Source organism: Staurois parvus, unplaced genomic scaffold, assembly GCF_062004578.1.
Source record: "Staurois parvus isolate SC_StPar_1 unplaced genomic scaffold, SC_StPar_1.0 ptg001626l, whole genome shotgun sequence".
Classification (NCBI taxonomy): domain Eukaryota; kingdom Metazoa; phylum Chordata; class Amphibia; order Anura; family Ranidae; genus Staurois; species Staurois parvus.
The window spans coordinates 226,500-298,588 of record NW_028319422.1 but is presented as its reverse complement, the minus strand read 5'-3'; the positions used below and the strand labels follow the sequence as shown (position 1 = coordinate 298,588).

At 44.7% G+C, this 72,089-nt stretch overlaps 1 protein-coding gene across 1 annotated transcript; it reads left to right on the top strand.

The window, feature by feature from the left end:
- Positions 1-40,630: 40,630 nt before the first annotated feature.
- On the top strand, positions 40,631-59,294 carry LOC149435008 (interferon-induced very large GTPase 1-like). Its single transcript, XM_089663105.1, has 2 exons — positions 40,631-40,937; positions 52,041-59,294. The coding sequence occupies exons 1-2, from the start codon at positions 40,646-40,648 to the stop codon at positions 56,780-56,782; spliced, it is 5,034 nt and encodes a 1,677-aa protein (XP_089519231.1). The 5' UTR covers positions 40,631-40,645; the 3' UTR covers positions 56,783-59,294.
- The last annotated feature ends 12,795 nt before the right edge of the window (positions 59,295-72,089 follow it).

Below are 72,089 nucleotides of genomic sequence, written 5' to 3'. Positions count from 1 at the left end.
AGCTATAAATGGCGGCCATTTTAGAATTCTCCATTTGCCACCAGTCATTCAAGAGAGGCAGACCTGGCTGTATTGAGGGAGAGAGTTAGGGACACAGAAACGTTACTTAGGGACACAGAAACGTTACTTAGGGCCACAGAACCGTTACTTAGGGCCACAGAAACGTTACTTAGGGCCACAGAAACGTTACTTAGAGACACAGAAACGTTACTTAGGGCCACAGAAACGTTACTTAGGGCCACAGAAACGTTACTTAGGGCAACAGAATCATTACTTAGGGCCACAGAAACGTTACTTAAGGCCACAGAATCGTTACTTAGGGCCACAGAAACGTTACTTAGGGCCACAGAAACGTTACTTAGGGCCACAGAATCGTTACTTAGGGCCACAGAAACGTTACTTAGGGCCACAGAAACGTTACTTAGGGCCACAGAAACGTTACTTAGGGACACAGAACCGTTACTTAGTGCCACAGAAACGTTACTTAGGGACACCGAATTGTTACTCAGGGAAAGACACTGAATTGTTACTCAGGGACAGACACAGAATTGTTACTCAGGGACAGACACAGAATTGTTACTGAGGGACACAGAATTGTTACTGAGGGACACAGAATTGTTACTCAGGGACAAACACAGAATTGTTACTCAGGGACAGACACAGAATTGTTACTCAGGGACAGACACAGAATTGTTACTCAGGGACAGACACAGAATTGTTACTGAGGGACACATAATTGTTGCTGAGGGACACAGAATTGTTACTCAGGGACACAGAACTGTTACTCAGGGACACAGAATTGTTACTCAGGGACAGACACAGAATTGTTACTGAGGGACACAGAATTGTTACTCAGGGACACAAAATTGTTACTGAGGGACACAGAATTGTTACTCAGGGACACAGAATTGTTACTCAGGGACACAGAATTGTTACTCAGGGACAGACACAGAATTGTTACTCAGGGACACAGAATTGTTACTGAGGGACACCGAATTGTTACTGAGGGACACAGAATTGTTACTCAGGGACACAGAACTGTTACTCAGGGACACAGAACTGTTTCTCAGGGACACAGAACTGTTACTCTGGGACACAGAACTGTTACTCAGGGACAGACACAGAATTGTTACTGATGGACACAGAATTGTTACTGAGGGACACAGAATTGTTACTGAGGGACACAGAATTGTTACTCAGGGACAGACACAGAATTGTTACTGAGGGACACAGAATTGTTACTCAGGGACACAGAATTGTTACTCAGGGACAGACACAGAATTGTTACTCAGGGACAGACACAGAATTGTTACTCAGGGACAGACACAGAATTGTTACTGAGGGACACATAATTGTTGCTGAGGGACACAGAATTGTTACTCAGGGACACAGAACTGTTACTCAGGGACACAGAATTGTTACTCAGGGACAGACACAGAATTGTTACTGAGGGACACAGAATTGTTACTCAGGGACACCAAATTGTTACTGAGGGACACAGAATTGTTACTCAGGGACACAGAATTGTTACTCAGGGACACAGAATTGTTACTCAGGGACAGACACAGAATTGTTACTCAGGGACACAGAATTGTTACTGAGGGACACCGAATTGTTACTGAGGGACACAGAATTGTTACTCAGGGACACAGAACTGTTACTCAGGGACACAGAACTGTTTCTCAGGGACACAGAACTGTTACTCTGGGACACAGAACTGTTACTCAGGGACAGACACAGAATTGTTACTGAGGGACACAGAATTGTTACTGAGGGACACAGAATTGTTACTGAGGGACACAGAATTGTTACTCAGGGACAGACACAGAATTGTTACTGAGGGACACAGAACTGTTACTCAGGGACACAGAACTGTTACTCAGGGACAGACACATAATTGTTACTGAGGGACACAAAATTGTTACTGAGGGACACAGAATTGTTACTGAGGGACACAAAATTGTTACTCAGGGACAGACACAGAATTGTTACTGAGGAACACAGAACTGTTACTCAGGGACACAGAACTGTTACTCAGGGACACAGAATTGTTACTCAGGGACACAGAATTGTTACTCAAGGACAGACACAGAATTGTTACTGAGGGACACAGAATTGTTACTGAGGGACACAGAATTGTTACTCAGGGACAGACACAGAATTGTTACTCAGGGACAGACACAGAATTGTTACTCAGGGACAGACACAGAATTGTTACTCAGGGAAAGACACAAAATTGTTACTGAGGGACACAGAATTGTTACTGAGGGACACAGAATTGTTACTGAGGGACACAGAATTGTTACTCAGGGACACAGAATTGTTACTCAGGGACAGACACAGAATTGTTACTGAGGGACACCTAATTGTTACTCAGGGACACAGAATTGTTACTGAGGGACACAGAATTGTTACTCAGGGACACAGAATTGTTACTCAGGGACAGACAGAGAATTGTTACTGAGGGACACAGAATTGTTACTGAGGGACACAGAATTGTTACTCAGGGACAGACACAGAATTGTTACTCAGGGACAGACACAGAATTGTTACTGAGGGACACAGAATTGTTACTGAGGGACACAGAATTGTTACTGAGGGAAACAGAATTGTTACTGAGGGACACAGAATTGTTACTCAGGGACACAGAACTGTTACTCAGGGACACAGAACTGTTACTCAGGGACAGACACAGAATTGTTACTGAGGGACACAGAATTGTTACTGAGGAACACAGAACTGTTACTCAGGGACACAGAACTGTTACTCAGGGACACAGAATTGTTACTCAGGGACACAGAATTGTTACTCAGGGACAGACACAGAATTGTTACTGAGGGACACAGAATTGTTACTGAGGGACACAGAATTGTTACTCAGGGACAGACACAGAATTGTTACTCAGGGACAGACACAGAATTGTTACTCAGGGACAGACACAGAATTGTTACTCAGGGACAGACACAAAATTGTTACTGAGGGACACAGAATTGTTACTGAGGGACACAGAATTGTTACTGAGGGACACAGAATTGTTACTCAGGGACACAGAATTGTTACTCAGGGACAGACACATAATTGTTACTGAGGGACACATAATTGTTACTCAGGGACACATAATTGTTACTGAGGGACACAGAATTGTTACTCAGGGACACAGAATTGTTACTCAGGGACACAGAATTGTTACTCAGGGACAGACACATAATTGTTACTGAGGGACACAGAATTGTTACTGAGGGACACATAATTGTTACTCAGGGACACAGAATTGTTACTCAGGGACACAGAATTGTTACTCAGGGGCAGACACAGAATTGTTACTCAGGGACAGACACAGAATTGTTACTGAGGGACACAGAATTGTTACTGAGGGACACAGAATTGTTACTGAGGGAAACAGAATTGTTACTGAGGGACACAGAATTGTTACTCAGGGACACAGAACTGTTACTCAGGGACACAGAACTGTTACTCAGGGACACAGAACTGTTACTCAGGGACAGACACAGAATTGTTACTGAGGGACACAGAATTGTTACTGAGGGACACAGAATTGTTACTGAGGGACACAGAATTGTTACTCAGGGACAGACACAGAATTGTTACTGAGGGACACAGAACTGTTACTCAGGGACACAGAACTGTTACTCAGGGACACAGAACTGTTACTCAGGGACAGACACATAATTGTTACTGAGGGACACAGAATTGTTACTGAGGAACACAGAACTGTTACTCAGGGACACAGAACTGTTACTCAGGGACACAGAATTGTTACTCAGGGACACAGAATTGTTACTCAGGGACAGACACAGAATTGTTACTGAGGGACACAGAATTGTTACTGAGGGACACAGAATTGTTACTCAGGGACAGACACAGAATTGTTACTCAGGGACAGACACAGAATTGTTACTCAGGGACAGACACAGAATTGTTACTCAGGGACAGACACAAAATTGTTACTGAGGGACACAGAATTGTTACTGAGGGACACAGAATTGTTACTGAGGGACACAGAATTGTTACTCAGGGACACAGAATTGTTACTCAGGGACAGACACATAATTGTTACTGAGGGACACATAATTGTTACTCAGGGACACATAATTGTTACTGAGGGACACAGAATTGTTACTCAGGGACACAGAATTGTTACTCAGGGACAGACACATAATTGTTACTGAGGGACACAGAATTGTTACTGAGGGACACATAATTGTTACTCAGGGACACAGAATTGTTACTCAGGGGCAGACACAGAATTGTTACTGAGGGACACAGAATTGTTACTCAGGGACACAGAATTGTTACTGAGGGACACAGAATTGTTACTCAGGGACACAGAATTGTTACTCAGGGACACAGAATTGTTACTCAGGGACAGACACAGAATTGTTACTGAGGGACACAAAATTATTACTGAGGGACACAGAATTGTTACTGAGGGACACAGAATTGTTACTCAGGGACAGACACAGAATTGTTACTCAGGGACAGACACAGAATTGTTACTGAGGGACACAGAATTGTTACTGAGGGACACAGAATTGTTACTGAGGGACACAGAAGTGTTACTGAGGGACACAGAATTGTTTCTCAGGGACACAGAATTGTTACTCAGGGACAGACACAGAATTGTTATTCAGGGACACAGAATTGTTACTCAGGGACACATAATCGTTGAATTAAAGAGTATGTCAGACAACATGCAGAGGAGTGGCAGAGGAGGCAATGTTTTAGGAGCGAGCAGACGTGGCAGCAGAGGAAGGGGTCGAGGCAGCACTAGTCGCAGCCAGAGGCCATTGCTCCCGGTGTCATCCAGCGGTCGTGTCTCCACCGACAACCCTGCCGTCATCGATTGGTTGGCTCGGTCGTCTTCCTCTTCCCAGGTCACCTCTGACACCTACAGCCAACGGTCAGTGTGTACATCAGACACAACCGTTAGTTGGCATGGCCCGGGAGCAAGCCCACTGAAATCACATGTCCTCTACCTGCCCCTGTCCTTTGCTGTTCCCTCACCAAGCGAAGTATCGCATGCTGTGGGCTCAGCCCCACTGTACAGTGAGGAAGAGCTAACAGAGGGCGGTCAGGAACGGGGGGAGACATCCGCCTCTTCAGCAGCCAGGCGAAGAAGTACTGGCGAGGAGAGTGGCTCGGTAGCCGGTCTAGAGACAGGTCTGTCTCCTGACCCACACGCAGCCGAGGGGGCTAGTAGTGAGGCGGAGACCCTAATTGATGATGAGGAGGCTGATCGCACTTGGCAGCCTCGTCGTCATCAGGCAATTTCTTCCGCATCATCAGGAGAAGAGGGTGCCAGCTTGGCAGCGAGCAAAACAGTCGGTGGGTTGGCCAGGAGGCAGCAGGGTCGCAGCAGTGTCAGTGGAGGCAAACGGCCACGGAGTAGAGCACCAGCTCCACTGCAGCCTACCACCACGGCCAGTAGTGGTGCCGGTGTGCACGGAGGAAGTAGCAGTCAGCCAGTGAGGAGTAAAGTTTCCTACTTGGCGGTGTGGCAATTTTTCCTCAAGCCGCCCGAGGAAGTAAACGTAGCCGTATGTCGACTATGTGGCCAGAAAGTCAAGCGTGGGGGCCCATGTTGGGACTACAGCGTTGCGTCAGCATATGCAGCGTCGCCATTCGGTGGCCTGGGAAAACCGTGATAAAGATACGGCGGTTCTGCCTGCCCCAGCCCCCGCTCCATCACCCGCTCCGTTACTTGCTCCGTCACCCGACGTCAATCGCCCTCTATCAGCCAGTCAAGGCTCCAACACCTCTGCTGAGGGGAGTTGTCGCTCGTTGGCATCTTCCGCTCGTTCAGATGCTCCTTCTCCTGCTACTTCTCTTCACGGATTCCATCAGCAGTCTTTCTTGGAATCCGTTTCCAAGAGACAACAGTTTGCGAGCACGCACCCGACGGTGCAGAAGCTGAACGTCCTCCTGTCCAAGTTGCTGCTGCCAGGCTCGTAATCTGTCATGCGCCCCTGTACCGCCTCCTCATGCTGCTGCCAGGTCCAGAGTGTGTCATGGGCCCCCGTACCGACTCCTCATGCTGCTGCCAGGCCCGTAATCTGTCATGGGCCCCTGTACCGCCTCCTCATGCTGCTGCCAGGTCCAGAGTGTGTCATGGGTCCCTGTACGGCCTCCCATTGCTGCTGCCAGGCCCGTAATCTGCCATGGGCCCCCGTACCAACTCCTCATGCTGCTGCCAGGCCCGTAATCTGTCATGGGCCCCTGTACCGCCTCCTCATGCTGCTGCTAGGTCCAGAGTGTGTCATGGGTCCCTGTACGGCCTCCCATTGCTGCTGCCAGGCCCGTAATCTGCCATGGGCCCCCGTACCAACTCCTCATGCTGCTGCCAGGCCCGTAATCTGTCATGGGCCCCTGTACCGCCTCCTCATGCTGCTGCCAGGTCCAGAGTGTGTCATGGGTCCCTGTACGGCCTCCCATTGCTGCTGTCTCCATCGCCACACTCTGCCATGTGCCACTTTCAGGTCTCCTCACACTGCTGGTGGGTTCCATTTTGTCATAGGGTGCTGTACGGCCTCCCATTGCTGCTGCCAGGCCCGTAATCTGCCATGGGCCCCCGTACCGACTCCTCATGCTGCTGCCAGGCCCGTAATCTGTCATGGGCCCCTGTACCGCCTCCTCATGCTGCTGCCAGGTCCAGAGTGTGTCATGGGCCCCCGTACTGACTCCTCGTGCTGCTGCCAGGCCCGTAATCTGTCATGGGCCCCTGTACCGCCTCCTCATGCTGCTGCCAGGTCCAGAGTGTGTCATGGGTCCCTGTACGGCCTCCCATTGCTGCTGCCAGGCCCGTAATCTGCCATGGGCCCCCGTACTGACTCCTCATGCTGCTGCCAGGCCCGTAATCTGTCATGGGCCCCTGTACCGCCTCCTCATGCTGCTGCCAGGTCCAGAGTGTGTCATGGGTCCCTGTACGGCCTCCCATTGCTGCTGTCTCCATCGCCACACTCTGCCATGTGCCACTTTCAGGTCTCCTCACACTGCTGGTGGGTTCCATTTTGTCATAGGGTGCTGTATGGCCTCCCATTGCTGCTGCCTCCACCGCCACACTGTGGCTCCACACTCTGGTTTTGGCCCCGTGACTGCCCAAATGAGTGAAGTGTGCGGTGATTCTAAGATCGACGGCACTCATCTGCATGTCATACTGACTGACAGTATTATTTCTCTTCCCCAGCAGACTCCAAGGGCATTTAAATTAAAGGTACAGTGTTCTGCACTAATATAAAGGCTCTCTGAAGCCTAGAAACACCCTTTTATAAGTTAAATTCGCAGCGAATATATTCGACTCGAATCAAAATTTTTCCACGAATTCGCCGAATCAGTCGAATCAAATTTTTGAATAATTCGCTCATCTCTAATTAAGATCAACAGCACTACCATTGGTCCTTCCCCTCCTGCCAGGGTGCAGGGCGTAATCTTAGACTCTGTCCTCTAGTTTGGGCCCCACATCCACTCACTGGCTAAATCCTGTTGCCTTAACCTCCGGAACATTTCCAAAATCCGCCCTTCCTGACCAATGACACCACAAAACAACTTATCCACGCCTTGGTTATATCCCGCCTCGATTACTGCAACTCCCTCCTCACTGGTCTACCGTTACACAGGCTATCCCCCCTTCAGTCTACTATGAATGCTACTGCTAGACTCATACACCTTACCAACCAATCAGCGACTGCTGCCGCTCTCTGCCAATCCCTCCACTGGCCTCCACACAGTGTCCTCCACCCCTCTCTGCCAATCCCTCCACTGGCTTCCACTAACCCAACGTATAAAATTCAAAATACTAACCACAGCTTACAAAGCCATCCACAACACTGCCCCTAGCTACATCACCAACCTCATCCGCAGATACCGCCCAAATCACCCACTCCGCTCCTCCCATGATATCCACCTCTCTAGCTCCCTCATCACCTCCTCCCATCCTCTGGAACTCCCTAGCACAGAAAGTCCGGTCAGCCCCCCCCCCCCTATCTGCCTTTAGGCGATCTTTGAGATCTCACTTCTTCAGGGAAGCCTACCCCACCTCCACCTAAGAACTGTACTTGAATCACCTCCACCAGATCATCCCCCACAGCTATCACCTTTTGTATCACCTCCCCCTTCCTTTAGATTGTAAGCTCCACAAATCGGGCCCACCTATTCCTTCTGTACTAAAATGTATTCTAATTGTACTGTCTCCCTTATATTGTAAAGCGCTGAGCAAACTGTTGGCGCCATAAATCCTGTATAATAATAATAATAACTGGAATAAGATAGAATAAAAGCACTCACTTTTATGAGTCAGGATCATCATGTGAATCTGGCCCTCTGGGAGCAGCAGATATCAGCAGAGAAGTGGTTGATACAATGCAGAGGTCGGCAGGCAAGCGGCTGGAACAGGCAGGGCTCGGCTTGGAAGTGGCTGGATGGTGGATGGGGAGGGTCACTGTTGTGCCTGGGGCTGGAGCGCAGGCTATCACACTGGCTCTGGCTTTCTGAGTCCTTGGCTGGTTTGGCTTGGATCAGCTGCACTCGGAGGTGAAGGAGATGACGTTAGCACATCAAAGGGGGTGTGGTTACGTGTTTCTTGGCTCTGCCCCTTTGTCAAACCAATCAAGAGACTCTGAATCTCCCAGAGGGCCACATTCACATGCTGATCCTGACCCAAAAAAGGGAGCGCATTTATCCTATCTTATTCCAAATATAATTTCAGGTTACATTTAGATTTAACGCCTCTCTCCTTTCTTTTTTCTGCATTTTCTATATTAGTCTATCTCAGGACCTGATCCAGGGGAGCAGCTGCCATCACCCTGCACCCCCATTATTCTCCCCATAGGGGTCAGTTGTGCCATTATCCCTTTAAACCTTTTGATACTAAAATCTCTAGGTTACACAGAATCTAACATCGGGTAAAGACCAAAAAAGGTTGCATATCATTACCTTCAGCCCGGGTTCACAAGTACACCGCATTCCTGTGCAAACCACATGCGATTTTTGTGTGGTGCAATTGGAGCGATACATTTGGACCAGGAGTTGTGAGGCACTGCAAGCCAGCCCCTCTGGAATTTCCCCCCTGCTCTAGAGCTTTGAAGGAAGGCCTAGAGGAAGTGGGTGGATCTGAGGACTGGTTGGCCTGTACTCTTGAGGGATACTAGCCAATCCCCAACAGGAGGCTTGGCAAGGGCTAGGACAACTCTTAAAGTGGGGTCCTGCATCCTCCTAGAACAGAAAGAAAACTTCTCCTACAAGCTTTAACCAGTGCTCTGCTCAGGGGCAGACTGTCCATTTGGAAACTCGGGCACTGCCTGAGGGCCGGGGGTCAGTAGGGGGCCTCATGAGATGCCCCTGGTACCTTTTTCATAGGCTTTTTTGAGTTTGGGCAAGGACACAGGGGCCCCATGATCCCCTATTGCCCAGGGGCCCCATGAGTTGTCAGTCCGCCCCTGGCTCTGCTGAAGTCACAAGACTGCTTTAAATGTTGATGAGAAAAGGGTTTTTAGCAGTTTATATTTACTGAAATAATTATATTTCCATGTTGTGTGTACTGTGGGAGGCCAGATATAGTAAATGCGGGGTCCAGGGAGAATGGATATAGTGAATGCGGGGTCCGGGGAGAGCGGATATAGTGAACGCAGGGTCCGGGGAGAGCGGATATAGTGAATGCAGGGTCTGGGGAAAGTGGATATAGTGAATGCGGGGTCCGGGGAGAGCGGACATAGTGAATGCAGGGTCCGGGGAGAACAGATATAGTGAATGCAGGATCCGGGGAGAGTGGATATAGTGAATGCGGGGTCCGGGGAGAGCGGATATAGTGAATGCGGGGTCCGGGGAGAGTGGATATAGTGAATGCGGGGTCCGGGGAGAGCAGATATAGTGAATAAAGGGTCCTGGGAGAGTAGATATAGTGAATGCAGGGTCCGGGGAGAACGGATATCGTGAATGCAGGGTCCGGGGAGAGCGGATTTAGCGAATGCAGGGTCCGGGGAGAGCGGATGTAGTGAATGCAGGGTCCAGGGAGAGCGGATGTAGTGAATGCAGGGTCTGGGGAGATCGGATATCGTGAATGCAGGGTCCGGGGAGAGCGGATATAGTGAATGCAGGGTCCGGGGAGAGCGGATATAGTGAATGCGGGGTCCGGGGAGAGCGGATATAGTGAATGCGGGGTCCGGGGAGAGCAGATATAGTGAATGCGGGGTCCGGGGAGAGTGGATATAGTGAATGCAGGGTCCTGGGAGACCAGATATAGTGAAAGCAGGGTCCTGGGAGAGTGGATATAGTGAATGCAGGGTCCGGGGAGAAAGGATATAGTGAATGCAGGGTCCGGGGAGAGCGGATATAGTGAATGCGGGGTCCGGGGAGAGCGGATATAGTGAATGCGGGGTCCGGGGAGAGCGGATATTGTGAATGCGGGGTCCGGGGAGAGCGGATATAGTGAATGCGGGGTCCGGGGAAAGTGGATATTGTGAATGCAGGGTCCGGGGAGAGCAGATATAGTGAATGCGGGGTCCGGGGAGATCGGATATCGTGAATGCGGGGTCCGAGGAGAGCGGATATAGTAAATGTGGGGTCCGGGGAGAGTGGATATAGTGAATGCAGGGTCCTGGGAGACCAGATATAGTGAATGCAGGGTCCGGGGAGAGCGGATATAGTGAATGCGGGGTCCGGGGAGAGTGGATATAGTGAATGCAGGGTCCGGGGAGAGCGGATATAGTGAATGCGGGGTCCGGGGAGAGTGGATATAGTGAATGCAGGGTCCGGGGAGAGCAGATATAGTGAATGCGGGATTCGGGGAGAGCTGATATAGTGAATGCAGGGTCCGGGGAGAGTGGATATAGTGAATGCAGGGTCCAGGGAGACCGGATATAGTGAATGCGGGGTCCGGGGAGAGCGGATATAGTGAATGCAGAGTCCGGGGAGAGCGGATATAGTGAATGCGGGGTCTGGGGAGAGCGGATATAGTGAATATGGGGTCCTGGGAGAGCGGATATAGTGAATGCGGGGTCCGGGGAGAGCGGATATAGTGAATGCGGGGTCCGGGGAGAGCGGATATAGTGAATGCGGGGTCCGGGGAGAGCGGATATAGTGAATGCAGGGTCCGGGGAGAGTGGATATAGTGAATGCAGGGTCCTGGGAGACCAGATATAGTGAATGCAGGGTCCTGGGAGATCGGATATCGTGAATGCAGGGTCCGAGGAAAGTGGATATAGTGAATGCAGGGTCCGGGGAGAGCAGATATAGTGAATGCGGGGTCCGGGGAGACCGGATATAGTGAATGCGGGGTCCGGGGAGAGCGGATATAGTGAATGCAGGGTCCGGGGAGAGCGGATATAGTGAATGCAGGGTCCGGGGAGAGGGGATATAGTGAATGCAGGGTCCAAGGAGAGCGGATATACTGAATGCGGGGTCCGGGGAGAGTGGATATATTGAATGCAGGGTCCTGGGAGACCAGATATAGTGAATACGGGGTCCGAAGAGGGCGGATATAGTGAATGCAGGGTCCGGGGAGGGCGGATATAGTGAATGCAGGGTCCGGGGAGGGCGGATATAGTGAATGCAGGGTCCGGGGAGGGCGGATATAGTGAATGCAGGGTCCGGGGTTTAGTAACACTTTAAAAGTAACTGCGTTCAGTAAAAAGAAAAGTAAAAAAAAAAAAGTAAAAAGAGTGGCTTATAAATAGCAGAGAGCTGGTGTATTAGGGTAATAGGGTGTATTTCAGAGGAAAGAACCACCCTATGACATGCCCAATTTCTGGCAAAGGAATAAAATAATTCCTACAGAGAACCTCCTATGAGGATATGACTAATTCTTTTTTCACAGATTAGTAGTTGCCACATTTCAAAGAGGATTCACCCAACCCTCAGTGAATTGAACCCAGGCAGATTCCCTCTTCCTTGTGAAAGTTGTTCAAATGGTAAGAAAATCTGAAGGACCCCCCAAAACTCCACCCCTACCACATAAATAAGTAAACATAGTACCCTTTGTTACTTTTTTTTTTTTTTTTTTAATTTAAATATTTATTAAATTTTTCATGTTAATACAAAAACCCATAAAAAGGGGAAAAAATTCTCATACACATAAATATTTATAACATTTCTACCTTTCCCTTTCTATAAACTCTTTACTTTCCCATCCCACTGCCCCCCCCTTTCCCCCCCTCCTTTTTTCCCTCCTCCCCCTCTGCAGATTCTAGCCCATTTTACTCTCTTGAAGTTTATTAATTTTTTACTAACATCCTAGTTCATATTTTCCTATGTTTTTCTTTCAATCCTGCTCTTTCCCATTTTTCCCATCTCCTAAGATATACTCTCATCCTATCTTCCTGCATATGGTATGTTCTTTCCATTCTACTTATCTGGTTTACTCTATTGATCCAGTCTTCCTCCTTCGGTACCTCAGATTTCCGCCAAAACTTGGGTATCAACCCCTTTGCCGCATTCAGTAGGTACCATATACCTGAATCTTTATGTTTATTTACAGATGTCTCCACATTGTGTAGAAGGCACATCATTGGGTCTAACCCTATGTCAATTTCGGTTATATCTTTGATCAATTTGACTATTATCTTCCAGAAAGCTTGGATTTTCGGACATTCCCACCATATGTGGAACATCGTGCCTATCTCTCCACATCCTCTCCAACACAGATTTGAATTTTCACCACTCATCTTGTGCTCTACACTCGGTGTAATGTGCCATCGTGTCACGCATTTATAGTTAACCTCAACCTCTCTCATACTAACATTATCGTGTATCAATCTAAACATCTTCCTCTGTCTATCTTCATCTATCTCCACTCCCATATCTCTTTCCCATTTTGCTATAAAGATTAACTTTGTGTTTGTGTCTAATTCTGTGAGTATTCTATACACTTTTGAAACACCGTGCTTCCCATCCCTTCGTGTCTCTAATAACCTTTCAAACATATTCCACTCCTCTTTTGATCTCAGGGGTTTCGGTAGATTTCCAATAAAACATTTCAGTTGATAATGTTTCCACTCATCTAATCTAATAAAAATATCTCCCTTCTTCTCTATTAAATCTTTTAGTGATCTCAATTCCCCCTCCACCAGGACATCTCTCAGTTGAGTATCTTCCTTTCTAAACCATCTCCCTGATATCTTAATCTTTCCCGGGGGAAAGTACTCAGTATTTGTGAGAGGCATTAATGTAGAATTAAAATCCCATTTCATGCTTTTGTGTAAATTATCCCATACCCTAAAAACATTTAAAGTGTAAATACTTGTGCTTTCTTTAATTCCCCTGAACTGTGGTGGAACCCATATCATCTGACTCAATCTAATGTCACTGAGATCATTTTCAATTGTTACCCAGCTTTTCCCCTTATGGTTAAATGTCCAGTCATATATTCTTGCTAAAACCACTGCTTTATAATATCTCTTGACATCTGGTAGACCCAATCCCCCTTTCTCTTTAGTCCTACTCAATGTTTCATATGCTATTCTAGGTTTTTTATTTTTCCATATATATCTTGTTAGTATTTTTTTTATTGTCTTGAAGAAGGCTTCTGGAATTTTAATTGGTACCATTTGAAATCTATACAGTATTTTAGGCAGGATTACCATTTTGACTAGGTTTATACGTCCTATCCAAGATGGATTTCCTCCTTCTAGTCTTTTTAAATCTTCTCTAATCTCATTTATTAAAGAGATATAGTTTAATCTATACAAATGCTTAGATGAGGCAGTGAGTTTTATTCCTAGATATTTTATCTCTTTTTCTCTCCATATAAAGGGGAATTCTTTTTGTAGTTTTTCTTTTTCATTCTTCGATATATTAATATTCAAGATCTCTGTTTTTGTTGGGTTAATTTTTAAATTTGATAGTTCACCGTACTCCTTCAGGATCTTCATTATATTTGGGAGAGTTATTCGGGGATTCCCCACATAGAACAATAAGTCGTCCGCAAAGGCCGCAACTCTATGTTCTATGGATTCTATCTGAATTCCCTTTATCGCTCCACTATTTCTTATTGTTGACAGCAGAGGTTCGAGTGACAATACATATAGCAGAGGGGACAATGGGCATCCCTGCCTTGTACCATTAGACATTCCAATGGGTTCTGATCTTTCCCCATTTACCGTGATGATTGCAGTAGGCTCCCTATATAATTTACTTATCCACTCTCGCATTCTATCACCTATTCCCAGCACTTTTAGATTGTCCATCATAAGACCCCAGTCCACTCTATCAAATGCCTTCTCTGCATCAATTGACAAGAGCACCGCCGGGGTCTTCCCTTTCCTGCTTTTCTGAATTAGCATCAGGGTTCTCAGGCCATTATCTCTACCTTCTCTTCCCGGTACAAAGCCCACCTGGTCTCCATGAATCCATTCAGGCATAAGATCTCTCAACCTGTTTGCTAACACCTTTGCATACAGTTTAGTATCTGTGTTCAATAATGAGATAGGTCTATAGCTGGAGCACTGAGACGGATCTTTTCCCTCCTTGTGGATAAGTACTACATGGGCCTGTAGGGATTCTTTCCTCAATTCCATCCCACCTCCCAGGGCATTCATATATTTCTCCAACTTGGGTAACAGTACTTCACTAAATTTCTTATAGTATTTAACTGTGTAGCCATCCGGGCCTGGGCTTTTCCCCCCCACTGTGCCTTTTAATGCTATTTTAATTTCTTCCCGAGAGATTTCTGCATCTAGGGTATTCAACTGTGCTTTACTTAGTTTTGGTAATCCCGCATTTTTTAAGTATGTCATCTTTTTTTCATTGATTTCCTCTTGAGCTTCTTTTAGGGGGCCTTGGGGACTAATATTATATAACTGTTTGTAATACTCTGTAAACACTTTAATAATCTCTTTATTTGAATGGACCAGCTCCCCCTTTGAACTTTTTATCTTTTCTATATAGTTCCTATTTTTCTTTTTATTCAGGGCTCTCATTAGATATTTTCCTGGTCTATCTCCCTATCTATATCTCTCGTTCAAAACCCTGTTGTATACTCTTCTCTTCTCCTCATCCATCAACCTCTCTAGTTCATCTTTTTTATACATTAACTTCTGTCTCGTATCTTTTGTTATTTTCTTCTTATGAATCTGCTCCAAGTCCAATATTTCTTTTAAAAGCCCACTGACTCTCTCTCTTCTTTCCTTTTTCTTCCTTGCTCCTGCCGCTATCAAAATTCCTCTTATAAATACCTTGTAGCTTTCCCAGACTGTAGCTATCGATACCTCCTCTGTTTCGTTCTCCATGAAGAATAACTTTATCTCTTTCTCGATTTTCTGAACTAAGTCCTCATCCAAAAGAAGAGCCTCATTTAACCTCCACCCCAATCCTCCAGTCCATCTTCTTCCCCATCCCATTTTCATTACTACCGGAGCATGATCCGAGAACGTCCTTGGCTCTATGTCAATTTTAACTAGATGGTCTATAAGTTGGTGATCTATTAAGATGTAATCTAATCTCGAGTATATCTCATGTGCATTAGAGAAGAAGGTATAGTCTCTGTCTTTCATATGCTTTATTCTCCAAGTGTCCACCAGTTGATATTCATGCATCACTTTTTTCAAAGCTCTCAGAGACCTACTCCCCTCTCTTTGCACGGAAGAGGTATTATCCTTTTGTGGGTCCATACAGAAATTTAGGTCTCCAGCTACTATCAGGCACCCTTTTTTAAATTCCATTAATTTTTTCAACAAACTTTTCATATACATCTCCGGTTTTTTATTAGGGCAGTATATGTTGGCTAAAGTACACTCAATCCCCTGAAGTTTGCCCTTTAAAAATAAAAACCTCCCCTCCGGATCGGTTCTTCTATCTTCCAACTCAAATCTCATATTCTTTGCCAAACCTATTGCAACCCCTTTTGCTCTTTTAATTGGGGAATCTGCATAATACCATGTTGGGTAGTATTTAGATTTCAACCTCACGTTTGCCTCTATCTCAAAATGCGTCTCCTGTAAAAATACCACTGACGTAGCTCTATGGTGTAACTCATTAAATAGCCTAAATCTCTTCCCTGGACCACTCAGTCCGTTCACATTATAGGTTATAAACTGTATTTCTTCCATCCTTCCCAATTGAATCCATCCCTCTTCCAGATTGCCTCTTCCTCTTTATCACATCTATCATGCAGAGTATTAATCCAATACCTCCTCCCCTCCCTCCCACCCCACTCCTTTCCCCTCCTCCCTCCTTCCCGTTCCCCCCTCCCACACCCACCTCTCCCCAACCCCCCCTCTCCCTCCCCTCCTGCCATCACTTCCCCCCCCTCCCTCCCGCCTTCCCGCCCTCCCTAGGCCTCCTATGCCTTTGGATCATATTCCACTTTTGATCCCTCTATAGGGGTTCTACTCTGCCCATGGCCGCTTACCGTCCCCCCCTCCTCCCCGATATTCCCTTATCTATTGTTTCTCTATTTCCTCTTTTAACCAGCTGCCACTTTCCTGTCCCACAAATATCCAACTCTCCCTCCTCCCCTTCCCAGCCAGATATCACTTGTCTCTGCAGTCCAAATTTGTCACAAAATTCTTCCATATCCTCCGGGAATTTTAAGATAGCTGTTATTCCATCCCTCCACCCAATTAAGCTTAGGTCACGACCCCATCTGTATTTCACTCCTTGTTTTTTCATCGTTTCCAATAGGGGTTTCAATGCTCTCTTCCTTCTCAAAGTTTCTGCTGTCAAATCTGCAAAAATTTGGATATTTTTCCCACCATATGTAATATTTGATCTTCCTTTGATCTTTTTCCATATCTTTTCTCTATCTCCATAGTTGTGAAATTTAACAATTATGTCTCTTGGTTTTTCTACCCCATTTCCTTGTTGGTACTTCCCAATCCTGTATACTTCGTCCAGTTTAAACATCTCCTCATCCGATTTATCCATTATAAAGTTCAAGATTTTACCAGATAGCTCTTTTAGATCTTCCCCCTGTGTCAATTCCGGTACTCCTCTAACTCTGATATTATTTCTTCTTTCTCTATTTTCTTGTTCTTCCATCCTATAAAGCATTCTCTTATGTTCTTTTCTATCTTCAATTATCCATTTCTCTAATTTTGGGATAGTCTGAGCTTGGGTTTGCACCTTCTCCTCCATTTCCTCCACCCTAGTTAGTAATTGTCCCAGATCTTCCCAAATCATCCCCATCTCTTGCTTTATTGATTTTTCCAAACCTTTAAACATCTCCGCCATTTCTTTTTTATTAGGTAGTTGCATATCTCTTTCCAGCTCTCTTGATTCCATACCTTCCATATGACTATTGTAAACTGGGCCCAGGGAAAGTCTTGGGCTGTTATCCAGACTTATTTCCGATTCACTTTTTTCACTTATTCCCTGGGTTCTTTCTGGGGTAACATTTCCTTGTGACACATACTTCTTAATCGTACCGGTTTGGGTGTTCTTAGACCCACTCCCTTTGATATTTTTACCTTTCATGTTATAATTTGGGACTTTTTAACTTTTATTTCCTGGAACTCCTGATCTTTTACTCCTCCAGTCCTCAGCCCTGTCCCAGGAATCCCCTGTTTCTTTTATTTTCTGTTTGAGTATTTAGTCTCAGTTCTTTTTCCAGGCACCTCACCATGTAGTGCAGGAATTCAGAATATATAAAAGTCTACTATACAAAGCCAATGTATATGCAGTGTAAAAGAGGGCCTGTAGAATAAAACCACGGTCCTCACTCACCCACCGCGTTGGAACTTCACTTCAGAAACAGTCCTCCTCTGCGTTTAAGTCCGCTTGTCTTCTCTTGAAGGGATTCCCAGGGGTCTGTCGTAGTTCATGCAGCTTATCCTCCCTTTACATTACAGGCCCCCTTCGATTAAAGTTAGTATGCAAGTTAGTAGTAAAATAGAGAAAGGAGTAGAGTGGGGGTTAAGATGTTTAGCTGTTTCATAAGAATGTGCATGAGATTATATGCTTATAGAACTGTAAAATTATAGCTGATATGGAGATGATGGTTATTGGTGTAGAGTTAGGGTGGAGAAAGGTTGGATATAGGAGGCAAGGAGATGATATATTCGTATATATATTGTATTTATTGAGGGACAGTATATCTGTTACCCTCAGCTGGTTTACCCACTTGCAGAGATGTCGGACATTCCCTCTCTATCTCAGGGCTCCCAGAGCTCCTCACTTGTCGGAGTCAGTGTCGGGGTCGATGTCAGCAACTCTCCAGTGTCACAGCTGACCCACTGACGTCTCCCCGGCAACCCTGTTCCTCCTCTGAAGCCGCCGCCTCGAGACGCCAGCCCTCAGCTGATACCACGAGGCGTCTCTCTCCCGGCTCTCACTCAGTTCCAGGCCGGCCGGACGTCTCCTAGGCAACCCCACTCCACTCTAGCCGCCACTGTAGAAGGATAGGAGGGAAGACCCCGCGGTGTCTCTCATGTAGCACCCTCCCGATGCTCTACCGGCTCCGACCGTCCCCGGGGTTCCGTCGGCTCTCTCCGTCTCTCTCCTGCATGTGAGTCACTTTCTTCAGAGCAGCTGGAACCTCTTACGGGACTTCATAGGGAGGTAAGCGGGGGGGAAGGCTCACGGAGAGTGCTAAGCTACACTCTCTCCTGTGCCGCCATGTTCAGGCTCCACCCCTCTCCAGGTGAAACGGTGTGACCCTTTGTTACTGATTGACCAAAAAAAGAAGTCCTTTAAAAAAAAAAAATATTTATTGTAAATCCTATCTCAATCCAGCAATGTAGATCGACCTTATTCACAACCAGTGTCCCCAAGGATGCTGACCCTCTGCCATGATGGCCTGCTGACCAATGATGCTGCCCTGCCATTACCTGTTGCAAATGACAGATCCCAGGGGTACTGAGATGTAAAAAAAACAGCACCAGGGATTCTTGGGTGACATCACTGACCAAATATGAAAGAAAAAATGTTGCAGTGCTGTCCCAGAGATTCTATGACTTCATATAAATCAAATTAAACAGTGAAACTCGATAAAAATGGAAATCGAACAAGTAAAAATACTGAACCACACATGTGTAATGCTATAAAACCGAAGACCCAAAGAGAAATAACGGAAAAAAGGAAAAAAACAACAGAGCCGCAGACTGACCATGATATTATAAAATATAAAAATATATACACACTTATGGTTTCTATGATTTTATGAATTTCACCAGTTTCAGTGTGTATATATTTTAATATATATTTTTGTGTTTACTTTCACTATGTCATTAGCCCCTGTGACTCCTCCCCCCACCTTGGGGAGCGTCCAGGATGGCCCCATGTGACCTTTGGTTCAACTAGTAGTGAGCATATAAAAGAGGGAGCAGACATTTGGTCAGTTGGCTCTGAGGAAGAGGCAAGTCCTCGAAACGCGTCAGCCGATTGGATGTCTACACTCCCTATTGCGGACTGTTACTCAGTGCGGTGCTGACCCAGCTGTTCCTTCATGATGTTCCTTGACTTTACTGTCATTTGTGAGTACAACACCTACTTTATATCTTATTAAACATTTTTTATGCTAATGCACTAGGCTCGTGCACCTTCTGTTTGTTCTTACTTTACACTGCTTTGTATGGCTGTGTATAGCACAGCCATACAAAGCAATGTGCTGACACAGTGAAGCACACACACAGCCCCATAGTGAAACAGCACACAGTTAACCCTTTGATCACCCCTCATGTTAAACCTTTCCTGCCAAGTGCCATTAATATAGTGTCAGTGCTTTTTATTAGCACTGATCACTGTATTGATGGCACTGGGGATGTCAGTGACACCAAGTCAGTTTCCCCCCCAGTGTCAGAATGCCCATCGCAGTCCTGCAGTCCCGCTATAAGTCGCTGATCGCCGCCATTTCTAGTACCAAAAAAAAAATATTCCAGTATATATACCTCCATTTGCAAACTCTGTAACTTTCTCCTAAACCAATTAATTTACACGTATCGGGATTTTTTATAGCAAGGACATGGAGCAGAAAACATTTTGGCCTAAATTTATGACGACATTTGAAATTTTAAAAATTTTTTACTGGACATGTTTAATAGCAAAAAGTCAAAAATATTGTTTTTGTTTTCAAAATTGTTGGTCTTTCTTTATAGCGCAAAAAATAAAAAACGCACAGGCGATCAAACACCACCGCAAGAAAGCTCTATTTATGGGAAACAAAGGACGTAAATTTCATTTGGGTGCAGCGTTGCATGACTGCGCAATTGTCAGTTAAATTAACGCAGCTCTGTATTGCAAACAATGGCCTGGTCAGGAAGGGGGGGAAATTCTCTGAAGGGTGAGGGGTTAACCTCACCTAAACTCTGCTAAACGTCTGTCTGTACATGGACATGTAGGCTTTTACGGAGTTGAGTTTAGGAGCGGCTCGTGTACAAGAAGCCGTACTCTTCAAGTTTGATTTACAAACCTCTGTGGTAGCCCTTGTAAGTTGACCTTTACATTCATATTTTTCATAAGAGCCAACAAAACAACACTGACAGGTATGTGATCGCATGAGTGATATGTTCCCACTGCTTAAAGAGCATGTAGATAAGTTGTGGTATTGAGGAAATAACAGCAGAAAAATAGAAAAATAGAAAAACAACTTTATGAATTATTTTAGTCTCTCTAAGCATGTCTAGTATGTATTGTATATGTACATGTATGTCCTGGGATGGGTAGACTCTTATACAATTTAAGACATATGTAGCGCCACACCCATAGGAGTCACTGGATGATGATGGTCCCCAAAGGTTGCCCCGTCCTTGCAAGCTTTCTGACACCTCTGACACCCCGGGTTCAGACATGGTTTACAAAGAATTACACTTCCAACGACACCAAATGTAGTACAGCAATTGGGGTATTTACAGTACTAGAAGTTCTACAGTCAACAGACAAAGACAAAGAATAGTTCAATCAAATACCTGTGGTATAAACTGTTTAGACTTGAGGATCAAGGTCACAGATAATGTGCAATGAAGGTGAATCAAGCAGCAGTTATAAGCAGGTTCTGGAAGAACCTATGACGCCAGATATAAAAGGAAGAAGAACCTGTGTCAATCCTCTGCCTTAAAGTCCTGATGCCACGTGCCCAGAACAATATCAACACAATTTATAATATGTAAGTATTGCAGTAAACTATTTCTGAATGAGAATTCCCCCTAAAATACACAGAGATGGAATCCTTTAAGATAGAAAGGGAAAACAAGAGAAAAAAGACTTGCCAATGTGATGTGCCTAAAGTTCTTCAGCTAACTCAATAAAGATCCTAAGGGATTGCTGTGCAATGGCAACCAGCAATAATGAATAGCATGTGCAAGTGTTTCCTGTTAGCAGCTTTTGGGGTTAAAGAGAAGTAAAGGTGTCTGCATGTAGTATCTTTAGGAAGAGTGTAATAAGTGTGGACTTTTGCCCGCTCACCAATCAGGAATTTACCGAGGCTCAAGGAAAAGAGACGTCCCAGAACTGGCTCTCAAATAGTTTGTGTCCAATGAGAGGCGCCTGAACCAGGCACCTGGTGATGTCAAATGCCCAGTGTGCTGTGACCAATCAGAATGCGTTTCAGAGGCCAAATCACACCTCCTTCATCAGCCTCAAGGTCACAGCCCCCTGGACATTGGACAGCTCCTTGGACAGCTCTCCAACAGATCTGGTCTCCAGCTGGGGCTCCCCAGGCAGCTTGCTTGGATCCCTGCTTTGGTTCCACAGGGCTCCTGACAGTGGCACTGATGTGGACTGGACTCTGGACTGAGGTCTCCATTTGGACGACGTCCGTGAGTACATAATTATTGCATTTCATACCTTTTTTATTCAATAATGTTTGCCACACTATCGGTGGCTTGGCACCTCTCTCCCCATCCCTTTTCTCTAAGGTTGGAAGTAAGCCCACCTGGATGCATGCTTCTTATTACTGGAAGGTGTTATCCCCTCTTTGATAACAGTGTTTCAGGTTGTTCTTGTGGCTGGGTCTCAAGCCAAGTGTATGGGAATTCCTCTGAGATGGATGGCTAATAGAATTTTTCATACGCACAGCAATCTCCGCAGAATAGTGACCAGACTTGCGCATGCGCACAGAAATGCGCGATCTCGCACAAGCACCCGCATGCACACAGTCAATATTGGCGGCAGATGGACTATTTAAAGGATGCTTCTGCCTGTGCTTAGTGCTGACTGGTGTTCAGCTGTCTCCCTGTTTCCTACTGTATTCTTGTATGATCCCTTGTTCCTGACCTGACTTCGGATTCCACTCCTGCCTTGTTGCTCGTTCCTGATCCTGGCTCTGCTCCTGACTTCTGCTTGCTTATGATTTGGTACCGCGCTGCCCGCCCTTTGATGACCATAGCTATTCCTGTGACCTCGCTCCTGTCTCCGATCCCAGCTTCATGTCCTGCTCGAGTGCCCACCTGACTATTATACCAGCTCTGCACACCATAAACTGTTCCTGCTTCAAGTCTGCTGGGAGATCTGACACATTACCTATCCTGTTGTGTAAGAGGAGTGCCCTTTTAACCCAGGTAGAATTCCGAAACATCACTACCGTTCCTGAACGGGTGGTTCGCCAGTCTCTTCAGGACTCCAACTGCAAGCTCTTTAGGCAACACTTGCTGGCACTCTTGTTTCAGCAGTAAGCACCTTGTTGTGTACAACACATTGTATAGATTTCAGAGGTCAGCACTTTGTGTCATGTGCCTGGCATTGATGATCAGGGGGAGAAAAAACGTTCAGTGCTGGTGGTCAGAGGTAGTAAAATTGGTGCAATGCTTGACACTGTCACAAGTTCAAGTCATAATACTCATGCATAATGATGTTTATTCTCCGCAATTAAAGCATACAGAAAAAAAGTTTAAAATCTGACATAATTCTTTTTAAAAAAGCTAGAAATTGGAATGTCAATACAAAGATTGATTTGTTGGGTCTATTCACATTTGTCCATTTTTACGCAGCAAACCTCCTGCATCATGCTTCATAGAAATGCAAGTAGAAATCCCATTATTCCCTATATGGCTAGTTCACATTTATGGGTTGCAATTTAACATGAAAGGGAAAGAGAGACTATATTGGTTCAATAAAACCTAAATTTGCATTTTAGAATACAAGCTGCAATGTAAATGGAACAGTATGAAACCAGTCTGAAAATTTAGGGAAAACTTTTACAAGTAAAAATAGGAAAAAACTTGATTTATTGTACTACAATAGAATACCAGTGTGTCGGTGCATGTTGGGTGGTGAGGCAAGCTCAGCTCCACTGTTGGGAATCCTCCTTTTGTGTGTGTTCCATTGTGGCTGCAGCAATCAGGGTGTCCAACAGCATGGTTGTGGCAGTTTGAAAGGTGACATGAAGATGGTGCCAAACACATAAAGGAAAACCGAATGACAGATACTTAATGTAATCTTCCTTTCCTGACAGCTCCATGTCAGCACAGCTGGGTAAGGGTCCTGCCCCCCCATGCTTCAAGAACCTAACTAAAAAATGTGAGTCCACCTGTAGCCTCAGCATTCTCAGCTCCTATTTCTAAACCCAAGAAGCCAAACTACATACCACAGTGACATTCTTGATATTTGTATTCTAGGAGGTTAAGGGTGATGTATAAGTAATTCTCACAGGCAAGAAAGCTGGAAGGTAGGGGTGGGGTCCCCAAGAAAAGCATTTTCCCTACAGCAAAAATAAATACAGTATCTCCCAGAAGTGAGTCCCCCCTCACATTTTTGTAAATATTTGATTCTATCTTTTCATGTGACAACACTGAAGAAATGACACTTTGCTACAATGTGTTGTAGTCACTGTACAGCTTGTATAACATGGAAATTTGCTGTCCCCTCAAAATAACTCAACACACAGCCATTAATGTCTAAACCGCTGGCAACAAAAGTGAGTCCCCCCCTAAGTGACAAGGTCCAAATTGGGCCCAATTAGCCATTTTCCCTCCCTGGTGTCATGTAACTCATTAGTGTTACAAGGTCTCAGGTGTGTTAAATTTGGTGTTATCGCTCTCACTCTCTCATACTGGTCAATGGAAGTTCAACATGGCACCTCATGGCAAAGAACTCTTTGAGAATCCGAAAAAAGAATTGTTGCTCTACATGAAGTTGGCCGAGGCTATAAGAAGATTGCCAAGACCCTGAAACTGAGCTGCAGCACGGTGGCCAAGACCATACAGCAGTTTAACAGAACAGGTTCCACTCAGAACAGGCCTCTCCATGGTTGACCACAGAAGTTGAGTGCACGTGCTCAGCGTCATATCCAGAGGTTGTCTTTGAGAAATAGACGTATGTGCTGCCAGCATTGTTGCAGAGGATGAAGGGGTGGGGGGGGGGGTCAGCCTGTCAGTGCTCAGACCATACACCGCACACTGCATCACATTGGTCTGCATGGCTGGCGTCCCAGAAGGAAGCCTCTTCTAAAGATGATGACCAAGAAAGTCTGCAAACAGTTTGCTGAAGACAAGCAGACTAAGGACATGGATTACTGGAACCATGTCCTGTGGTCTGATGACACCAAGATAAACTGATTGGGTTCAGATGGTGTCAAGTGTGTGTGGCGGCAACCAGGTGAGGAGTACAAAGACAAGCGTGTCTTGCCTACAGTCAAGCATGGTGGTGGGAGTGTCACGGTCTGGGGCTGCATGAGTGCTACCGGTGCTGGGGGGCTACAGTTCATTGAGGGAACCATGAATGCCAACATGTACTGTGACATTCTGAAGCAGAGCATGATACCCTCCCTTCAGAGACTGGACCGCAGGGCAGTATTCCAACATGATAAACACACCTCCAAGACGACCACTGCCTTGCTAAAAAAGCTGACGGTAAAAGTAATGGACTGGCCAAGCATGTCTCCAGACCTAAACCCTATTGAGCATCTGTGGGGAATCCTCAAACGGAAGGTGGAGGAGCGCAAGGTCTCTAAAATCCACCAGCTCTGTGATGTCATCATGGAGGAGTGGAAGACGGAACGTGGAGGAGTGTAAAGTCTCTAACATCCACCAGCTCTGTGATGTCATCATGGAGGAGTGGAAGAGGACTCCAGTGGCAACTTGTGAAGCTTTGGTGAACTCCATGCCCAAGAGGGTTAAGGCAGTGCTGGAAAATAATGGCGGCCACACAAAATATTGACACTCTGGGCCCAATTTGGACCTTGTCACTTAGGGGTGGACTCACTTTGTTGACAGCGGGTTAGACATTAATGGCGGTGTGTTGAGTTATTTTGAGGGGACAGCAAATTTCCATGTTATACAAGCTGTACACTGACTATGTCACATTGTAGCAAAGTGTAGTTTCTTCAGTGTTGTCACATGAAAAGAGAGAGAATCAAATATTTCCACAAATGTGAGGGGTGGACTCACTTCTGGGAGATACTGTAAAGTGCTGCGTAAATTGATGGTGCTATATAAGTACCTGAAATTAATAAATACAGGATTTATATGGCTCCAACAATTTGCACAGCCTTTTACAATATGAAGGCAGACATTACAGTTACAATACATTTTGGTACAAGAGGGAACAGAGGGCCCTGATCCTTAGAGCTTACAATCTAATATAAGTGAAAGTGAAAGCTGCATTCCTGGCTTGTTTACTGTAGAAGTCTGCCCTGCCCCACTCCTGGCTCTTGTTATACAAGGACGCAGTACCAGCATAAAGCAGACTACGGAGACGAGTTGGTGCTAGGAGGTCATGTTCATGGAATCGGAGGTAGGTACAGTGTGGGACATTTATCAATCCTGTTACAGGGCAAAGCAATACTAACCAGGAACAGTGAGACGGGGTGATTACAAGGTATGGTCTGAGCCAGAAATTCCTCCTTTGACTTACACTTGACAACAAACCTGACCTTGTCCATTTCTTAATTCTGCATCAGTGCAGAGCGGACATTTGTCCCGTCTTGAGTAATAAATCTGTATTTGAACTTTGCAAGATGTCACACTTGGCCGCCCAGGAATACAAACACACAGATCTGTAAACCTGTCACACAGACTTTGCTGAAGGAGACTAATTATGTCGGTAATTTGATTAAACCCTTGCCCTCCAGAGGATTCCCCCCCCCCCCCCCCCCCGTTCCTGACCAGGTCATTTTTTGTGCTACAGCGCTGCATTACTTTAACTGACAATTGTGCGGTCATGCAACACTGCACCCAAATGAAATTTGCGTTTATTTTTTTGCACACGTTAAGCTTTCTTTCAGCGGTATTTGATTGCCTGTGCGTTTTTTTATTTTATGCGCTACAAAAAAAACAACAATTTTGAGAAAAAAAACTACATTTTTGACTTTTTGCTATTAAACATGTCCAGTAAAAAATATAAAAATCAAATTTCATCATAAATTTAGTCCAAAATGTTTTCTGCTCCGTGTCTTTGCTGAAGATATATATAAATATTGTTACAATGTATAGCTGTAGACCCAAATACAGAAGTTGTGTAAATATCTGACGTTTGTCCTGTAGCTGTAATTTGTACTGATGTGAGTAAGGCTCGGTTCACACCTATGCAGTTTGCGTGTGATGCGTTTCTGCAGTGTTTTTTGTGGTGCCTTTTGTGTTTTTGCCGTGTTTTTGATACGTTTTGCGTTTTTTTTTCAACTTGTTGCTGGGCAGAATAAAATGTAAAACAAATCAAAAACGCATCAAAAATGGACTACATGCTTTTCTGCAGCATCTCCATTGAGGTCTATAGAATCAAAAACACAATGTTTTGCATTCTAAAAAGTCCCTGACCCTTTCCAAAAAAACGCCCCGGGTGAAAGTGTGGATATATGAAACTGTCACATAGGAAATCATGTTAGATGGACTGCTGTGAGTTTCTACAAACGCAAAGCACAGCGAAAAAACACATAGGTGTGAACCAAGACTTAATGTTTAAAGTGTTATTAAACTCATAACAGTAAAATCTCTCTAAAAGTCTGTAGATGCAGTAAAGCATGCTTGTTATACTCACTGTGGAACCTAAGGGGTTAATCCTCTGTATTGTGTAAAACAATGTTTGATCCTGTCTTCTCTGATCTTCCCCTTCTTCCAGTGTCCCCCTCTTATCTCCTGATAAGAGATATCATATGGAGACACTCTGCACATGCTTAGTTTGGCGTGTATTGCTAGAGAGGTTTTTTCGTCTTGGGAAAGTGTATGTGATCAGCCCAGGGCCAATCAGCACTGCTCAGACAAAGAGTCAGGGGTCCTGCATCCTCCTAGAGCAGAAATAAAACTACTCCTGCAAGCAGGACACTGATAGAATGCACACTACTTCTATATACTACTGATAAGAAAAAGTATTTAGCAGTGTATATTTACTAAGATAAATGCATTTCCTTGTTGTGTCCACTGTGTGAGACCAGATATAGTGAATGCAGGGTCCGGGGAGACCAGATATAGTGAATGCAGGGTCCGGGGAGACCAGATATAGTGAATGCAGGGTCCGGGGAGACCAGATATAGTGAATGCAGGGTCCGGGGAGACCAGATATAGTGAATGCGAGGTCCGGGGAGACCAGATATAGTGAATGCAGGGTCCGAGGAGACCAGATATAGTGAATGCAGGGTCCGGGGAGAGCGGATATAATGAATGCAGGGTCCGAGGAGAGCGGATATAGTGAATGCAGGGTCCGGGGAGAGCGGATATTGTGAATGCAGGGTCCGGGGAGAGCGGATATAGTGAATTCGGGGTACGGGGAGAGCGGATATAGTGAATGCAGGGTCTGGGGAGAGCGGATATAGTGAATGCAGAGTCCGGGGAGAGCGGATATAGTGAATGCAGAGTCCGGGGAGAGCGGATATAGTGAATGTGGGGTCCGGGGAGAGCGGATATAGTGAATGCGGGGTCCGGGGAGACCAGATATAGTGAATGCGGGGTCCGGGGAGACCAGATATAGTGAATGCAGGGTCCGGGGAGAGCGGATATAGTGAATGCGGGGTCCGAGGAGAGCGGATATAGTGAATGCAGGGTCCGGGGAGAGCGGATATAGTGAATGGTAGGGTCCGGGGAGAGCGGATATAGTGAATGCAGGGTCCGGGGAGAGCAGATATAGTGAATGCGGGGTCTGGGGAGAGCGGATATAGTGAATGCGGGGTCCGGGGAGACCAGATATAGAGAATGCAGGTTCCGGGGAGAGCGGATATAGTGAATGCAGGGTCCGGGGAGAGCAGATATAGTGAATGCGGGGTCTGGGGAGAGCGGATATAGTGAATGCGGGGTCCGGGGAGAGCGGATATAGTGAATGCGGGGTCCGGGGAGAGCGGATATAGTGGATGCAGGGTCCGGGGAGACCAGATATACTGAATGCAGGGTCCGGGGAGACCAGATATAGTGAATGCAGGGTCCGGGGAGACCAGATATAGTGAATGCGGGGTCCGGGGAGAGCGGATATAGTGAATGCGGGGTCCCGGGAGAACGGATATAGTGAATGCAGGGTCCTGAGTTTAGTAACACTTTAATAAATACTTATAAATCATATCCCTTTAATAGGGTGACAACCAGTTCCCAATCCTGCAGGCCAGTGGTCTTCCTATGATTTTATTCAGTCGTGTCCAGTCAGTGCCCCCTACTGGTAGAAAAATAATGGATCTCCTGACAAGACCAATAATAAAAATATATATTTCACAGTGGTGTATTTACATTTTGTGCTGCCCTAGGTAACACAAAAATTGGATGCCCAAAACTCCCCCTCTTCCACAGAGAGAGCCTGACAGCAACCAACACCACCCCCCCCCCCCTGCAGAGAGAGCCTGACAGCAACCAACAACACCCCTGCCCCCCCACCTGAGGGAGCTTTCCACTACCACCGCCACCATACACTGGACCACACCCCCCTCCCCCCCATCAAGAGAGCGAGGACACTCACCTTTACAGCTATGGACATCCCCGGGAATGAGAATCGGGCTTTGCATATACCGTTAAGCAGCCCACAGCCTCTCTCGGATCCCTCCTGGTCCACATGCCGCATGTGTCCCTTCTTCCTTCCCTTCTTCCCAGGGGGGTGGCGGCTCTGCCCCCCTGAAAAAAAGCCGCCCTAGGCAAATGCCTTGTTTGGGAAATACACCTCTGATATTACAGCGAATCCTCCGAAAAACAAACAATGCTTTATACTACTGACAGACTGTAACACATTTGTCATTTTTCCCCCCAGAGTTCCACTTTAACACAGAGACGACCTATACTTTTTAAGGTTCTATAAAATAGGAAAATATATGGTTTGTGGGGTCCTTTGGAAAATATTAAGCTTGTAATGTGCTAATATTAAATAAAGAGACTGTTTTGGACAACAAAATGGTTGATACATGATAGAGGATTCCCAGAGCAATATTCATTGAATAATAAAAGAGCAGAGAATATGGGGCAGCACAGTGGTTAAATGGTTAGCATTTCTGCCTGGCAGCACTGGGGTCATTGGTTTGAATCCCAACAACGGAACCACCTGCCTGGATTTTCCATGTTCTCCATGTGCCTGTGTGGGTTTCCTCCAGGTACTCCAGTTTCCTCCCACACTCCAAAGACATGCTAGGAGGTTAATTGGCTCCTTTCTGAGTTGTCCCTAGTATGTGTATGTATGAATGTGAGTTAGGGACCTTAGATTGTACGCTCCTTGAGGGTTATGGACTGATGTGAATGTGCAATATATATGTAAAGCGCTGCGTACATTGACATCGCTATATCAGTACCTGAAATAAATAAAATAAAAGATGCATCCTCCCTTCAGACTGGCTCTGTCTAATTGAGATCGATAAGAAAATTGCATAGTGGTATAAATGAAGTGTTTATATTTAAATACACAGCACAAAAATCCCCGTATAATATCCCAGAAACGTCATCCACCTCCACCCTTGAAGGCTAATCAAACAAAAAATATAAAACTTTTCTCTTTTAAAATAAATAAAATAATACAACAAAATATAAAAACAACAAAAGTGTCCAAAATATCAAAATAATCCCCACTGGTGTAAACAATTGTTCAACAATTGACTACTTTCACTACTTAAAAGGTATGACACTATGTTGAGTTTTTTTCTTTTGAGGTATATTGTCATCAGGATTTGCGGGTGTTGAGAAAGAGATTTGTTGTTGAAAGAAGAAAAAGAGACTTTGTTGAACAATTGTTTACACCAGTGGGGATTATTTTGATATTTTGGACACTTTTGTTGTTTTTATATTTTGTTGTATTATTTTATTTATTTTAAAAGAGAAAAGTTTTATATTTTTTGTTTTATAAATGAAGTGTCACAGAATACAGACTTCACAAGGAATCAATGTTCTCTTCTGTTTACTGAGTTCATTTTCTGGTCTTCACAAGTTTATGACTTGACATTATAGATGGACCTTACATTATGGATTACCAGAGTATTTTTCCAATTCAGTACATCTTACTTTCCAGCACGTAGCATGTCAACGTACAATTTGAAAGCAGCATCATCTGACAAAGTTTGGTTTAACATACAAAGAGCTTATAATTTCAGCTGACAAAATATGATACGGCAATTATTTAACCACTTGAAGAATGGACTCCAAGCTATTTTTCAGATTTCAGCGCTGTCACGCTTGAATGACAATTACTGTCATGCAACACTAACACCAGAGAATTTTATATCTTTTTTTTTTAGAAAGATTGAGTTTCCATTTAGTGGTATTTAATCACCACTTGTTTGTCTTTTTATTTATTTTTTTTGCTAAATAAAGAAAAAAGACCAAACATTTTAAAGAAAAAAAAACATTTTTCCTAGGTTTTGTTTTAAAAATTTCCAAATAAATAATCTTCATAAATTCAGGCCAAAATGCATTTAACTACATTTCTGTCATATAAATGACCCAAATCTGTGCGTATTATTTAGTCTGTGTAAACATTATGGCATCTACAAACTATGGTACATACAGAGTGACCGTCGGGAGTCGGACAGTTTTGAAAAAAACAGAACTCCATAGATTATCAAAATGTATTTATTTTTTACAAAAACAGTCAAGGTCAAGGCATGCCATTTGAGTTACTTATTCAGTTATGAAAAATAATGTCATTTAGATGACCTCCATCCTCTTGAATGCAGCTTTCCATCCTTCACTTGAAATTGTCCGTTGTGAGCGCGAAGGTTTTCTTCCAAGATCACTTACATTCACACAGCAAAGTCTTTACGTTGCTCGTAATCTCTCACGTTGAGCTGTTGAACAGCCTGCATATTGTATGGATGGAATCCAAAATCTCTCTGAAAAATGAATCTCACTGATTCACGACTCAACCCTAAGCCTCCATGCATACGGGACGTTTTGATAACGCTGGTAACATTAGCTGTGTAAAGTCACGTTAACAACATGAGTTTTCAGGGTTTTTTTTAGCGTTTTTGCATTAGCGTTTAGTGGTGTTTTGCTGCATTTGCTAGCATTTAAAAAAAAAATTCAGTAAAAAAAGTCCAAAGACACCGGTTTGCATCCTCTAGAAGCCCATTAATCCTGTTTTTTTTCCCAGCCAAAAAACACTGATTCCAGTCTATGTGTGTATGGACACATAGGATAACATGCCGGGGATGGACACATAGGATAACATGTCGGGGATGGACACATAGGATAACATGCCGGGGATGGACACATAGGATAACATGCCGGGGATGGACACATAGGATAACATGCCGGGGATGGACACATAGGATAACATGCCGGGGATGGACACATAGGATAACATGCCGGGGATGGACACATAGGATAACATGCCGGGGATGGACACATAGGAGAATATGCCGGGGATGGACACATAGGATAACGTGCCGGGGATGGACACATAGGAGAACATGCCAGGGATGGACACATAGGATAACAAGCCGGGGATGGACACATAGGAGAACATGCCGGGGATGGACACATAGGATAACATGCCAGGGATGGACACATAGGATAACATGCCGGGGATGGACACACAGGATAACATGCCGGGGATGGACACACAGGATAACATGCCGGGGATGGACACATAGGATAACATGCCGGGGATGGACACATAGGAGAACATGCCAGGGATGGACACATAGGATAACATGCCGGGGATGGACACATAGGAGAACATGCCGGGGATGGACACATAGGAGAACATGCCGGGGATGGACACATAGGATAACATGGGGGGGATGGACACATAGGATAACACGCCGGGGATGGACACATAGGATAACATGCCGGGGATGGACACGTAGGATAACATGCCGGGGATGGACACATAGGAGAACATGCCGGGGATGGACACATAGGATAACACGCCGGGGATGGACACATAGGAGAACATGCCGGGGATGGACACATAGGAGAACATGCCGGGGATGGACACGTAGGAGAACATAGGGGGGATGGACACATAGGATAACATGCCGGGGATGGACACATAGGATAACATGGGGGGGATGGACACATAGGATAACATGGGGGGGATGGACACATAGGATAACATGGGGGGGATGGACACATAGGATAACATGCCGGGGATGGACACGTAGGAGAACATAGGGGGGATGGACACATAGGATAACATGGGGGGGATGGACACATAGGATAACATGCCGGGGATGGACACATAGGATAACATGCCGGGGATGGACACGTAGGAGAACATAGGGGGGATGGACACATAGGATAACATGGGGGGGATGGACACATAGGATAACATGCCGGGGATGGACACGTAGGAGAACATAGGGGGGATGGACACATAGGATAACATGCCGGGGATGGACACGTAGGAGAACATAGGGGGGATGGACACATAGGATAAGTCTATAAAGCCAACATGTAAATATGTAAGGGACTACAAAACACCTAAATCCAATGCAATACACTAAACTATTGTGCTAAAGATTGTCCTTAGAAAAAGTCAACTGAGGAGGCAGCATTCCAACTGATGTATTTCCACGCACACTTGTGTTAGTTGCTAGCAGCAGCCCACAGACCCTAATCTCCCTGTTGTCAGGATTTCTCAATTACATTATTTCTTGTTCATAATGATTCCAGTTGTTCTAAAATGTTCAACCCACCTGAGGACCGCCTTGTGACTGGGTAGGGCCCCGAGTCGACCAACATTGAATTCTCGACTAAATAGCTGCTGCATTGCTGTGATAGACTCACCACTTAGAACAAAGCTGTTGTAAGCAAACAAACAATGTTGTACCGTCTGCTACTTCATTGTGACTCAATTGGCATTCCCGTGGGGGTGGGGTTTGGGATGACATCTAGCTCGTCCCCCTCACATTACCACTTACCATGTACTACCTGTTCTAAAAACGTCCGACTCCTGTCTGTCACCCTGTATATTTGAAAATTGATCAGTCCTGATATACTGACGGACGATCTAATTTCTTGAAATCCTAAAATACCAGGACAGTACAGATACCCCCCAAATGACCCCCTTTTTGGAAAGTACAAGTCTGCTTCAAAAAACTCAACTTGCCTCTTGAGCTGCAGAGGCAGCGGCCGGGGTGTATACATGTCATAGTTGTACGCCTGCTGATCGCGACCCATTCATGTGACTGGGAGTGCTTGTGCAGGGTCCAAGTGGTTATAGCAGGTGATGAGGAGGCGATATAACACTTCCATATTGCCTGTGAAATGCACTCTGAAGAGCAATCTGAACACAGATGGCTCTTCCGAGAGCATCACACATGTGAACAACTCCTTTTGGTGACAATATGACTGGTGTTGTGGTGATCAGGGATACTGAGCTTGCTGTGGCAGTGATCAGAGACACTGTGAGTGGACAGCAGTGATTAGGGACACCGACTGGCAGCACTGGTCTGGTGAGATTGTACTGCTGTGGCAGTGATCAGAGACACTGTGAGTGGACAGCAGTGATTAGGGACACCGACTGGCAGCACTGGTCTGGTGAGATTGTACTGCTGTGGCAATGATCAGAGATAATGGCTGGTGGCACTGGCATACAGGGATATCAGAGCAGCCAGCCACTGTACATGATTACTGCCACAGCAGTACAATGTTATCATAGTGAGACCGCACTTTCTCTGGTGACAGTATGTAAAAAAATTATATTTTTTACATACTATCAGGATAGCAGTGCAGTGTCACCATAGTTACACTGTTCTGCTCTGGGGGTGATCAGATTTTTTTTACACTATGATTGTGTATTGACGATCATTCTATAAGCAATATGTAACTATCTTTGGCATCATTCATGATGCCCTTATTTACTATTGTGATTGCTTTGATTGGTCACATCTATCACATGGTACAGGGCTGCTGTGAATGCTCTTCTACAATGTGATAACTGTGACCAATCACAGAGATCACAGTAGTAAGAAATGGCATCATGAATGACAGCCCTTGTTTACTACTGTTCATGTGATTCCTGTGATTGGTCACAGCGATCACATGGTAACAAAGCCAATCAGGCACCCACGCTTGGTGATCCGCTGTGTCCGGTGGTCACAGCTCACATCATTATATGCTCCTGAAAATGTGCATGAGTGGCTGATGCTGGAGGACATACCGATAGTACATTATACATTGCATAAATATATCAAGAATACAGTTATTTAAGTTATAATATCATACATTCTTTCTTAACTATAATTTATTCTCAATTTTCAATGATAAACAAGATATTGTTTTAACTAACAGAGAAAGCTAGTAGAGTAATTAAAACCTGTTGCTCTTTATGTGCAGGCTGACTGTCATGGTCAAGGATCAGGCTTGGAGGGCAGCAACTAGGTGATTTGGAAGGTTTGGTGCAGGAAGAGAACTAGGATTTCATTGGTATTGCTGAATCTTGGCTTCATTCTTCCCATGACTGGGCCATTCATATTCCTGGCTAGGTTCTCTTTTGGAGAGACGGGGGAAATAGGAAAGGTGGTGGTGTCTGTCTCAGAGCAAGTGTGAAGGAGAACCTAGTTGATGGAGAGTGTGATGAGGTTGAAGCATTATGGGTGGAACTGCACATGGGGGGTGTACTACAAAAGTCATCATTGGAGTTTGTTATAGGGCTCCCAGTGTTTATGAAGAGGTGGAGACTCCTTGCAATGATCGAAAGGGCTGCAAGGGCTGGGACAGTGATAATAATGGGGGATTTTAGCTACCCGGAAATTGACTGGAGTAATGGTACTGCAGAAACAGTTAAAGGGCAAAAAAGTATAAACCTTCTACAGGACAACTTTATGGTACAGTTGATAGAGGCCCCAACTAGGAATGATGCTCTGCTGGACCTGGTAATCTCAAACCATGCAGAGCTAATTACGAATGTCCATACAAAACAAAGATCTGGGTAGCAGTGACCATAATATGATTTCATTTATTGTTAGCTGTAAACAGCAAGCACATATGAGAAATATAAAAACACTCAACTTTAAGAGAGCTAATTTTTCAAGGCTGAGAGATGCTCTCCAAGACTTAGACTGGGAGGGAATATTGGCATCAATGAACACAACACAGAAATGGGAGTTCTTCAAAAAGACTGTATGTGAACACATTGCAAAATATATTCCCATGGGCAACAAATTTAAAAGGCTAAAAATCAAACCTATGTGGCTTACGGCCAAAGTTAAAAAGGCTATAGATAATAAGAAAAGAGCTTTTATTCAATATAAAAATGAAGGAACGCGATCATCGTTTACACATTACAAAGAATATAACAGAATATGCAAAAAGGAAATCAAGGCTGCAAACATCGACAACGAATGACAGATTGCAAACGATAGCAAGACCAACCCTAAAAAAGTCTTCAAATACACGGCTCAAAAAAATTAAACTAAGACTTTGAAAACACATCAGATCTCAATGAGGAAAAATCTCGTGCTGGATATCTATAGTGACATGGACCTTCCCGTTTTCATGTGCACTCTTAAACGCCCGATCGGTTTGCAACAAACTCACCGCCATCCACGACCTTTGTCTCCCGCTCCCTCCTAGCGATCACCGAAACCTGGATCCAAGCCACTGACTCTACCTCCCCTGCTGCACTCTCCTATGGAGGTCTCGTCTGGTTGGCATGCTCCTGTCACCGCAGAGCACCTTCCAAGTCCTCCCAAACCCTCCCTCTCTATCCTTCTCCTCCTTCGAGACCCACTGCATCCGACACTTCTCTCCAATCCCTCTGAGGATTGCAGTTAGAGATGAGCGAATCGAACATGACGAAGTGGAATTCGTTCCGAAGATTTGGAAAAATTCGATTCGCGACGAATCCGAAGATTAGCAAACTTCGGATGCACGAATCTAATTTTCCCAAAAATGGCGGCGACATGTGTGGCGACGGAGAAAATGGACAGAGAAGATGGGGCGGGGATCTCTGGGAAGGCGCGCAGATAAGGCGCGCTGACCCATAATGCATTCATGACATGTGATCGCATTAGCCAATCAGCAGCCAGCCAGCACTGTGTAATGGTCGAGCTATAAATCGCGGCCATCTTAGAATTCTCCATTAGCCTCCGGTCATTCAAGAGAGACAGACCTGTGTGTATTAAGGGACAGTGTTAGGGCCACAGAGACTTTAGGGCCACAGAATCGTTACTCAGGGACACAGAATCGTTACTCAGGGACACAGTGTCTCTGTCGTCTGCTTACGCTGCTGACGGCTTTCGCTTTTTAACCGAGGCCTGTGTATGGCTTCAGAATAATGCTACCTACACCGCCACCCTGCGCCATGTGCCTCTGTCGTCTGCTCACGCTGCTGCCAGGTCCATACTGATTCATGGCCCCCTGTACCGGCTCCTCATGAACGTGGTTCAGCGGGTTTGCATCACTTAACGGCAAATCGTTGACAAACGCTGGGACGTTCAGAGTTGTGCGCATTAAGCCAGACACCAAAGGGCAGCACAGACCTGTTATTACTCGCTCAAGCATGGCTGAACAAAACCAGTCTCTACCACAAATTGGACCCAGACCTGCCCAGGGTCTCGTAAGTAGATTGCACGGAGGAGTAGAGTTCGTTATTGGAATTAACTGTGAGGGACTTTTAAACCTAGGCCTGTGTATGGCCTTCAATTGAAGCTGCTTCTGCTCCGCCACTCTGCCATTGGACTCTTGATAGTCGTCTCCCCACGCTGCTGCTGGGGGGACTTTTTAACATAGGCCTCTGTATGGCCTTCAATTTTAGCTGCTTACGCTCCGCCACTCTGCCATGGGCCCCTGTACCGCCTCCTCATGCTGCTGCCAGGCCCGTAATCTGTCATGGGCCCCTGTACCGCCTCCTCATGCTGCTGCCAGGTCCAGAGTGTGTCATGGGTCCCTGTACGGCCTCCCATTGCTGCTGTCTCCATCGCCACACTCTGCCATGTGCCACTTTCAGGTCTCCTCACACTGCTGGTGGGTTCCATTTTGTCATAGGGTGCTGTATGGCCTCCCATTGCTGCTGCCTCCACCGCCACACTGTGGCTCCACACTCTGGTTTTGGCCCCGTGACTGCCCAAATGAGTGAAGTGTGCGGTGATTCTAAGATCGACGGCACTCATCTGCATGTCATACTGACTGACAGTATTATTTCTCTTCCCCAGCAGACTCCAAGGGCATTTAAATTAAAGGTACAGTGTTCTGCACTAATATAAAGGCTCTCTGAAGCCTAGAAACACCCTTTTTATAAGTTAAATTCGCAGCGAATATATTCGGCTCGAAGCGAATTTATTCGGCGAATTCGGCGAATCAGCCGAACCAAATTTTTGAATAATTCGCTCATCTCTAATTGCAGTAATCTACTGGCCTCCTGGACCCGTGTCCTGCTTCCTCAATGACTTCTCCGCCTGGCTACCCTTCTTTTTCTCCTCCGAGCTACCCACCATCATCCTTGGTGACTTCAACATCCCTATCAACATCAATAACCCGGCTACATCCCAACTCCTCCACTTAACCTCCTCTTTTGCACTTGCGCAGTGTATACAGCCACCACCCACTCTGACGGGAACACCCTGGACCTTGTCTTCTCCCATCTCTGCGCTCCCCACAACCTCACAAACACCCCCTTCCCTATCTCTGACCACCACCTTATTACCTTCTCTGTCTCCTCGTCCTCTACACCTATCCCTCCAAATGTCAAACTATCACCAGCAGAAACCTCCGCAACTTGAACCCTGCCCCTTTCCACTCTGCAGCTGACCAACTTTACGACAGCATCCTCCCCGTCCTTCCCTGACCTGGCCACTACCGTTCATAACAACTCACTATCAGCCGCTCTAGACTCGCTAACACCCCCAACTAGACGAAGCATTAGACCCCGACCGCTGCAACCCTGGCAGACTGACCTTACCAAAAATCTCAAACAACGCAGTCGTGCGCTGGAGCGACTATGGCGCAAACCCAGATCCCAACAAGCGTTCACCAGATATAAATCTGCCTTCCTCACCTACACTTCCTCCCTTCACGCTGCCAAGCAAGCCTACTTTGTCACCCTCATTAATACCTTCTCCTCCAGTCCTCGCCAGCTCTTCTCTACTTTTAACTCTCTACGCTCTCCGCCCCCACCTCCACCCAGTACCTCACTCACCGCCCACGCGATTGTACACCACTTCCAAAACAAGATCGACGCAATTCATAAGGACATCGTCACTGCTCAGACTTCCACCCCACCTAGCATCCCTCACACGAAAACCCCCTCAACACTCCTCTCCTTCGACCTCGCCACTGCCCAGACCTCCACCCCACCTAACATTCCTCACACTAAAACCCCCTCAAAACTCCACTCCTTCGACCTTGCTACCACTGAAGAGGTCACTAAGGTCTTCTCTGAAGCCCACCTCACCACCTGCTACCTTGACCCTGTCCCCTCACAACTCCTACGATCACCCTCCCTCTCCATCCTATGCTCCCTCACTCACATCTTTAATCTCTCCCTCTCTTCTGGCACATTCCCCTCCCTTCTGAAGCACGCACACATCACCCCCATACTTAAAAAACCCTCCCTGGATCCCACCGACCTAAACAAGCTTAGACCCATCTCCCTGCTGCCATTTACATCCAAACTCCTCGAGTGCTTAGTCTATAATCGTCTGAGTTCCCACCTCACCGACAACAACCTCAATTCTTCCTCACCTTCCACTTCTAAAGGTGGAGGGGGTGGGAGAATTCTCCCAGAGAAAGGGTTTTCATGAAATGGTTTGAGGACTCATATGTGAAAATATTGCTTACTATGTATGAAACCTGTGAATGATCACAGAGGTCACATGGTACAGGGCTATTCACAACTGCCTTGTACCATGTGACCAGCTGTTACCAATCACAGCTCTCACAGTATTTCTCAATGGCTGCAAGAGAAGGAGAAATGATTGCTTTACAGCCTTTATGGGTGTAAAAGCAATCAGTGTAAAAAAAAAAAAAAAAAAACTTCATCACCCCCCACAAGTAGTACAGTGTCACCATGGTGACACTATACTGCTAGGGTGACAGTATGTAAATAAAACCAAAAACAAATAATATAAAAAAAAATTAAAAATAAAAGAAATTATAATTTTTGGTTATAAATTATTTTTTTTTACTAAAAAGATAACTGAATAAATTTTGGGCAAGATTGATGATGACATATTATTTATTTGCAAAATTTTATAAGAAAAACACTTTTTAAAAAAGTTTTTGGACTTTTTCAATTATATAGAAAAAAAAATAAAAATCCCAGTGGTGAATAAATGCCACGAAAATAAAGTTTTATCTGTCTCAAAAAATGCTAAAAAAGTCATTTGGGTACAGTGTTGCATGACCGCGCAATTGTCATTCAAAGAGTGATAGCGCTGAAAGCTTAAAATTGGTCTGGACAGGAAGGGGGTAAAAGTGTCTGGACTGGAAGGGGTTAAAAAACATAATACAATCGGATCACATGGTAAGTTGGTAGGGGCAAAAGCACTGCGTTTTCAACCTGCTTTTGGGGTGCTGGTAACCTAATATTGACACCTGCTACAGATTGCAACTGCAGAGTGTTTTGAAAGTGGTGCTAGAAACAGGCATGGAACACAGGTTTTCCGAACTGTGGAGTGAACAAAGCCTTAGGCCCGTTTGCACTTGAGCATTTTTCAGTTCCAAGCTTGATACTCAGAAACACTCAACAAGGAAAATTCCATTTGTTTCAATGGCACCTGGTCACATTTGAGCATTTTGTTGCCTGTAGCAAAATTCCTGTTGCTCAAAAAAGTACATGCACTATTTTTCAGGCAGATTTGGACATTTTTGTCCCCAAAGACTTGAATAGAAAATGCCTGAACAGCAAGAAATAAGTGTTTTTGAGTGTTTTTTTTCAAGAGTTTTTGAAGGGGTTTTCAGCTCAGACATCAGCTCCCATCCCACACCTTATAAACACACATCTTGTGATCAAAATGGAGGTAAATCTGCTTCTAGAAGCTGAGGCATCCATTGCTCTCATTCATGACCCTCCCCCCCTATCTACGTTCCCAGGGATCCCATTATAAGAGCTGGGCAAGAATCACCAGAGCCTGGGGGGAAGTGGGACAAAGCTTGCTGCCCCAGTGGAAAAGTTACAGTGCTGTAGAAAGATACAGAACTTTTGTGTACGGCAGCCATGTGCTTGATTCTGGTTTTCCAGTTGGATGTGCCTAGGCACATCTGCACAGGTTTCTGTTGGACACAGCAAAAACATCTAAGTAAAAAACTCAGATAATATTTTCAAATCTGTTAAAAAAACACTGAAAAACACCTGAAAAAAAACCCAGAAAAAGAAAACGCTTGAAATAAATGGCTGAAAACGCTCAGCACAGTGTGAATAACTACAGATTTATGAGTTAGGTTTTTTTTTGTTTATTTATTTCTGTTTATTATTTAGATTCTGAAATAAAGAAATCATGGCTTCAGGCAGAGAAGTCACAGAGGTGATAAAACGTCTTAGATGGAAATTAACGGAAGTGTTTGAGAAGGACGCAGAGGGTTTCTGTGATGAGCTGCAATCTCAAGGCCTCATAACCCTGGATGAGAAGATTCATCTTCAACAGGATGAAGATCCAGGAGGGAGAGTTGAAAAAATGATCAGCATAGTACTTCAGAAAGAAGAACTCTGTGAGAAGTTCCTGTGTCATCTTGAGAACATGATCCCCAGATTTCCAGCACTGAGTGATGTGTTACAGCACTTTCCAGAACGTGAGTAATTCCAGCTATAGGAATGTTTCAGGCTGGGTGTTATTTGTCTTCTAAACTCCCAATATCTACCATTCTATAGCTAATAGAGCAGGTGGAAATGGCTGAATGTTACTTGATCTGCAGAGAGTCTTGCAACCAAATAGTCCCTGTGCTGCCTTTTAGTGCATCTTTATTGCCCTTATCCTTCAAAGCACCTCATCCCTGGTCATTTGTCAGTTAGCTACAGGAATGCATTGATCCTCACTGTGTGGCCTCCCAGAACTGCACGGCCTCCAACATCTACCTAATTGAGAGAGTTACACCTTACATTTTTGTGGATTTTTAAGGCAACCTTTGAGTATATACAGAGAGACCAATTGTTTAACCTCCTCGGCGGTCTGATTATTTCAGATTTTTTGTGCTGAAAGCGGTCCCATTTTTTTGCATGGAAATATGTATTTTTTTTATTGTAGGCTGTAATTTTTAGGAATAACTCACTGAAATCTGTCCGAACAAGAGTCTAGTAAACATCCCGGGTAGGATAAAATTTGAAACACGAAATCATAAATTATAATATAATAAATAATCATAAAAAATAATAATATAATAATAATAAATTTAATTCAATAATCTAATCAAACCAAAAACACTGAAATTTGAAATACAGAGGCAAATTCGCACATCGCTGAGCAAAGTCGCAGAATCGTTTTCAGTGTCTGATGAGGAATTTCCCCCACGAATCATTATCACTCAATTCTGCAAGTGGTTCTGATTTACTATCGCTGTTCTCTAGCCGGTCTAAAACCGCGTCTGACCTAAAGGGACGCTTTTTGGACGCCATGGACGTTTCTCAGTTTCCAGGCAGAAAGAACAGTAAAAATGCAGGCAGGGCGCCGGACAAAGCAGTAGGAACAAAATGTATGTGAAATGCATTGAAACAGCAATGTTTTACTATGTAATAGTCATTTTTAAAAAAATGACATTTTTTAAAAATTTCAAATTTCCCGCCGGTTCCGGCGCCCGTACGTCCCGACGTCACAGGGACCGGAACACGGAAGCCGGATGCCGGCATCGGCCGGAGGAGATGGCCAGGGAAGCTGCAGGGGACACATTGTGGGAGCGAAGGACAAGGTAAGTGCTGCAGGGACCCCCAGAGCAACGCCGCATGGTAAGCCTGAGTGTAGCTCGGGGGGGTTACCGCTTTTGGTACCGACATTTTACCCCGAGCTACACTCGGGAATACCGCTAAGGAGGTTAAAAGATCAGCATTTTATTTAAACAAATTTATTTTATCAAACAAATTGATACATACTGAGTAAGCCACTGTTTCTCAACCTTTTTTCAGTCAAGTCACTCTTTAAGATTATAGACAGTCCCGAGGCACCCTTTAAAATTATGGACAATCATGAGGCACCCCATTCTAAAATGCTCAAGCCTTTCTCTCTGACCCTGCTCTCCTTAGGCTGGACATTTCAAGGCTCTGCTCTATTGAGGTTGATGTCTCTATTGTAAGAGTTGAGGCTGTTCTTTTCCAGTTGCACAATAGATCTAGGGGACCCTGCTCCTTCTTCTCAGGAAAATTCTTCCAGACAGAGGAAAGTTACTGTATCCAAGATCAGGAGCTAATTGATGCTAAACTGGCCTTTGAAAAGTGGCAATATCTCTTGGAAGGCACACCTCACCAGATCACGATCTTCACAGATGATAAAAACCTATAATACCTTCAGACGTCACTTAAACCCCAGATTATTTTGCCAGTTTGATTTTGTTATTACTTTCAAACCCAGAACAGCCAATTTTAGAGCAGATGTTTCTTCATCTTTTGATTTGCAAGACTCTGAAACTTTTGTCGTACTAGAGTTTATCATTCACCCCACTCGAGTCCTGGCTCTGAAATTCATTTTAGAGTCTGCAATTCCTTTGAGCAAAAATTTTGTACCTTTTGGGATGATGCTTCCAGGATTTCTGGACATCCTGGTGTCCACATAACTTTCAGCTCCTCTCTCATTAGTACTGGTTGCCAGGCCTCCACGTTGATGTGGAAGAATAGGTGAAAGTCTGTCTGGTTTGTGCCCAGGCAAAGTCTCCCATACAAACATCAGCCTATTCCCTTCTACCGCTACCTGTCCCTAAAGAGCACTGGTGCCATATAGCTATGGATTTTATCACTGAACCTCTTCCATCTGAGACCTGCATGGAGATTTAAGCAGTTATAGACCAATTCTCCAAAATAGCTCAATTTTTACCCCTTCCTTTTCTGCCTTTAGCATCTGCTTTGGTGTCAATATTTATTAGAGAGATTTGCAGATGTCATAGTTTGCCAACCGCATTGTTGGTTGACTGCAGGGCCCAGTTCACCTCCCTATTTTGGTTTGGACCTCAGTAAATCCATGGACAAATTTTCCTCAGCCTACATCCCACCATCGAATGGGCAAACCAATGTAGGATATGTATATTGTATGTAAAAAAAGAAAAAATATACTGTATATATATTTTGGCAGGTCAACAGGCATCGGGCATTAACGTGGCTCTGGATGCCGTGATTGATGATGGTTTTACAATGAGGGACATTTTTGGGGATTTCAATTTTTTAATAAAGGACTTGTCAAATGTTTGGGTGTCTTTATTTTTAGGTTACAACTTTTTTTTGTGAATGAGTAGGGGTAATATGTACCCATACTTATTCATGCATTGAGGGGCAGTAGCTGCATTCCCCCTTATAAGCACCCTATCCTCAGAACCCACAACCCCCTGCTAGGGTTGTGGAGAAGAGGTTATTGTCCTCATCAACATTGGAACAAGATACTTTGCTACAGCAGTTCCACCTGGCAACATATCCCCCATGTTGATGGGATTTAAAAGCAAGGGTATGGTTCAGGAGGAGAGCTGAATGTTCATCCCCTCCCTTTCCTGGCCAGTCAGACTGCATGCTGCATGATTAAGGATCTGGTAAAGATTTTAGAGGGACCCACTTTTTTGTGAGGTACCCTCAAAATCCAGACCCAAAGGATCAAGTATGATTTCCTGGAGGACTCTACTAATTTTTTTTTGTGGGGGTGCCCCCTTAAAACCTATACCAGGCTTAATGTGCTTGGTATGAATAAGAGAGGGAACCCCATGCAATTTAAAAAAAAATGAAACTATCCCCTCCCCTCCAGGGATTCCTGGCCATGTAAATGAATAGGAGCAGCTGGCGTCCTTAACATCCATTGACAGTGGGAAGCTGTCATGTGTAATAGCAGAAGTAATAACCTTTATATACATAAAGTTTAGCTCCCGACAAACAGGTAAATGTTACATTTTTCATCGGAACACCCAGACAGTTAAATGTTGGTCCAAACACAAGCTCATCCCTAGTTACAAACTCTGTCTACCTCCATACCTGAAAATAACATCTTCCATGTTTCACTATCAAGCCACTAGTCTTACATAGTTAGTCTGGCTAAAAAAGACAAAAGTCCATCAAGTTCAACCATTAAAAAAAAAGGTATACTCCTACACTAACAGTTGATCCAGAGGAAGGCAAAAAAACCCAGCAAAGCATGATCCAATTTGCTCCTGCAGGGGAAACAATTCCTCCCTGATCCCCCGAGAGGCAATCGGATATTCCCTGGATCAACTTTACCAATAAATGTTATATCCAGTTATATTCTGTGTATCCAAGAAAGAATCCAGGACTTTCCTACAGCAATCCACTGAGCTGGTCACAACCAACTCTGGAGGGAGTCTATTCCACATTCTCACAGCTCTCACTGTGAAGAAACCTTTCCGTGTTTGGAGATTAAATTTCTTTTCCTCCAGACGTAAAGAGCTCCCCCTTGTCCTCTGTGATGACCTCAGGGGGAATAACTCTACAGCAAGTTCACTATATGAACCACTGATGTATTTATACATGGAGATCATATCCCCCCTTATGTATTATACATGGAGATCATATCCCCCTTATGTATTATACATGGTGATCATATCCCCCCTTATGTATTATACATGGAGATCATATCCCCCTTATGTATTATACATGGTGATCATATCCCCCCTTATGTATTATACATGGAGATCATATCCCCCTTATGTATTATACATGGAGATCATATCCCCCCTTATGTATTATACATGGAGATCATAACCCCCCTTATGTATTATACATGGAGATCATATCCCCCTTATGTATTATACATGGAGATCATATCCCCCCTTATGTATTATACATGGAGATCATATCCCCCCTTATGTATTATACATGGAGATCATATCCCCCCTTATGTATTATACATGGAGATCATATCCCCCCCTTATGTATTATACATGGAGATCATATCCCCCCTTATGTATTATACATGGAGATCACATCCCCCCTTATGTATTATACATGGAGATCATATCTCCCCCCCCTTATGTATTATACATGGACATCATATCCCCCTTATGTATTATATATGGAGATCATATCCCCCCTTATGTATTATACATGGAGATCATATCCCCCCTTATGTATTATACATGGAGATCATATCCCCCCCTTATGTATTATACATGGAGATCATATCCCCCTTATGTATTATATATGGAGATCATATCCCCCTTATGTATTATACATGGAGATCATACATATCCCCCCTTATGTATTATACATGGAGATCATATCCCCCCTTATGTATTATACATGGAGATCATATCCCCCCTTATGTATTATACATGGAGATCATATCCCCCCCTTATGTATTATACATGGAGATCATATCCCCCCCTCATGTATTATACATGGAGATCATATCCCCCTTATGTATTATATATGGAGATCATATCCCCCTATGTATTATACATGGAGATCATATCCCCCTTATGTATTATACATGGAGTTCATACCCCCCCCTTATGTATTATACCTGGTGATCATATCCCCCCTTATGTATTATATATGGAGATCATATCCCCCCTTATGTATTATACATGGAGATCATATCCCCCCTTATGTATTATACATGGAGATCATATCCCCCCCTATGTATTATACATGGAGATCATATCCCCCCTTATGTATTATACATGGAGATCATATCCCCCTTATGTATTATACCTGGAGATCATATCCCCCATTACATATTATACATAGAGATCATATCCCCCCTTAATCTCCTCTTCTCAAGAGAGAATACATTCAGTTGTTTCTTATCAGTTTGGTTGCCCTTCTCTGTACTTTCTCCAGTTCCCCAATGTTTTTTTTTGTGAATTGGAGCCCAAAACTGAACTGCATATTCCAGAGAGGTCTTACTAATGATTTGTACCCGGGGGGTTGGGGGGAATGATCTCTCTCTGGTTCTCTCTCTGGAGTCTATACCTCTTTTAATACAAGAGAGGATTTTGCTCACTTTAGAAACTGCAGCTAATCCTAGGCATATTTTCTCATTCTTCATGTCGGCTTTTCCCTCTGCCAATCCATCTCAGAAATTCAGGGTTTATCAGATCCCGGACTCCAGAGTTGGCTATACTAAGCCTTATTATCTGATTGATTGAAAAGATTTCAGCCCTGAAAAAGGTCCTGGGTCCCTGCTTCAAATGTTTCAGCTACTCTCCTAATAAAGAGATTCCATCTTTGGTTCCCATTGAAACCTTGACCTCAGTGAGTGGAGAGGAGGAAGTAATGCCACATTTACCTGCTCCATGCTCAAGCACCCGGTATTCCCTTCTGTTCCAGGTTCCCCCAGAGCTGCACACTACCACAGAAGGGGTGCTGTCCTAGTGGGCTAGCATGTACATTGCTTGGTGTTTAAGCAACATGTCTTTATGCTAGCAACTGCACCCCAGTGATCCTCTACTCTCCAGTGCCCTGCTCCAGCGTGTCCTCAGTAATCTTCAGTGTCTTCTGCTTCCAGTGTCCTGTCAAGCTCCTGTGTGTCTCCAGCGATACTCTGTGTTCCCAGCTTCCTATATTTAGTAACCCTGTGTTATCCAGTACCCTAGTTACCCTTTGTACATCAGCCAGCATCCTGTGTTCCAGTGTGACATCATGCACCTCATCTAGCATCATGTATTCCTATGTGACCCTGTACACTCCAGTCTCCATCCAATACCCCAATGACCTTGTGCACTCCCATCAGTATTCCATGTTCCAGTGTGACCTTGTGCACACATGCCAGCATTCTGTCTTTCAGTATGACCCAGTGCACTCCGGTATGTATCCAGAGTTCCTGAGTGTCCTCTGAGCACCCCAATACTACTAGGATTGTTTTCCTTGAGTTCTTGTGCCCCTAACACCCCTGTCTGTCTTACGATTGTGTTCACTCAGGCATCAGTGATAACAGCAGCCCCAATGGACTCTTTCTAGTGTATCTGTGCATGGTCTTCTACAGCTGCTTGTTTGGATGAGTCAAAAGGCCACAACCCAGGAGCCATCAGCAGTGAAATCCCATCACCCCTTTCAGGGTAATTTGGTGAATACCAGATGGCTCCTTAGACCCTGTGCCTCCATCCTTCCAAGGTACTCACCTCGGCTGAATGAGTAGGCACTCTAAGTCTACATCCTTCAATGTCCCTGGGACTTCCTTCTTAGTATCTACTGTCACTCTGTAACTCTATAAAGTATTCTGAGTTTTCTCTGTTGCCTATGCCACCCCCTAGTCTCAGCTGATATTGTCATGTACTGTCAACCATCTACCCTTTGTGGGAACAAACTCTAATTCATGACAATACAATACAGACATTACATATAAAACTTACTAATCTTAATGGGTTTCCAAATTCAGTGCAGGGTAGCATGATAAAAGTGTGGACAGCTCAAAGGAATTTGATGGCCTGGTATTTATTTTAAGAAGAGTACAAATTTGATTTTGTCTACATAGATCAGTGCATAGAATTACAGATAACCTGTTGTTGTGGAGTCTTACCATTCAAAATAATTATGTGAATTTTGTAACTAAGAAAAAGGGCTTATTGACATATAGTAAGCTAAAATCCAAAGTACATCATGAAACAATACTACTAGTACTACTAATAATTAATTCCAAATATTTTTTTACCAAAAATCTATGTCTGGATCAAAATAAATTTATAATTCTATATAGCAACACTTACACCCTATAGTATCCCAGAAAAGTTATCTACCTCCACCCTTGAAGGCCAACTAGACAAAATATATATGACTTTCCTTTAAACAAATAAAATAAATAAAATAAAATAACACCATCACAAAACATCAAACCATGAAGAATTGTCCAAAATCCCACAGTGTCCAAAAAAAAATTCAAAATATAAAAATATATAAAAATCAAAAAATATAACAAAAGATAATCCCCACAGGTGTAAAGTAAAAAACTGATTCTTCTTCTTTCATCACCAAAGAAACCTTCTTAATACCCGCAAATCCTGATGTTCATACACCTCAAAAAGGGAGAAAAACTCGACATAGTGTCATACCTTAAATAATATTAAAACACACGTGCCACTCACTGTGCAGCATGCAAAATATTTTTGTAAATGTGTATGCTCTAAACGAGTGTCTATACACATGCAAATATATAAGTGAATGTGAGTATAAGTGAAACACATTCACATAAAATGTAAAAATACAATGTGTGAAAACCACTCCAAAAATATCACTGCCAGTGTATATCACCACACCCTATATATATCAGTGATAGCCAAAAACCCAAATCACCACTCTCCAACTCTTATGCAGATGGATAATTACCCTATAGAAGAAACAGCAGGGCAAAACACCACTCTGGGTTAATTTCTCCTCACATCGATTTTCTCCAAAACTAGGGCCACTTCCTCCACCTTCCTCAAGAAAATCAGTCACAGTATATAAAAGATATCCTCCTTTATTGGTAACTCACATAAAAATTCGGATGGTAACAGCTCCTCCTCACAAGGGTACAAGCATGGACAGGTTCAGGGAAACATTGGCCGCATGTTCCCACTTCCAAGATGGCCGCGATCGCACTTCCGGTCAACGTCGATACGTCTGACGTCACGTGTCGCTGACGCGTTTCGAAGCGCGTCAGCGACACGTGACGTCAGACGTATCGACGTTGACCGGAAGTGCGATCGCGGCCATCTTGGAAGTGGGAACATGCGGCCAATGTTTCCCTGAACCTGTCCATGCTTGTACCCTTGTGAGGAGGAGCTGTTACCATCCGAATTTTTATGTGAGTTACCAATAAAGGAGGATATCTTTTATATACTGTGACTGATTTTCTTGAGGAAGGTGGAGGAAGTGGCCCTAGTTTTGGAGAAAATCGATGTGAGGAGAAATTAACCCAGAGTGGTGTTTTGCCCTGCTGTTTCTTCTATAGGGTAATTATCCATCTGCATAAGAGTTGGAGAGTGGTGATTTGGGTTTTTGGCTATCACTGATATATATAGGGTGTGGTGATATACACTGGCAGTGATATTTTTGGAGTGGTTTTCACACATTGTATTTTTACATTTTATGTGAATGTGTTTCACTTATACTGACATTCACTTATATATTTGCATGTGTATAGACACTCGTTTAGAGCATACACATTTACAAAAATATTTTGCATGCTGCACAGTGAGTGGCACGTGTGTTTTAATATTATTTAAGGTATGACACTATGTCGAGTTTTTCTCCCTTTTTGAAGTGTATGAACATCAGGATTTGCGGGTATTAAGAAGGTTTCTTTGGTGATGAAAGAAGAAGAATCAGTTTTTTACTTTACACCTGTGGGGATTATCTTTTGTTATATTTTTTGATTTTTATATATTTTTATATTTTGAATTTTTTTTTGGACACTGTGGGATTTTGGACAATTCTTCATGGTTTGATGTTTTGTGATGGTGTTATTTTATTTTATTTATTTTATTTGTTTAAAGGAAAGTCATATATATTTTGTCTGGATCAAAATAAAAGCACTGCACACAGGGTCACGCAGGATTAAAGTCGTAAACAGTTATAAATGGCCAAAATGACCTCCTTGAAGTGACCCCTTGTTCATCATAGATTAAATATCAATTATGATGACAGAGCACAGATCTTACAAATATAACTATAGTTATTGCATATAGAGACCTACAATATGTCATATGCATCAAAATGTTTCATCATATTGGAATTACATCCCTTTTCTATCATAGATTAACTGGTGTCAGAGACAGTTCTAGGTGCAAACCAAACACTTTGTTCTATCATACCTGCTTTCTAGCAGACAGTCAGTTTAGATATCCCCAGCTATTTCTCTTGTTGTTACGGCATTGATAACACTCTATAATGGAGAATTAAATAGTTTAACAGGGAATTATCCAAAATGTTGTTCTCCTGAGTTTCAGATGAAATCCGTAGGTTCTCCCATAAGGTCATAAATATACAAAAGATCAGAGACCAGTGCATTCACTCCAGTTCATGGGAGTGGCAACTCTCATTTTACACAATGTCAATCAATCCAAGAAAAACAGTTGTTATAAGTGATAGTCCAACTGTTCAAATGGCAGGTTGGCAATGTCACCTGACAAATATATGCTATTCATCTCAATATGAAGCCAAGATCAAGAACACGTGGACATAACTTCAAACTAACAACTAGCAAGAGGAAAGTTCAAAACTAATTCTAGAAAGTATTATTTTACTGAAAAGATGCTTGGAATAGACTTCCAGCTGAGGTAGTTAGTCAGGCAACAGAAAAATGGCTTCAGACATGTTTGAGACAAACATAGATCTATACTCTATACATAGACAAAGAAAGGTAACACAAAAAAACCAAAGCAAACAAAACAAAAAAAAATGCAAAAACATAAAGACGAAAAAAAAAGGATAGACTCGATGGACTACTTGGTCATTTTTCTGCCATCATTTTTCTTGGTTTCTATCTAGCAGAATAGAGGCACCAATGTACTTCATATATGTGATTCATAAATCTTGGAGGTTGGAGCTTTTATGATGGTGCTAACCAGGGTATCAGTATCGGTATCAGTGCTGATACTAAGAATTTGCACAAGTTTGCATGCAAATGCTCCAATATCTGAAACCAATACCTTTGCGGTGAGATTTTAGCCCATACAAAATGAAGAGGCTCAAATTGCACTGCAAAGAATTGCATGTGAATTGCATCGAACTGAAATCACGCTACTTCAGCTGAAGTAGCAGTGTGATTCCTGTCCTAATCAAATGCGGGTTCCCTGTGGGTGCCGGAAATAGCATGTGATTTAGACAGAAATTGCACCGTATTCCCATTCAAATCACATGCAATTCTATGCAGTGTGACTTGAGCCCATTTATATTGTATGTGGTCAAATCGCACCACAAAGGTATCTGTAATCAGTATGGTGAGTACTTGAGCATATCGGTACTTGTGCTACCGATTAAGAAAAGCCATCATCGAGGGGAAGACATAATTCTTCAAGGTGAAGAAAAAAATCCTCTAAGTGTAACCTAACCTGCAGTGTAGCTCATCATAGCAATAAACATGTTCTATTGGTCAATATAGACTGATTCATATAGAGTGTAATATACTGGGAAAAAGTCCATGTAAACTATACATAAAATATCCACTGATCCTGATGATTTTGTACTGATTTTTTTGTTATACATCACCCGACCAGGAACTTCAGCTAGAGTGTTTCCATCAGTATGGTTAGGTTCTTGAACCTCAGTAGCTGAAGCAAATGGTGGTAGTACTCGACAAATCAAAGATTCATAATGGTGGAAACATGCTCTATAAAACTCCATGTGTTATTTTGCCATCAGCTCATTATAGCAATGTACAGCAATATCCATTGGTCACTATTGATCCATTCATATATGATATAGGAGCTGGCTAAAAGTTCATATAAACTATACAAAAAATATCAACTTGTTAATATTGCTGTACATTACCTGAGCAGTTATGTATAGCAGTCCCACTGAAAAGGGAGCAATTTATGATACATGTCCACATGAAGTAAAAAATTGGGGGAGCTGTAAATCTCTGAAAGACCCAGGGGTAACAGCGTGTAGCAGTAACACCACTTTGGAGTAAAGCCTTATATTTCTCTAGTGAAACAGATAATTGACATTGGCTTCCAAGGTAGAATACCATTCAAAAACACATTTATTGTTTTAAATCATTTATAAGGGTAGTGGTTAGCACTAGGTTGTATGTTAACAGCAATATGTTCTTTTTACAGATAAAATGAAGATTTTTCATGAACTTCTTGTCAGATTAAATATGGAACATTCATTCTATTCTAAACTGACACTGAGTCACATCCTAGAAATTGGAGCAGAGACTCTGAGTGATCTCCATCCCCAAACCATTCAAGATGTTCCGTGGCATTTTTTAAGAAAGCTGATGGCCTTGAACAGAACTGCAATTAATAGTCAATGTGAAAAAAATACACAAATCAATGTGGATGAAAACACCTCCATTTTTGGCTCATCAATGATTGCAGAGAAAAGGGATTTAACTGAATCTATTCACCCCCTGGATGTCCTGTGTGTTCTCCTCCATTGTTCAGACAGTTTTCTCCAACAAGAGATTGTATCCAAACTGTCCATGTGTCAGTTTGCTGTCCCTCTGCTGCTCCCTTCTGGTGATGGGTCACACTGCACCCTCATGCTTTGGGCAATGAGGGACATCGTGAAGAAGTGGAGACCTCAGTCATTAGTAAACAGTAAAGGGTTCAGTGAGGAAAATGTGGTGAATATTTCTATGCCAATTTTCTCCTTCATCAGACTGGGTGACACCAAACTATCCAAATCTAAAATCCTGAATCAAGTTCTTAATCAAGGCCAAGGACTCCAAAACATTTTTATACATGATGATATGGAGGGAGGAAATATTGAGAGGAGAATATCTGATGGACTTGTGGAAATGTCCTGGTATTTTCCGTGTGGTAAGTCTGATGCTTTCCAAGAGCCCATCGCAGTGACCAACCTACGAGGAGACCTGGAGACCAACATGAACCAATTCACATTTCTGACTCGAGTCTCATCAGCTGTATTTATATTCATTGAAAGTATTTCTGAAATACAATTCAGACTGTTATCATCCTTAAGTAATGCTGACACCCAGTTTTATCTCATTGTTACTTCAGAAAAGGGGAAAAAAATAAACAATGAGCACATAAATAATCTAAAGAAAATATTAAACCTGAGTGCAGCAAATATCATTAAAAAAACCAGCAATGATAATGATGCAGTACTGGTGAAAAAAGTTCGAAAAGGTATTGAAAATGTTTTAAAACACTGTCAGAAACAAAGGCAAAATCTGTGTAATACTAAAACAAATATTGAAGGACTTCATATCTCTGTTGATGAGAATTCTGTTGAATGTCAGAAAGTAAAAGAAATAGCAAGCCAAATTATTTCTAAAGTAAACAACGTGGAAGTGTATAAAAAGGAAACACTAAAATTACAGGGAAATTTGTGGAAGGAATTGTCAAAAGTAGAAAAAGAAATTTGCAGAATGACGAAACAAGGAGAAAAAGATGCACAAAAATATCAATCTGAGCTCAAACAACAGATCAGATCACTCCACGAAAAACAATACAAACATGACATTCCTGTAGGCATATTAGATTTTACTGAAGCAATTACTGACCTTTCCAAGTCTGAAAAACATTATTTCTTGAAATGGATGAAATTTGAACTGGATTCAGTTGCAAGAGATTATATTTCCTTTTTGCAGTCTGAATACAAGGAAAAATGTAACAGTAAATCAGATATATTTGAGCTTAAGCAGCTGGATAAGAAGATCTCAGACAGTTCTTTAGGAATAGAACATTTCCTACGTGAGCTGGGACAGTTTTATGAGGCTGAGTATTCCACAGTTGTTAATAAACAGAATAATAAAACCACAAGACAATTCACTAAACTGCCAGGAATTGCTGCTGATCTCCTACTAGATGGGTTTCCATTGGAGCTGATTGATGGGGACGCCTCTAATATTCCTTTACAATGGATTACTGATGTTCTGACTGAGCTAGACAATAAGACAGGAGGACGATGCAAAATGAGAGTAATCACAGTGCTGGGAGTGCAGAGTACAGGGAAGTCCACCCTTCTGAACACCATGTTTGGTCTGCAGTTCCCAGTGGCCAGTGGACGATGCACACGAGGAGCCTTCATGACTCTTCTAAAAGTGAAAGAGAACTTCCAGAAGGATCTGGGCTGTCACTTCATCCTGGTGATTGACACTGAGGGGCTGAAAGCTCCAGAGTTGGCCTCTTTGGATGACAGTTATGAACATGACAATGAACTGGCCACACTGGTGGTGGGGCTGAGTGATATCACCATCATTAATATGTCCATGGAGAACACATCAGAAATGAAGGATATTTTACAGATTGTGGTCCATGCTTTTCTTCGGATGAAAGAAATCGGGAGGAAGCCCAGCTGCCAGTTTGTACATCAGAATGTGAGTGATGTATCTGCTCATGAAAAGAACATGAGAGACAGGAAGAAATTTCTAGAACAACTTGATGAGATGACAAGAGTAGCTGCAAAAATGGAAAACAAACATGGAGTTACCTGTTTCAGTGATGTGATGGATTATGATCCCGAGAAGCACAACTGGTACATTTCTGGACTGTGGCAAGGGGTTCCACCAATGGCTTCGGTAAACTTTGGCTACAGTGAAAATGTTTATGAATTAAAGAAACATTTGCTGGGATTTTTAAAATCTCAAAACTCTAACAGAACTCAGTATAAAATCCCTGACTTCATCATATGGATAAAAAGTTTGTGGAAAGCAGTGAAACATGAGAAATTCATCTTCAGTTTCAGAAACAGTCTGGTGGCTGAAGCTTATACCAAGCTGTCTATGCAATACTCTCTGTGGGAATGGGACTTCGCCAAAAATATCCACAGCTGGATGATCACCAAAGAAACTTACATCAGAAATCAATCCTCAGCCAGTCTCAGTCCTGAGATGTACATGCAGTTTAAAGTTGATCTTCAGAGATTACTGTTAGAAGAGGAAGATACAATGCTGAAGCTACTGGAAACATATTTTGACAGCAAATGTGAGAATGTTCATCTCATTGAGCGATACAAACAAGAGTTCTTAATGAGTGTAAGTTTCCTGAAGAAGGAGCTGGAAAGGATTACTATTAGTAAACTCGACAAGGCAGTTTCAATCCAGAAAGGCAAATTCAAGATTCTGGATATTCAGAAGACATCTCAGAAACTGATCGAGGAAGAAATAACAAATCTCCTAAAAAGCTGCAGAGAAAGAAATTGTGAACTTGGTGATATAAACGTAGAGAAAGAATTTGAAGAGATTTGGCAGAAAACCCTCTCTGATTTACAAATAGATGCCCTGACAAGACGTAACATCGGACAAATAATTCTTCAACGGCTTAAGAATGAAATGGGTGTAAAGGGAGGCGGTATTAATGAAAACCTAACCAAAGTAATGAGCTTGGATGGTTATGGAAATAATTCATTTCATCCTGAGAAAATCCACATTAACAAAGTATATGATTCCCAAGGACAAAATGAATTTGATATAAGCCAGGAACACCTGGACAAAATAGGAGATCTTGCAATGACTTTGATAGATATGTGTGACACATACATCAACGAGCAGGCAGGCAACACAGGGGATTATGATGATACTTACTTTCAGGAATTGCTACACATGATCAATGATAAACTCAAAGACAAAACTTCTACACATCTTGATTTTTCTCCCAGGTTTGAGCTAGATATAAAACTTTTCATCTTTGGAAAAGCATCTAGAGCATTTCAGGGCATACATGACAGGTTCATTCAGGAAAATGACCCCAAAATGTGCCTTGAAAAATTAAAGCCTCAATACCTGGCCACATTTGATAAGAAAAAGAATAGGACCGAAACATTCTGTGAACATTGCCTGAAGCCAGCAATAACTGAATATATTCTGGGGCATATTGGTGAGGAAATCATTGGTGACATTTTACAAGGTTCTGACAGACATATATTTTGCATCAGAAGTGCTTTTCAGGCTATTGTGTTGGAGGACTTGCTGGAAAAAATGGAATTTGAACAATATTTGTTGTACATTAATAATTATAGGGTCTTTGTGAAACGCTGGATTCATCATTACATTATTAAGAAATATCAGAGTACATCAACTTTAAAAGCCTTAGAAGAAAAACTTCTACTTCCAATCATAGAAAAAATTGAAGATGTCTTAAAGAATGAAGAATGTTTGAAATCAGAAAGCATTGTGACATTTCTGGAAAGTTTCTGCAAGTTACTAGACAAGGAAATAGTGATCTCACAGAATGAAATAACAGTAATCACTTTCCACAATACAGCAAATGTCAGCCAGTTCTCTGAGGACATTCTTCAGTATCTTCCCAATATAAAGGAGCAAATTTTATCAGACACAGAATTGTTGGATATTGAACGTCTTCTCTCCAGAGTCACACTGAAGCCTCATGAGGAATTGATGCATAAAATGATTGGCTGCAGTAATCAGTGTCCATTTTGTAAAGTCCCCTGTGATAGAGCCGGGAGTTTCCACAAGGAGCACGCTGCATCTCTCCATAGACCTCGGGGACTGGTAGGATACAAATCGGACATAGATGGAACTTTAGTCACTGACATCTGCTCCACTGCTGTGGTATCTAACACTAGATTTACAAATTCTGACACAGACGGAGAGTTTTACCCACACAAAGACTATCGTAAATACTATCCAGATTGGGTCATTCAGCCTGACCCCAGCCTCGAATCTTCTGATTACTGGAAATACATTTTTGTACATTTTAATAATAAATTTGCAGAAGAACATTTTGCAAAGCCTGCTGAGCTCCCACAAGACTGGATGGAAATCACAAAAGAACAGGCTCATGTAAGTTTACTGGAAACATTTGTACATGAGCTTAACAGGGCTTTATTTTTGACACTCACATGTGCACTACTCAAGCTTTTGATTTGAACATTACAGTTACATTTTGCTATATATTTTTTTTGTATATATTGACCTTACATAGCTTAAAATCCCTATTTGCATACTCTTGTTTCTGCCCCGAAGTCTCCTGCAAGTAGTAAGCATGGATGCCAGTAAACAGATTTAAAATGAGGTATGGGAATGTGGCTGGATTCAAAGCTTGGTTTTAAAAATTTCCCCAAAGTTTGCAATGAGCCATAAGAACTCTGTGAACCCAGATTGCATTGTAAAGGAGAGCATTAAGATCTAAGGAGTTGTTGTTTTTTTTACTATTATGGCCGTCCTTAACCTTTGCAAACTTTGGAACTACAGTGCATGTTCAAAATCAAAAAGGGCATGGCATCGGAGATGTGTATTTGTACTTTCATGAACATTCTTTTACATCTTTAATAAGTATTCTTTTCGCATGGTTCAAAAAACAGTTATAGCAATGAACAGAGAAGTAACTCTTGATGAAAGGGAAGTACATAAACAAACTCCCTTCATCACCATCCACCCATTGAAAAGCTATATTGCCATGCAATATGGGTCCTTTTTCTGACTTAAAGCCATGTGTCAAGAGTCAATTTTTGTGCAAGCAGGGGAAATTAGTATAAACTATCCAACAAAATGAATGGATCTATCAAACTCCTGTCTGGAGTATATTCCAATTAGGAAAATGAATGGATCTATCAAACTCCTGTCTGGAGTATATTCCAATTAGGCATGTCCAAAATGTTGGATGAAAAGCCATTCTGTTTGATAGTCCTGTGCATTTTCCTTAGAACAGAAATCTCCACTTCCACAATTAATTTGACTTCCACGATTAAGTCCACAATTAGTACAGCCGAATGGGCATACAGTCTTACATTACAATAGTGGCTCAATAGTACTGGATGATATCTGTCAGGCTCATAATATATTAATACACTGACTTGCTTTTTATCTCTTACCAATGAAGAGAATTGTTTTTATTCACAATCTATGAGTTATACATGGATCATTTTTCCAATTATATATCCACCCATTGGCCATTGTTCATGCAAAGCTAAAGAAAGTTTGCCATCAACTGTACACACTCACCGGCCTCTTTATTAGGTCCACCTGTTCAATTGGTTGGTAACACAAATTGCTAATCAGCCAATCACATGGCAGCAACTCAATGTATTTAGGCATCTAGAAATGGTGAAGATGACTTGCTGAAGTTCAAACCAAGCATCAGAATGGGGATTCAAGTGACTTTGAACATGGTTGTTGGTGCCAGATGGGCTGCTCTGAGTAAAAACTGCTGATCTACTGGGATTTTCACGCACAACCATCTCTAGGGTTTACAGAGAATGGTCCAAAAAAGAGAACATATCCAGTGAGCGGCAGTTCTGTGTAGGAAAATGCCTTGTTGATGTCAAAGGTCAGAGGAGAATGGGCAGACTGGTTGCTGCAACATTCAGATGGTAGGGTCCAAATTTGGTGTAAACAACATGGAAGCATGCATCCTGCCTTGTATCAATGGTTCAGGCTGGTAGTGGTGGTGTCATGGTGTGGGGGATCCATCCTGCCTTGTATCAATGGTTCAGGCTGGTGGTGGTGGTGTCATGGTGTGGGGGATCCATCCTGCCTTGTATCAATGGTTCAGGTTGGTGGTGGTGGTGTCATGGTGTGGGGGATCCATCCTGCCTTGTATCAATGGTTCAGGTTGGTGGTGGTGGTGGTGGTGTCATGGTGTGGGGGATCCATCCTGCCTTGTATCAATGGTTCAGGCTGGTGGTGTCATGGTGTGGGGGATCCATCCTGCCTTGTATCAATGGTTCAGGTTGGTGGTGGTAGGGTCATGGTGTGGTGGATCCATCCTGCCTTGTATCAATGGTTCAGGCTGGTGGTGGTGGTGTCGTGGCGTGGGGGAGATTTTCTTGGCACTAGCAAGGTGTATCTAATAAATTGGCCTGTGAGTGTAATATTTTTCACATACATGTTGAAATTTTGCACCATGATTTACAGTACATGTAAGCTTTTAATGATGCAAATCCTTTGATGCAAAATTTTAGTCTCCACCTCTGGACACTTTTTTTGTCCTGGGACTGATAACATTATTAAAAGCATATGGGAGTTTTTTGGGGAGGGATGGTGGGTTTAGTTTTAATAGAATTCATTATACCATGGTCATTTTTTAAATCTTAATTCATGTAGAAGAAAAAAAAAACACTCACAGAAAATAGATCCCCTCCTAATCCCTAATGAAAGCAATCTTTTTATTTTTTATATTCTGTTCTTCTACGATATCCACTGTCATGGGCCAGGAACTCGTAACATTATTAAGAGAATATGGAAATTTTTGTGGAAGGAATGGTGGGTTTAGTTTTAATAGAATTTGTTATATTGTGGTAATTGTTCAAATGTATTACAATTAATGGTCTTAATAAAGTATGTTCTGGTTATTTGCCAATTTTTTTGATAATCTGTTATAGTCTATACAGCGGTGTTGGATTTTTGAAATTAGAATAAAATACTTTACAAGTTTTGCTTATTTTGGTTAGTTTCATTGTTAGGCTTTAAAAAAAGACATATGTCTATCAGGTTTATCTTAAGCCCAGAAACAAAAACCTTGCACCCTCACAGAAAAAATATCCCTTACTATTGCCTACTGAAAGCAATTCTTCTAGGATAACCACTGTCATAGACTAGCAGGAATGTGGGACCTGTTGTCTGCATGATGGGTGGAAATGTGGGCTCTAAAAAAGGACAAGATGTAGAGTCTAAGGAGCCAACTGATATTCACCAGCACACCCCACAAGAAGTGATGAGCTTTGCTGTATGATGGTTCCCAAATTGTGGCCCTCAAACACACCTGTGCAGACAGCAGATGATATGGTAAGAAACCAGTACTTAGTAGAAAAGGATTTAATTTCAAGTCAGAAAGTGGACAAAGTAAATTAAAAGGACAATAACTGTAGAGAAAGAAACTGGAACATGAAAGCAGAGGGAAGTACTGAGGTCACAAGGTGACATGAGATGCACTGGGGTTGTTATTATATTATTATTATACAGGCCTTATATAGCGCCGACAGTTTGCTCAGCACTTTACATTATGGAGGTAGACAATACAGTAACAATACAGTTCAATACAAGAGGGATAGGAGGACCCTGATCCTTGGAGCTTACAATCTAGGAGGGAGGGGATAGTGGTACAAAAGGTAAGTAGATGTGGGGGATGGAGTGGTTGGAAGAGTAGAGGATTCCAGTATTAGCTGGGGTCAGGGTAGGCTTCCCCGAAGAGATGGGATTTCAGAGTGTGCCTAAAAGTGAGCAGAGTAGGCGATAGTCTGACAGATTGGGGTAGGGAGTTCCAGAGGATGGGGGAAGCCCTGGAGAATTCCTGGAGATGAGCATGGGAGGAGGAGACAAGGGAGCTAGAGAGTCAGAGGTCTTGCGAGGAGCGGAGAGTACGGTATAGGTGGTATTTGGAGACAAGATCGGTGATGTAATTTGGGGCGGAGTTATAAATGGCTTTATATGGGTTACTGTGTGTGTGAGGAGGGGGTCAATGTGGAAAGTGGGGGCATATAATCACTAGAGGCACAAGGGTGCAAATGTTGCTGAAGACATTGGGGACGCAGGGAAACACGAGGGTTAATGAATCACTGGAGGCACAGGGATTACTGAAGATACTCTGCTCACAGGGGAACACGAGGATCAATGAATCGCTGGAGGCACAAGGGTGCAGAGATCACTGGAGAGACTTGGATAACATGACTGCAGAGGAATAACAGTCACTAGAGGTACAGGAATCTCTGGAGACACTGGGGTCTTAGGAAAGTATAGGGGGTCTCAGAATCACAGGAGGCACAGAGATCAATGGAGGCTCGGGTCACAGAAGAGCACAGGACAAAAGGCAGGAACTGGAAACACTCGGGACCTGGGATCTGCAACCAGAAATGACATCTATTACCCAGGCGATGGATGGTGGTATGAGAACAGTTTAAGTGGAGATGCAGATTGACAGGGTGGGTGGGGACTGGCCATGAACAGCCAATCTGTAACACTGACCCAACCATTTTTTGAAACAAGCTGCTGTATTTGATCAGCTCTTTCAGCAAGACATCTATTACAGTGTGAAATTAAACTCTTCCTCCAATCTCAGTTGTGGTCTTCCCTATCCTTTACAAAACTAGAAAAAAAAAACTTTGAAAAAACCCAACAAAATACTTAAAGTGTTATTAAACACCAGACCCTGCATTCACTATACCTGGTCTCCCCGGACCCTGCATTCACTATACCTGGTCTCCCCGGACCCTGCATTCACTATACCTGGTCTCCCCGGACCCTGCATTCACTATACCTGGTCTCCCCGGACCCTGCATTCACTATATCCGCTCTCCCCGGACCCTGCATTCACTATATCCGCTCTCCCCGGACCCTGCATTCACTATATCTGGTCTCCCCAGTCCCTGTATTCACTATATCCGCTCTCCCTGGACCCCGCATTCACTATATCCGCTCTCCCCGGACCCTGCATTCACTATATCCGCTCTCCCCGGACCCAGCATTCACTATATCCGCTCTCCCCGGACCCCGCATTCACTATATCCGCTCTCCCCGGACCCTGCATTCACTATATCCGCTCTCCCCGGACCCCGCATTCACTATATCCGCTCTCCCCGGGCCCTGCATTCACTATATCCGCTCTCCCCGTACCCCGCATTCACTATATCTGCTCTCCCCGGACCCCGCATTCACTATATCCGCTCTCCCCGGACCCCGCATTCACTATATCTGCTCTCCCCGGACCCTGCATTCACTATATCTGCTCTCCCCGGACCCTGCATTCACTATATCCGCTCTCCCCGGACCCCGCATTCACTATATCCGCTCTCCCCGGACCCCGCATTCACTATATCCGCTCTCCCCGGACCCTGCATTCACTATACCTGGTCTCCCCGGACCCTGTATTCACTATACCTGGTCTCCCCGGTCCCTGTATTCCCTATACCTGGTCTCCCCGGACCCTGCATTCACTATAGCTGGTCTCCTCGGATGCTGTATTCACTATATCTGCTCTCCCCGGACCCCACATTCACTATATCCGCTCTCCCCGGACCCCGCATTCACTATATCTGCTCTCCCCAGACCCTGCATTCACTATATCTGCTCTCCCCAGACCCTGCATTCACTATATCCGCTCTCCCCGGACCCCGCATTCACTATACCTGTTCTCCCCGGAACCTGCATTCACTATATCTGGTCTCCTCGGATCCTGTATTCACTATATCCACTCTCCCCAGATCCTGCATTCACTATATCCACTCTCCCTGGATCCCGTATTCACTATACCTGCTCTCCCCGGACCCAACATTCACTACATCCGCTCTCCCCGCACCCTGCATTCACTATATCCGCTCTCCCCGGAGCCGCATTCACTATATCTGGTCTCCCCGTACCCTGCATTCACTATATCCGCTCTCCCTGGATCCCGTATTCACTATATCCGCTCTCCCCAGATCCAACATTCACTATATCCGGTCTCCCCCGGACCCTGTATTTACTATATCTGCTCTCCCCGGACCCGGCAATCACTATATCCGCTCTCCCCGGACCCTGCATTCACTATATCCGCTCTCCCCGGACCCTGCATTCACTATATCCGCTCTCCTCAGACCCTGCATTCACTATATCCACTCTCCCTGGACCCCGCATTCACTATATCCGCTTTCCCTGGACCCTGCATTCACTATATCCACTCTCCCCGTACCCTGCATTCACTATATCTGCTCTCCCTGGACCCTGTATTCACTATATTGCTCTCCCCGAACCCTGCATTCACTGTATCCGCTCTCCCCGGACCCCGCATTCACTATATCTGCTCTCCCCGGACCCCGCATTCACTATTTCTGCTCTCCCCGGACCCTGCATTCACTATATCCGCTCTCCCCGGACCCTGCATTCACTATATCCGCTCTCCCCGGACCCCGCATTCACTATATCTGGTCTCCCCGGACCCTGCCTTCACTATATCCGCTCTCCCCAGACCCTGCATTCTTTATATCCGGTCTCCCCAGACCCCGCATTCACTATATCCGCTCTCCCCGGACCCTGCATTCACTATATCCGCTCTCCCCGGACCCTGCATTCACTATATCCGCTCTCCCCGGACCCCGCATTCACTATATCCGCTCTCCCCGGACCCTGCATTCACTATATCCGCTCTCCCCGGACCCCGCATTCACCATCTCCGCTCTCCCCGGACCCAGCATTCACTATATCCGCTCTCCCCGGACCCTGCATTCACTATATCCATTCTCCCCGGACCCCGCATTCACTATATCCGCTCTCCCCAGACCCTGCATTCACTATATCCACTCTCCCCGGACCCTGCATTCACTATATCTGCTCTCCCCGGACCCCGCATTCACCATCTCCGCTCTCCCCGGACCCAGCATTCACTATATCCGCTCTCCCCGGACCCTGCATTCACTATATCCGCTCTCCCCGGACCCTGCATTCACTATATCCATTCTCCCCGGACCCCGCATTCACTATATCCGCTCTCCCCAGACCCTGCATTCACTATATCCGCTCTCCCCGGACCCTGCATTCACTATACCTGGTCTCCCCGGACCCTGCATTCACTATATCCGCTCTCCCCGGACCCTGAATTCACTATATCCGCTCTCCCCGGACCCTGAATTCACTATATCTGGTCTCCCCGGACCCTGCATTCACTATATCCGCTCTCCCCGGACCCTGAATTCACTATATCTGGTCTCCCCAGTCCCTGTATTCACTATATCCGCTCTCCCCGGACCCCGCATTCACTATATCCGCTCTCCCCGGACCCCGCATTCACTATATCCGCTCTCCCCGGACCCAGCATTCACTATATCCGCTCTCCCCGGACCCCGCATTCACTATATCCGCTCTCCCCGGACCCTGCATTCACTATATCCGCTCTCCCCGGACCCCGCATTCACTATATCCGCTCTCCCCGGGCCCTGCATTCACTATATCCGCTCTCCCCGTACCCCGCATTCACTATATCCACTCTCCCTGGACCCCGCATTCACTATATACGCTCTCCCCGGACCCTGCATTCACTATATCTGCTCTCCCCGGACCCTGCATTCACTATATCTGCTCTCCCCGGACCCTGCATTCACTATATCCGCTCTCCCCGGACCCCGCATTCACTATATCCGCTCTCCCCGGACCCCGCATTCACTATATCCGCTCTCCCCGGACCCTGCATTCACTATACCTGGTCTCCCCGGACCCTGTATTCACTATACCTGGTCTCCCCGGTCCCTGTATTCCCTATACCTGGTCTCCCCGGACCCTGCATTCACTATAGCTGGTCTCCTCGGATGCTGTATTCACTATATCTGCTCTCCCCGGACCCCACATTCACTATATCCGCTCTCCCCGGACCCTGCATTCACTATATCTGCTCTCCCCAGACCCTGCATTCACTATATCTGCTCTCCCCAGACCCTGCATTCACTATATCCGCTCTCCCCGGACCCCGCATTCACTATACCTGTTCTCCCCGGACCCTGCATTCACTATATCTGGTCTCCTCGGATCCTGTATTCACTATATCCACTCTCCCTGGATCCCTTATTCACTATACCTGCTCTCCCCGGACCCAACATTCACTACATCCGCTCTCCCCGCACCCTGCATTCACTATATCCGCTCTCCCCGGAGCCGCATTCACTATATCTGGTCTCCCCGTACCCTGCATTCACTATATCCGCTCTCCCTGGATCCCGTATTCACTATATCCGCTCTCCCCAGATCCAACATTCACTATATCCGGTCTCCCCCGGACCCTGTATTTACTATATCTGCTCTCCCCGGACCCGGCAATCACTATATCCGCTCTCCCCGGACCCTGCATTCACTATATCCGCTCTCCCCGGACCCTGCATTCACTATATCCGCTCTCCTCAGACCCTGCATTCACTATATCCACTCTCACTGGACCCCGCATTCACTATATCCGCTTTCCCTGGACCCTGCATTCACTATATCCACTCTCCCCGTACCCTGCATTCACTATATCTGCTCTCCCTGGACCCTGCATTCACTATATTGCTCTCCCCGGACCCTGCATTCACTGTATCCGCTCTCCCCGGACCCCGCATTCACTATATCTGCTCTCCCCGGACCCCGCATTCACTATTTCTGCTCTCCCCGGACCCTGCATTCACTATATCCGCTCTCCCCGGACCCTGCATTCACTATATCCGCTCTCCCCGGACCCCGCATTCACTATATCTGGTCTCCCCGGACCCTGCCTTCACTATATCCGCTCTCCCCAGACCCTGCATTCTTTATATCCGGTCTCCCCAGACCCCGCATTCACTATATCCGCTCTCCCCGGACCCTGCATTCACTATATCCGCTCTCCCCGGACCCTGCATTCACTATATCCGCTCTCCCCGGACCCCGCATTCACTATATCCGCTCTCCCCGGACCCTGCATTCACTATATCCGCTCTCCCCGGACCCCGCATTCACCATCTCCGCTCTCCCCGGACCCAGCATTCACTATATCCGCTCTCCCCGGACCCTGCATTCACTATATCCATTCTCCCCGGACCCCGCATTCACTATATCCGCTCTCCCCAGACCCTGCATTCACTATATCCGCTCTCCCCGGACCCTGCATTCACTATATCTGCTCTCCCCGGACCCCGCATTCACCATCTCCGCTCTCCCCGGACCCAGCATTCACTATATCCGCTCTCCCCGGACCCTGCATTCACTATATCCGCTCTCCCCGGACCCTGCATTCACTATATCCATTCTCCCCGGACCCCGCATTCACTATATCCGCTCTCCCCAGACCCTGCATTCACTATATCCGCTCTCCCCGGACCCTGCATTCACTATACCTGGTCTCCCCGGACCCTGCATTCACTATATCCGCTCTCCCCGGACCCTGCATTCACTATATCCGCTCTCCCCGGACCCTGAATTCACTATATCTGGTCTCCCCAGTCCCTGTATTCACTATATCCGCTCTCCCCGGACCCCGCATTCACTATATCCGCTCTCCCCGGACCCCGCATTCACTATATCCGCTCTCCCCGGACCCAGCATTCACTATATCCGCTCTCCCCGGACCCCGCATTCACTATATCCGCTCTCCCCGGACCCTGCATTCACTATATCCGCTCTCCCCGGACCCCGCATTCACTATATCCGCTCTCCCCGGACCCCGCATTCACTATATCTGCTCTCCCCGGGCCCTGCATTCACTATATCCGCTCTCCCCGTACCCCGCATTCACTATATCCACTCTCCCTGGACCCCGCATTCACTATATACGCTCTCCCCGGACCCCGCATTCACTATATCTGCTCTCCCCGGACCCTGCATTCACTATATCTGCTCTCCCCGGACCCTGCATTCACTATATCCGCTCTCCCCGGACCCCGCATTCACTATATCCGCTCTCCCCGGACCCCGCATTCACTATATCCGCTCTCCCCGGACCCTGCATTCACTATACCTGGTCTCCCCGGACCCTGTATTCACTATACCTGGTCTCCCCGGTCCCTGTATTCCCTATACCTGGTCTCCCCGGACCCTGCATTCACTATAGCTGGTCTCCTCGGATGCTGTATTCACTATATCTGCTCTCCCCGGACCCCACATTCACTATATCCGCTCTCCCCGGACCCTGCATTCACTATATCTGCTCTCCCCAGACCCTGCATTCACTATATCTGCTCTCCCCAGACCCTGCATTCACTATATCCGCTCTCCCCGGACCCCGCATTCACTATACCTGTTCTCCCCGGACCCTGCATTCACTATATCTGGTCTCCTCGGATCCTGTATTCACTATATCCACTCTCCCCAGATCCTGCATTCACTATATCCACTCTCCCTGGATCCCGTATTCACTATACCTGCTCTCCCCGGACCCAACATTCACTACATCCGCTCTCCCCGCACCCTGCATTCACTATATCCGCTCTCCCCGGAGCCGCATTCACTATATCTGGTCTCCCCGTACCCTGCATTCACTATATCCGCTCTCCCTGGATCCCGTATTCACTATATCCGCTCTCCCCAGATCCAACATTCACTATATCCGGTCTCCCCGGACCCTGTATTTACTATATCTGCTCTCCCCGGACCCGGCAATCACTATATCCGCTCTCCCCGGACCCTGCATTCACTATATCCGCTCTCCCCGGACCCTGCATTCACTATATCCGCTCTCCTCAGACCCTGCATTCACTATATCCACTCTCCCTGGACCCTGCATTCACTATATCCGCTTTCCCTGGACCCTGCATTCACTATATCCACTCTCCCCGTACCCTGCATTCACTATATCTGCTCTCCCTGGACCCTGCATTCACTATATTGCTCTCCCCGGACCCTGCATTCACTGTATCCGCTCTCCCCGGACCCCGCATTCACTATATCTGCTCTCCCCGGACCCCGCATTCACTATTTCTGCTCTCCCCGGACCCTGCATTCACTATATCCGCTCTCCCCGGACCCTGCATTCACTATATCCGCTCTCCCCGGACCCCGCATTCACTATATCTGGTCTCCCCGGACCCTGCCTTCACTATATCCGCTCTCCCCAGACCCTGCATTCACTATATCTGCTCTCCCCAGACCCTGCATTCACTATATCTGCTCTCCCCAGACCCTGCATTCACTATATCCGCTCTCCCCGGACCCCGCATTCACTATACCTGTTCTCCCCGGACCCTGCATTCACTATATCTGGTCTCCTCGGATCCTGTATTCACTATATCCACTCTCCCCAGATCCTGCATTCACTATATCCACTCTCCCTGGATCCCGTATTCACTATACCTGCTCTCCCCGGACCCAACATTCACTACATCCGCTCTCCCCGCACCCTGCATTCACTATATCCGCTCTCCCCGGAGCCGCATTCACTATATCTGGTCTCCCCGTACCCTGCATTCACTATATCCGCTCTCCCTGGATCCCGTATTCACTATATCCGCTCTCCCCAGATCCAACATTCACTATATCCGGTCTCCCCGGACCCTGTATTTACTATATCTGCTCTCCCCGGACCCGGCAATCACTATATCCGCTCTCCCCGGACCCTGCATTCACTATATCCGCTCTCCCCGGACCCTGCATTCACTATATCCGCTCTCCTCAGACCCTGCATTCACTATATCCACTCTCCCTGGACCCTGCATTCACTATATCCGCTTTCCCTGGACCCTGCATTCACTATATCCACTCTCCCCGTACCCTGCATTCACTATATCTGCTCTCCCTGGACCCTGCATTCACTATATTGCTCTCCCCGGACCCTGCATTCACTGTATCCGCTCTCCCCGGACCCCGCATTCACTATATCTGCTCTCCCCGGACCCCGCATTCACTATTTCTGCTCTCCCCGGACCCTGCATTCACTATATCCGCTCTCCCCGGACCCTGCATTCACTATATCCGCTCTCCCCGGACCCCGCATTCACTATATCTGGTCTCCCCGGACCCTGCCTTCACTATATCCGCTCTCCCCAGACCCTGCATTCTTTATATCCGGTCTCCCCAGACTCCGCATTCACTATATCCGCTCTCCCCGGACCCTGCATTCACTATATCCGCTCTCCCCGGACCCTGCATTCACTATATCCGCTCTCCCCGGACCCCGCATTCACTATATCCGCTCTCCCCGGACCCTGCATTCACTATATCCGCTCTCCCCGGACCCCGCATTCACCATCTCCGCTCTCCCCGGACCCAGCATTCACTATATCCGCTCTCCCCGGACCCTGCATTCACTATATCCATTCTCCACGGACCCCGCATTCACTATATCCGCTCTCCCCAGACCCTGCATTCACTATATCCGCTCTCCCCGGACCCTGCATTCACTATATCTGCTCTCCCCGGACCCCGCATTCACCATCTCCGCTCTCCCCGGACCCAGCATTCACTATATCCGCTCTCCCCGGACCCTGCATTCACTATATCCGCTCTCCCCGGACCCTGCATTCACTATATCCATTCTCCCCGGACCCCGCATTCACTATATCCGCTCTCCCCAGACCCTGCATTCACTATATCCGCTCTCCCCGGACCCTGCATTCACTATATCTGCTCTCCCCGGACCCCGCAGTCACTATATCTGGTCTATATATAAAGAAAATGCAGCGCTGTGTGATGTTACTATATTGCGGGCAGATATAAACAATAAATGAAACCAAAGCAAATGAAAAAATGAATAAATAAATAAATCACAGTCCAGTAATGGTGCTCGCTGATTCCCAGTGCAAAAGTTAGAAATGCGCACTAACCAGAAACGTATTAATAATATGCATGTGTATATGATATCATGAAGATTCCCCTCTCTTTTCTGGTCTGGTAATGGGCAGGAGCTGGAGATAGCAGAGATGAAACGCCCTCGTGTGGCGAAATGGAGGTCCAGCAGGTCACAGAAATCCTTACAGAAGTGTGTGAAGTGGAAAATTTCTCCTCTCAAAGGCTGGTGCAGGGATCAATCTGGTTCTGCAGAAGCTGGAAAGGCTCATCGCAGAAGACACAGGAAAGAACCCATAGTGTAGTAGGTTGATGAAAAAATGATTTTATTCATGAAAAACAAGAGTGTTCAGAAAAAACTCACAATGGTGCCAGGTTTAATCAAATGACTGACCCTTTAAGATTAAAGATGGCCGCCGGGCCTCCACGTGGCACTGGCGTCCTGGGCTCTGGTCTTCCTGGACCCCACATTCACTACATCTGGTCTCCTCGGACCCTGCATTCACTATATCCGCTGTCCCAGGACCCCGCATTCACTATATCTGCTCTCCCCGGACCCTGCATTCACTATATCCGCTCTCCCCGGACCCTGCATTCACTATATCCGCTCTCCCCGGACCCTGCATTCACTATATCTGCCCTCCCCCGGACCCTTCATTCACTATATCCGGTCTCCTCGGACCCTGCATTCACTACATCTGGTCTCCTCGGACCCCGCATTCACTATATCCGCTCTCCCCGGACCCTGCATACACTATATCTGCTCTCCCCGGACCCTGCATTCACTACATCTGGTCTCCTCGGACCCTGCATTCACTATATCCACTCTCCCCGGACCCCGCATTCACTATATCCGCTCTCCCCGGACCCCGCATTCACTATATCCGCTCTCCCCGGACCCCGCATTCACTATATCTGCTCTCCCCGGACCCTGCATTCACTATATCCACTCTCCCCGGTCCCTGCATTCACTATATCCGCTCTCCCCGGACCCTGCATTCACTATATCTGCTCTCCCCGGACCCTGCATTCACTATATCCGCTCTCCCCGGACCCCGCATTCACTATATCCGCTCTCCCCGGACCCCGCACTCACTATATCTGGTCTCCCACAGTACACACAACATGGAAATGCAATTATTTTAGTAAATATAAACTACTAAATACCTTTTCTCATCAGCAGTATAGCGCAGTCTTGTGACTTCTATCAGTGTCCAGTCCAGCACTAGCTAAAGCTTGTAGGAGGAGTTTTCTTCCTACTCTAGGAGGATGAAAAACCCTTGACCCGTGTTTGGACACTGCTGATTAGCCCTGTGCTGATCACATGCACTCTCCCAAGAAAGAAAAAAATTCTCTAGCAATACATACCAAACTGAGCATGTGCAAAATGCCTACGTTCAGTCTGTCTTATCAGGAGATAAGAGGTGGTCGCTTGAAAAAGGGAAGGAATAGAGAAGACAGGATCAAATGGCCTTTTTACACAATGCAGATGATTAACCCCTTAGGTTCCACAGTGAGTATAACAAGCATGCTTTACTGCATCTACAGACTGATTGTACTGCAGGGGGTTTAGTAACACTTTAAAAGTAAACATGTCAAAATTCAGTGCGGGACATATTTATATGTACACAGGGTGTTCATTTGCTTTTAACCCATTAAAAAATAGAGCTATTTGACATTAGTCTTTTATAAATCTATACAATCATAATATGAAGTGGAAACAAATGCTGCGCTACATGAAACAACTGCACAATTCTTATATTTCAAAAAGCAAAGTGAGAAATTAAATAAATAAATATATATATATGTGTGTATACTGTATATGTATATATATATAAAAACAAGGACCACACAAATAATAACATTTGTGTGAATCAACCAAAAGTCATTCAAAAACTCAAGTCCAGTCAATAAAGTGTTCTTCCATGAACCCTCCTTTGGATAACAAAAAATATGTGCAGCTGTCACAAATTCCCATGCAAAAACATCCTCCACCATGTATCTGCTCACCTCACACAGTGTGACCTCACATTATACAATGCTACGGTCTTTCTGCACTTTTGGTCTCAATTGGACTCAGCTTGTTAAATGGGGTCTCCAAAGTCATCTCCCTCCTTCTAAACATCTTGGTGTCATCCGTATTCCTCAATAAAAAGAACTCCACATAGTGCCTTTTCCTTTTAAACTTTTATTCATCACTTAAACATATGAAATACACTCATGTTCCGGAGGTGTATATTGCACCACCTATGATGAAGATCCAGTGATTTGCTGATTAGACACTAGATGGCAGTATCATCTCAGCCGCAGAGTCCTGTAAAGGCTCAAAGGAGACACCATCCATCATGTAATGCCAGGCAAAGCACGGGGCCACTGAATGAATGCTATTGCCTGCTGTAATGTAGTTCCAAGAGCCGTTTCCAGAGCGGTTGTAGTAACTACATTACAGCAGGCAATAGCATTCATTCAGTGGCCCCGTGCTTTGCCTGGCATTACATGATGGATGGTGTCTCCTTTGAGCCTGACTGATCAAATATCTTTCCAACATGGGAAGCAAAATGTACAGGTTTATATGTACTGTGTAAAAGATCTATATGTACTGTGTAAAAGATCTATATGTACTGTGTAAAAGATCTATATGTACTGTGTAAACACAGATATCACAACAGTTTCACATCAATCTAATAATACCATGTTGGTCATTAAAAAAATCTCTAACACATAAAATCAATGAATATATTAAGCATAGTTCTTCCAGGAATTCTAGATAATATATAAGCAAGCGCTAAATAAATTATAACTACAGTCAGGTCCATAAATATTGGGACATCAACACAATTCTAACATTTTTGGCTCTATACACCACCACAATGGATTTGAAATGAAACGAACAAGATGTGCTTTAACTGCAAACTGTCAGCTTTAATTTGATGGTATTTACATCCAAATCAGGTGAACGGTGTAGGAATTACAACAGTTTGCATATGTGCCTCCCACTTGTTAAGGGACCAAAAGTAATGGGACAGAATATTAATCACGAATCAAA

Excerpts from the sequence above, each read along its gene's own strand:
- LOC149435008 (XM_089663105.1), top strand. The coding sequence starts at position 40,646 with ATGGCTTCAGGCAGAGAAGTCACAGAGGTGATAAAACGTCTTAGATGG. Across the intron at positions 40,938-52,040 it reads GTTACAGCACTTTCCAGAAC|ATAAAATGAAGATTTTTCAT; the intron begins GTGAGTAATTCC and ends TTCTTTTTACAG.